Source organism: Poromitra crassiceps, assembly GCF_964638095.1.
Source record: "Poromitra crassiceps genome assembly, chromosome: 11".
NCBI classification, from domain to species: domain Eukaryota; kingdom Metazoa; phylum Chordata; class Actinopteri; order Beryciformes; family Melamphaidae; genus Poromitra; species Poromitra crassiceps.
Genome location: NC_139643.1, coordinates 3,145,598 through 3,217,686, shown reverse-complemented (window position 1 = coordinate 3,217,686; position 72,089 = coordinate 3,145,598). Strand labels below are relative to the sequence as shown.

General features: G+C 44.4%; 2 protein-coding genes across 2 annotated transcripts; both read left to right on the top strand.

Annotated features, from left to right (window-relative positions):
- Window positions 1-10,041: 10,041 nt before the first annotated feature.
- Window positions 10,042-10,623, top strand: LOC310784748 (DCN1-like protein 5; the record flags this gene model as incomplete). Its single annotated transcript, XM_083645784.1, has 1 exon — window positions 10,042-10,623. Exon 1 carries the CDS (start codon window positions 10,117-10,119, stop codon window positions 10,621-10,623), a length of 507 nt encoding a protein of 168 aa, XP_083501910.1. The 5' UTR covers window positions 10,042-10,116.
- Window positions 10,624-33,244: 22,621 nt separating this feature from the next.
- On the top strand, window positions 33,245-71,621 carry anp32e (acidic (leucine-rich) nuclear phosphoprotein 32 family, member E). The gene is made up of 7 exons (XM_083645577.1): window positions 33,245-33,414; window positions 45,190-45,339; window positions 48,299-48,421; window positions 50,849-51,008; window positions 53,947-54,044; window positions 60,277-60,319; window positions 68,984-71,621. The coding sequence occupies exons 1-7, from the start codon at window positions 33,361-33,363 to the stop codon at window positions 69,076-69,078; spliced, it is 723 nt and encodes a 240-aa protein (XP_083501703.1). The 5' UTR covers window positions 33,245-33,360; the 3' UTR covers window positions 69,079-71,621.
- The last annotated feature ends 468 nt before the right edge of the window (window positions 71,622-72,089 follow it).

Sequence of the window (72,089 nt, the reverse complement as noted above, 5' to 3'; positions counted from 1 at the left end):
CTAATAAACGTGTTAACGTAACGTCGTAGTCCGCATGTTATTAGGAACATAACAGACGTGTCGTGCCATATAACGTTAAGTAACCTGCTATTTTCACTACGTTAGCCTGTCCCGCGTTATTGTCTGAAACATTGGGCTCTATCTTCCGACAGGCACTATCTCCTAATAGCGCTTGCGTACCTGTTTGCGTGTGCCTTAATGCATGGAAGATAGCATTCCGCCTTGCGCCGTCCGCCAGGTGTTCTGCCGAGTTTTGCTCCCCCGCCGAGCAGCAAAAAAAGCATCCCCACATCACGGGAGCATACTTGTAATGATTTATACAGACATGTAACTGTTTAAAAGTGATATAACTGTCTGGTAGACATGACCTCCCTGATTTCTAAGTTAAAACAGCCCCGAAATATGTTGGGGATGCAGTTCTCGGCTGGGATGCGGAAAGGTTCACGGCACGTGTCGCAAGCGCAAATTAGAGCCGTGCAAAAATCATCGGTGCCCCTAAATGCCTGCGCAAACGGGATTTGGGTGATCTAACTCATTGAGTGCCATGGACGAGTATGTTCGTCATTTCGTTTAGTAACGTAGAGTGCCAAGGACGAGTATGTTCGTCAATTGCGTTTTTTGACGGTGGGACGTGGATCAAAGCATCAGGCATCTCCTGTACAAATATGGGAGCTATTGAAGGTGTATAACCTATTTTACGGACTCATTAGGTGGCGACAGTGCTCTCCAGATTACAGAAAGGTCCGGAAAACTGCAGGAAAAAGCTGTGATCAAAGAGAAACCGATGCATGCTGCAGCCAGAGCCATATAGATTGCTCTGTCTGCAGCTGACGGCTGCGAACATCAGTCAATCCGCGCACACAACTGAGCTCCTCTGCCTCTGTCTGTCTGTCTGCATATAGTTTCTCCACACGATTACCCGCCAGAAAGGCAGCACCCGACGCCGAAGGGCCAAACCTTTCCCTGCAGTCCCGTTTGGCATTTCCTTGTCGCGCTGGGAGCCGCCCGGCGCAAAAACGGAGGCTCCGAAAATAGACTGGGTGCGTGTGGGGAGGATTTTGCAGCTGAGGGGGGGAGAGGGGGGTGGGGCACGCAGGCTCCACAGAACTACACCACGTCACTACATCAAAAAATATTAGCTAGAGTCAGTGAATGTGCTTGAAATGCTTCATTTCACAAAAGGCTGAATATCTCAGCTTATAATTTGAAACCTGTCTTTTTGCTCAAAACAGTCTATCTTCTCCGGCTCATAACTAAAGAACGGAAAATGGGATCAATAAACTTTTTTTTGCAGATGATAGAAGAGAGTCTCCTCGTTCTTTGTGCGTGTTCGGTGTTTACATAGTAATATCACACAATATTCTGTGGGCCTCGAGAAATCACTGAAAACGCTCTGAAACTCTGGCACTGGGAGCTTCCGTTCTCCAAAAGTGGCTGGCACTCAATGAGTTAACTACCAGAATTATTCACAGGCATGGCCAGGCAAGGCTGGGCATTACGTCAATCAAAACCAATCAGATTCCTGTCTCGCAATGGCTGTTTGCACAAGGAATGCAATATAACACGATTTCAGACGGACAAGCCCGTCTTTATTGTCACACGATTACACATCAACACATGCACGGACGGCCACATACACACACATGCTGACGGTGGCCGGTGAAATTTGTCCTCTGCATTTAACCCATCCTGGCTTTGTCCTTTCCTCCGGGGGGCAGGCCAGGAGCAGTGGTCGCTCTTCGGATGTTGTCGTCACTGGTCAGATGACGATGACGATCTGATCTTCTGCATGTTTTTTAATAGGGGGGGGTTATATAGGGAGGAACCCCCCTGGGGGAGCACGGGGAGAACATGCAAACTTCACACAGACAGAAAGGCCCTTACGATGAGATACCCCACCTGGGCAGTAGGCACTGAAGATATGGGGGGGAACACAACCACAGCGCCCACAGTGTCCCAGGCGAGAATCGAACTCAGGACCTTCTGACTGCGAGGCGACAGCTCTACCACTGAGCCACCGTGCCCCCAATATGCTGTCATTCTCTCCATGCGTAATAAAGTGTACTCACCCGTGCGAGGACAGAGGGAGCTTATTGACAGATTGTCTGTGGTGCCAACGAACCTTCGGGTTATGGAGGTAAATAGCCTATGTCCATTGTCCAACAAGTTTTCTCAATACATTTCCCTCTTTGCGATGTGATAAATGTTTCTCAGTGAGTTATAGTTGATTGCCTCACTGAATGATCTGCTAATACCCAATTTTAGCAGCATAATTTGATAGGCTGTGTGTAATGACATCTCCAGAAGGAATTCTACTTTGCACTGCGCTGCGCTAGACGGAGATTACGGGTGCGCTCAGAGAGCGCGAGGTATTTGTGCGTAAGAGGTCCTTTTCAAAGCTCTTAGCGCAAAGTAATTGCGCGCTGCTGACGATAGGGTAATGCCATCTATCCCACATTTTAGCGCTGAAGCTTTGGCTTGTGGCAGCCAATGCCCAGTACAATTATCACAGGCATGCGCTTGTGTCCGCCCTCAATTTGCATTGCGCACGGCGTTAAATGAGCGCAAAGCTAAATTAGCGCTTTTGGGAAGATAGAGCCCATCATGTTTATCTTGCACTTAACTTGAGTGCAAGACTCAAACCCCTCCCCCCCGCCCCCCCATTCACATTAGTTATTTGCATTATCTCCTCAAGTTTGCCTATATGCAGATGCAGATGTCTGAAATGGAATAACATTACTATGAATAGCCTATGGTCTAAATCTTTCTCTTCAGAAAATCTGACTTGATTGCAAGACTCAAACAAAAGCCCCGTCAGGAAAAAAAGGATGGGGTTTACCTGCATCAACCCAAAGAAGAAGAATATCTGGGAGTTTGCACATCAATGCCCAGACATTCATTCCACTCATGTTTGATTACAGGGGTGTGGGGATCACAATGCAGTTCCTAATTTATTTATAACTTGCGTTCACGTTAGTGTTGTAATATGGTTGCGTGGTTTAGAAACTCACAAGGTTTGTTTGCATTATTGAACAAACAGCTGGGCTCCACTCATACAGTCATGTCAATATTGAGTTAGTATCCAGGTCTCATATTGCATTTCTCTAGCACACAAACCAACCTGAGACACAACTGTGACACGACAGCCCCCTCTGCTGGTCCAAACACACATCCACACACCAGGCTAGGGAATTAACTTGTTCACAGCGCTTCATCACAAGTTCACATCTTCACATGCTTTTAAATTGTCTTTTCCATAATCCATTGGTCTTCTTCTTTTAAGCACTTCCCCACATAACAGGCAAATTCTCCAGGTATGAAAAGTTAAATTATACAGTAGGTAGCCTACTATAAAGGACCTTGTATGAACCCTGTTTTAATAACGTATTCAAGAATCTGTCTACATACTTTTAGCTATAAAGCTGAAGCTGACAATCACATGTAGGCTACAGTGTGTGAGAGAGAGAACTATATGACAGATGATTCAGTTAATCAATGCCTAATTACGTTAGCCAGAGCAGTGCAAATGAATAACATTAGCTTGATTGAGCTCAGCACATCAAGCTTCAATCATTGCTACTCGACATTATTGTCAGGCAGGGGCGGACTGGGATCATAATTCAGGCCGGGCATTGGATACCAAGCAGGCCAGGCCGATACGGGCCGGTGCGCGTGCTGGCGACCAAAGGTCCGCAGCGAAAAATTTGGGCCGTTTGAAGCCAGATTTGGGCCATTTGAAGGCCAATTTGGGTCGTTTAAAGCCAGATTTCGGCCATTTGAAGCCCAATTTGGGCCGTTTGAAGCCCAATTTGGGCTGTTTGAAGCCAGATTTGGGCTGTTTGAAGCCCAATTTGGGCCGTTTGAAGCCCAATTTGGGCCGAGTCCAATTTTACAATGAGATGCACCCACTTTAACCCTGAAGTGTAATTATTACTTCAGACTAACTAATAAAGTAATAAAACCACTAGTAAACCAGTAGGCGGCGCCTGGCCTGCTGTTGCAGTGAGTGGCCTGACTGCAGGCCAGGCCAGGCCAGGTCACCGGGCATTTGCCCGACGTGCCCGATTATGCAGTCCGCGCCTAATGTCAGGCATAATCTGACTAACTGTTTTAACAAGCAATTTACCATTTGCAACCTCTGTTCTTCGTTTTTTCGGGTTATTTGTGAAAAACTGACGCATGTCCATTCTGCTTCTGCTCAGAAATTGTCACGTTGTCTTTTTGCGTGAAGAAGAAAATCACCTGCATGCCGTGTACTTAATAAACATTTTGTGAATTTGCCGGCAGCCAGGCCAGGGGTACAGATCTCGGCATAACAAACACCAGTATGTTTCTAGATAGTTTTCAACATGGTCGTATTGGCTTTATACAGTAGCACCTGGACTATTCACCTAATGTTACAAACATTACTTGATCAGAGGGAAATCAGTCTCTTACACCAGTGATTCACTCTTCAGTTGTAAAACGGTAGGCCTATTCCCCACTCCTGTCCTGACACACATTTTTAACCAACCTACATTCAGCTCACCATGAGCTGGTCTCCAAATGCATGTCTCCAAATGCGCATTGCGCATGCGTAGTTAGTAGTAGTAGTTTCGAACTCGGATTCTCACATATGCTGAAGCCCGCCTAGCGGCGCTGAACTGAATGCCTTTCTTTTTACCTCTGAAAAATACCTTTAAAACCATCCAGGTGCCCGCCAAGGCATCCTGGTACACCTCAGCCGGTGATTGGCGCAGCCACCCACAGCCGCCCCCGTGTCTCTGACACGACCTGCGCAGACCGGCTGAGGCTTGTCACTTTGCTCGCATTCAGCCTCGTTGAACGGTCTCACTTTCTTCTGAGAGACCTAGCATTAATTTGCTGTAACGTTACAAACGTTAGCTCCGTTAGCCAAAGTTCATCTTACTACCCATAAAAGTCACTTGAAAACGGCAACCTGGACAATTTATTGGTCAGATCAGCCTCGAGATGCCCAGGAAGGATTCTGGATGAATTATCGGAAGTTATTGTGGCATGTTTGGACGTGTCTTGCATTGGCTGCGGGGAAATGGATAGGATATTCATGTTACCGTGAGCCAGGAACTACCCTGCTTCCCCTGTATGTACGGTCAAAATCGTTGGGCCATTTGGGGGCGCAGATGATTTTGGCACGGTTCTAATTTGCGTCTGCGGCAGGTGCCATGAACGTTTCCACATGCCCGCAGAGAATTGCATCCCCAACATATTTCTGGGCTTTTTTAACTTAGAAATCAGGGAGGTCACGTCTACCAGACAATTATATCACTTTTGACCAAACTGAACAGTCAAACAATGTACCATAAGCATAACAGACAGTAACGTTAGGCTTATTTACGACTGTTACATTCATTATCAAGACGGTAACTTTATTAGTGGGGCTGGTGGTAATTTCTATAAATATAGCTAAATCTATTAGTTAGCCGCGTATAGCATCAAGCTAACGTTATAATAGGCAGTCTCACAACCACAGCTAACTGCAGTCAAACAATAATGTTCCATGACCATAAGCATAACAGTAGTAACGTTAGGCAGATTTGCGACTGTTGCATTACTTCACACAAGACGGTAATGTTAGTGGAGTTTCTGACAAGGTGGTAAATCCATTAGCAAGCAGCTAACGTTATCTGGTCAAAACCACATTACAGCAGCTACAAGCAGCAAGGTCCCTCCATGAACCGAAAACACAGTCCCGACTCTAGTTTCCCCCTGATGTCGGTCACATTGCTGCCGTCTGGCCAGCAGCCTTCACTAGATAAATATTTGTTTATTTTGTGTGGACTTTTTCTTTTTAGTCTGTATTGTTGTTTGCTTTTGCTGGCAGCTAGCGACCAACGTAACGTTAGCCACTTCCTGTTAGCCGTCTTCTTCGTTGGTATTTCCACTAGAGCCATGAGGACAAGAGGTAGGCTCGTGAACGCGCAGAACGTCACATCCGCCCAATTTGCTGGGAAAGTATAACCCGTGACAAGCATGAAAATCCTGCAATATCTTTGCAATGGGTGAACGCAGAGAGACCCGGCTGGGCTCGTTTTTTAAGTTAAGGAACGGCGCATTCACTCATTGGTAATAGAAAACACGTTGTGAACATTTGTTTTCTGGCCAAACTTATGGATAGGACCTTTAATTGAGCTTTTCTGAACTACTGAAAACATAGGCTGCACACACACACACACACACACACACACACACACACACACACACACACACACACACATTTAAATGATTTATTTATGTCCACATAAATACAGAGTACAAAGGACATAAACACTAATAATGCAGTCAGATGCTGGGAGACAGTTAGTTACAAAAGTGCCTAGTTGGCGACCACAATAATGCGTACAAAAAAAATAAAGGAACACCACACAGGGTGATGGCAGTGGCAAATTGACAAATACAGTTATACTGTAATACAAGATATTGGTTAGTATGCACTTCAAGGATACAAAAAGCAGCGCCTTCTCCATATTGAGCGGCTACCAATAATAGCAGAGACTGAGCAATACCTTGCTAGCTGTTTGGCACTTCTCTTAGGTAGTCCAGCCATCTGGAGGCCTGTCACAACCAGTTTGTGAACATGACCCAGGCTACCAAATATGAAAACTAAAAGTTTACAACTGTAGCCCAGCTGTGAAATGGTCTGCTTCAGCTCTTGATACTTTAACATCTTGGTCAGAAAGGCCTCCTCTAGGCTGTGGTCAAAGGTACAGCCAACCTCTAGGATGAAGACCTCTCTGAGATTTTCATTGACATCAGGGGTGTTAGCTGGAATATTAGAGAACACATCCGAATCGTCACTACACAGACTGAACATGCTCGGCTTCACACTGGAATGTTAGAGCGAGATAGAAGATCACTCTGTCTCTAAAAATAGAGGTGATATCCTTTGAGATCAAATCCACTATTCTATCATGTCTACAGATGTAGAGCTATTTGTATGCATGGCAACCATTTAGGATGTGGGACATGGTTCATGACCATGATGTATACAGTGAGGAGCATGATTGTCAGGAAACCAGATGGAAAGGTTAAGCTTGGTTAGTAAAACCTGTAGTCTGGCTTTTATAGTGAAGATGACAATGCTCTCGTCTACAGCTGGATTTTTAAATACTGCCTGAGAGACAGAGTGATCTGCTACAGGAAGGCATGCAAGCTTCCCTTGAAGTTTCAACTCAGTCCAGTGTTGTTGCTGTCTGCGTTGTTGCGCCCTCAAGAGGTGACCTCGGGCATGTGTTAGTGGAAGCTGATGTTCTGATCCACAAATGTCCACAGTCGCTCTCACAGTGATGCTGGGGTCAGATATAATCTCCTCCGAGACATTCATTGCCTCAGAGTTGGACCCCACCCACTCCAGTGTGACTTTGGCCCAGCCACATAGATCGTTCAAGTCAGACCACACACCAAAGCCAGGAGAGCGACTGTCCAGCTTTCCGCTGGGTTTCCTCCTGAAGCCCAGGAAGCTAGGATCCGACCCACGTGCCAGGGGGACCTTGCGTCTTTTTCGGTCCAGGAACAAAGAACTTCTTGCGAGCTCCCTGACATGTTGGTCATCGCTGTTGAGCATATTTAAAAGATGGCCGAGCCTCGTAGCAAAATAAGTCCATTCAAAATTTGGGACACTTAGACCACCCTCCTGTACTATGGAACAAAATATCACGTGTAGTATGAGTATTCAGCCCAGCCCACTGTCTTACCAAACGTACGGTTTTATCATTCAATACAGGCAAAGACTTACGTGGAATATGGACATTGGAAAACAAGTGCTGGACCTTGGACAGTGCTATTTGCCTGACTGCTTCCAATTTCATGATGAGTGGCAGGGGCGATGCATCTATTAGATCGAGTCTGGTGGAATACTCAGATATGATGTCATCGACTTGATCTTTCCACTCTCCTGCCACATAAAATGTATGCCCCAGGTATGTATATGTCTCGTGTCGTGAGTAAACTCTGAGTGGCTTATTGTTGATTATGAATTCAGGTATTGAGTCTGATTTAGAGGGATACCAACGGTTACCCCCGCTCCGCCTTTCATAAAAAAACTGCACATTTTGAATCTTTCACCTCCAGTCCTGACCACTCTAAAAATGAGTCAGTTCTGGAGAGCATGGTGTTAATAATGTCCTCCTGACGGGAGGCTATCAGAACATCATCTGCATACCCTTGAACAGGGTTAGGGGAAATAACACTGGGGGGGAAGGCACAGTTACATAACATATTTAACCACCGATTAATTGCCAACACAAAGTTGACTGCACTCCATGGACAGCCTGTCTTAATACCTACTTGGAGAGGGATTGAGTCTGTGAGCTGTTTCCCACAGATCACCTGTATAACACACACACACACACACACACACACACACACACACACAAGGCTGCAAAAACATGAACTCATTTTAGGTGATAACAGGCGAACATTCCACAATGCTTTTTTAAAATATCCAATACAAAAAAAATAGACGCTTGTATCCAAATCCAATAGCTAAGCAAATATCTTAGATTTCCATAATAACTTTAATGACCATCATTTTAGGCTCACATTGAACTATTTAGGTTTGGATTAAAATATGCAGGCTAGAGCTGACTATCATGATATATGGTAAGTAATTTATATATAGGCCTAATTATATATGTTGTATTATTTATTATAGCCTATTTAGACAATCGGTAGGCCTATGTAAAAACAATGTGTTCCAGCTGGTTAATTTGAAGTCGAGCTTATACGAGGCATCAGCATGATGTCACAACAACAACACATCACCGCAAAACACCCGGAACCGCAGCAGTTAACTAGTATAAGTTGTGCCAAACAAACGTTAATATCTCAAAAACTATGGGCTACATGACATCGCTTATATTTTGACATTCTGAGTGAGAGCAGGAGTAGCTCAAGAGTTTGATGTATAATATGTCGTGTTAAAGTTGTGTGAACTGTTGCAGTTGTTCAATTTTACACCGCACTCCTGGGGCTAGAGTGAGCACCCTAAAGGCTCGCTCCATAGGGTTCCATTGCCGTTTCCACCCGATCGATTACAAACAGCAGCGGGAGATAAAGCGGGAGGTGTTATCTATGTGATGGACACTCGGACAGCCAACAGAGCAGGCTGTCAGCAGCACGGGAGGTTCGTTAGATAGCTAATTCATGTTCTCATAATTATATAACAACCATAATGAAGCACGATGTGACAGAAAATACATTATTTACAGTGTGGACGATGTATGTCCCGTTTATGCCCGTTTTGGCCAGTTCTAGGACTCTACTCCGATCTGAATATCTTCTAGGGGATCAGAATGACACCAAAGTTATTTGGGTGAGTAAAACATCATATTTTAAGCTGGAAATAAGGTCTGGGGTGTAAAAAACAGGAATTCTCCTTTAACTGCCATGTTTTACTGCCATAAAACACAGAAGAAGAAGCTGAGAAAATGGAAGTGCTGTTGGGTTGCAGCTGGTGAAGTCTTTGTGAGTGAAGTCATCAGTGATGTCACTCAAGCAACTGTGATGTCATCAGTGATGATGTCATCAGTGATGGTCCGCCCTCTCCTCAATGTTCCTCCCTCCGCCCGCCTTGCTCTCCTCTTTGACTGCCGTGTTCCTGGACCTCTCGGCCCTTGTACCAGCGCGCCGACCTCCCTCGCTGCTCAGCGGCTCCTGCTTTGAATTTCGGTGAGGAATCAACCTCATCAGTGTTACATCATGTCATACCCACTGATGATGTCATAGACATTGTGGCATCATCATTGGTGTCATCAATCCTTCCCTGCTGTGGTTATAACTGATACAAAGTCCAGCCAAGCTAGTGAAGCCATTGAAGATTCAGTGATGCCTGTGAAGAATAAGAGGAAGTTCCCTAATCCAGATGACCAAGAGCTCAGTAAGTCTAAGATGTCTAGGTACAGTTTGACTGGAGCTCAGACCCGTGGACCCAGCTCCAGTTTGACTGGAGCTCCGATGCACGGAACCAGGTCTAGTTTGACTCGAGCTCAGACCCACGAGCCTGGGCCGAGCAGTGTCGAGAAACCGTTCTCCAGTAAGAAGTGCCTGGCCTGGTTCCACAGGTACGCCGGCACAGATGAGGTGGTCGGCCCAGAGGGCATGGAGAATTTCTGTGAAGACATCGGTGTGGAACCGGAAAACATTATCATGTTAGTTTTAGCCTGGCATCTAGAAGCAATAAATTTGGGATTTTTCACAAAGGAGGAATGGCTCAGGGGAATGACCTTGTTACAGTGTGACTGCACAGAGAGGCTACAGAGTCAACTGGACTGCCTTCGGGCTGATCTCAACGACTCTGCACTCTTTAAAACCATCTATAGATACGCCTTTGACTTTGCCAGGAAAAAGAACCAGAAGAGTTTGGACATGGACACGGCTAAACCCATGCTGGCCTTGCTGCTGGCAAGAACATGGCCTCTCTTCCCAATCTTCCAGCAGTTCCTGGAGCAATCAAAGTACAAGGGGCTGAATAAGGACCAGTGGTATAATCTGTTGGAGTTCAGCAGGACCATCAACGCAGACCTCAGCAACTACGACGAAGATGGGGCTTGGCCAGTGCTGCTAGATGAGTTTGTGGAGTGGCAGAAAGCGCGGCCAGCATCGTAGCCAAACCACGCCACAACCATAGTTCAAATTGGGGGGAGCTAAGGGGAGCTCGGCTCCCTGAAAAGGAAACAACTTGTTGCCCGTATCAACTATTTGAAGATGTACACTGTTTGTTAACTGTGAAGTATGCAGGTACAAATTACTTCTTATTAAATTGATTTATCTTTAAACTCTAAGCAGCTAATTTTTTCGCCTTGTATTATAGTTGCCTGCTGAGTTGCTTTGGTCCACACCTTTTTGTGCGTTCCTATTACCCTATATCGTCAGCAGCGCGCAATTACTTTGCACTAAGAGCTTTGAAAAGGACCTCTTACGCGCAAATACCTCCCTGTGCTGGGAGCGCACCCGTAATCTCCGTGCAGCGCAGCGCAGTGCAAAGTAGAATTCCTTTTGGAGATGTCATTACGCACAGCCTAGACATCAAATTATGCTGCTAAAATTGGGTATTAGCAGATCATTCAGTGAGGAAATCAACTATAACTCACTGAGAAGCTTTTATCACATCGTAAAGAGGGAAATGAATTGAGAAAACGTGTTGGACAAGACACAGGCTATTTACCTTCATAAGCCGAGGGTCGTTGGCACCACAGACGATCTATCAATAAGCTCTCTGTCCTCGCACGAGTGAGCACACTCTATTACGCATGGAGAGAATTACAGCATATTGCATGCCTCGTGCAAACAGCCATTGCGAGACGGGAATCTGATTCGTTTTGATTGACGTAATGCCCAGCATTGGCTGGCCACACCTGTGAATAATTCTGGTAGTTAAGACCACCCAAATCCAGTTTGCGCAGGCATTTGGGGGCGCAGATGATTTTGGCACGGTTCTAATTTGCGTCTGCGGCAGGTGCCGTGAACGTTTCCACATGCCCGCAGAGAATTGCATCCCCAACATATTTCGGGGCTTTTTTAACTTAGAAATCAGGGAGGTCACGTCTACCAGACAATTATATCACTTTTAAACAGTTACATTTCTGTATAAATCATTACAATGTCCCGTGAGGTGGGGACGCTGCTGGCGCTGGGGTGCAAAACTTGGCATAACACCTGGCGGATGGCGCAAGGCTCTTCCGTGACTTAAGGCACGCGCAAACAGGTGCGCAAGCGATATTAGGGGATAGCGCCTGTCGGAAGATAGGGCCCAAATTCTTCTCAGATCAAAGAACCAGAGTCTGCGCTGTAGCTCTTTTGGGTTGAAACCTCAGTCTGAGACCCCCCCCCCTCCTCTCTCTAAACTTTCTTATGTAGAGCTGCTGTTTCTAGATTTGCGCACAGTGTAGTCAATCCTCTCTAACTCCGTAAATATGGCACTTGTAACTTCTAATAATTGTTATCTCGCCAAAAGTAACCATGTAGATTTCCACTATGAGGTCAGTTTATCAAAATGACGCCTGTACGGAAATCTGAATCTCATTGTCGGAGATTGCTCCTAGCAGCCAGACTCCGGGGTGCTCTGGGCAACAAACCATCATACAGGGGGAAATTATTATCTGATGAACTGATCTTTGCAGCTGTGTTGATTAGCTAATGTTTCCGTAGCATTTGATTAATGTTATGATTTAATTCAGATTCAGATTCATTTATTAATGAACAACAAAGTCGGCAGAATTTGCTTTCGGTACAGCATATTGTAGCACATTAGCTACTGTGTCAGCAACAGCAACATGGATCAAACAATACACAGACAGTACAGGTAGCATATAAGGACAAATACAGGACATTCAACATGAACAGAAATCAGAGATGGGCAGTATTTTAAATACATGTATTTAAAATACGTATTTCAAATACATTTGTGTATTTTGTAATTTGTACATTATTTGGCTGGACCGAGAAAAATAAGATGTAATTTGTATCAAAATACTTTCAGACCTTGTATTTTGTGTATTTAAAATACATAAAATACTTTTTTCTTAAATTTTATGTCATTTTATTCTCAAATTGACACATTCTTACCATTGACACATGTTTAAACTGTGGAGAAAAAAATGTGACGTCACTTCTACTCTACCTCTGATTGGCTTACCCTCAGAACAAACTCAACCACAAATCAGAGGCAGAGTATGGGTGGGTCTTGAGTCAGACTTCACATCACTTCTTCGTCTAGTATGAAGCCTTGTATTGGTGGAAATTCCCCCATGATAAATTACTAATATAAATTGATGATTAGATATTGCATGCACTGGCCTAACTGCAAATGAAACGGTTTACTGCACATTCAAACCAGTGTATCATATTAAAAAGACACAACTAATTATCTTCTTAATTAAAATTGGCAAAGTGGGTGGCAGTGTATGTGGCGGCAGTGTGGGTCATGATTGTGATGTCATCAGGGATGTCATCAGTGATCTCACTCGGTCAATTGTGGTGTCATCAGTGATCTCACTCGAGCAACTGATTGCCCAACTGTGATGTCACTCAGGCAGTTGTGATGTCATCAGTGATGTCACTCGAGCAACTCTGATGTAGTATTGCACGATGGCACCAAGTTGGGTGGGCAGTGTCTGTCTGTCTGTCAATCATGATGTTGGGAGCCCGTGGAGCCGGCGATTTCCATAACTGCAGCCATGGCACATCATCTCCAGGGATAGTGTTATGATATCAGATATCTAGGGCTAACATAGTCAAAGTTCCAAAAGCTGTGGTTAAAATGTAGAAGTGCTGCCTGTAAGTCAAAAGCCCTCACAGAATGTGATTAACAGCTGAAGTGAGGGAGAAATTAGCTGTGCTGAAAAACAACTAAAACTGAAATTAAAGAACTGTAATGTGTTAGAGGGTACACAAAGGAGAATACTGTCACAGAGGACTATGAGATGATTTACCATCTAAGGAAACCAGAAAATTTCACATTTGAGAAGCTGGAATCAGAGAATTAGGACATTTTCCTTACAGAAATGGCTCGAAATGATGAATTGATGATCAAAATAGGCAATTAATGTAATATTTGGCAATGAATTGATGGATTGACTAATTGTTGCAGCTCTTTATCAGTTTTTATAAAATGTATTTTTATGTATTTTCAAAATACAAAATACGTATTTGTATCTCAAATACATTTTTCAGACCAGTATTTTGTATTTGTATTGTGATACATTTTTGAGCAAGTATTTGTAATTTGTATCAAAATACTTTATGATGTATTTTCACCCATCTGACAGAAATTGACCTCTCGAACGCCATTTTCAAGCTTGTTAGCGCAACATCTTAGGAATGCCTTGACGGAATTTCATCAAATTTGCCTCAAACATCGACTTGGACTCAAGCATGAACTGATTAGATTTTGGTGGTCAAAGGTCAAGGTCACTGTGACCACTCGAACGCCATTTTCAAGCTTGTTAACGCGATATCTCCGGAATGCCTTGACGGAGTTTCATCAAATTTGCCTCAAACATCGACTTTGACTCAAGGATGAGCTGATTAGATTTTCATGGTCAAAGGTCAAGGTCACTGTGACCTCACAAATGCCATTCCCAAGTTCGTTAAAGCGATATCTCAAGAACGGCTTGATAGAATTTCTGCCAATTTGGCTCAAACGTCGACTTGGGCGCAAGGATGAACGGATTACATTTTGGTGATCAAAGGTCAAGGTCACTGTGACCTCTCCAACGCCATTTTCAAGCTTGTTAACGCCATATCTCAGGAATGCCTTCACGGAATTTCATCAAATTTGCCTCAAACATTAACTTGGCCTCAAGCATGACCTGATTACATTTTGGTGGTCAAACTTCAAGTTCACTGTGACCTCACGAACGCCATTCCCAAGTCCGTTAACGCAATATCTCAAGAACGGCTTGATAGAATTTCTTCTGATTTTGCTCAAACATCGACTTGGACGCAAGGATGAACTGATTCCATTTTGGTTATCAAAGGTCAAAGGTCAAGGTCACTGTGACTTCTCGAATGCCATTTTCAAGCTTGTTAACGCGATATCTCAGGAATGTCTTGATGGAATTTCTTCGAATTTGCCTCAAACATCCTCTTGGACTCAAGGATGAACTGATTACATTTTGGTGGTCAAAGTTCAAGGTCACTGTGACCTCACACACGCAATTTCCAAGCTCTGTAACGCAACATCTCAGGAGCGCATTGATGGAATTTCTTCCAATTTGCCTCAAATGGCGATTTGGACTCAAGAATGAACTAATGGCGGAGGCATAAGTCCGCCTTGCGGGCGTTCTAGTTCTAACTAACGTTATCCAGCTCCCTGTCTCTTCTGTATATCCTTACAACAGCTACGAGCAGAGGAGCTTGCGAACATCCCCACAGTCAAAGCACTTCCCAGAGATATCCATATAAATACTCTCCTCGTGCTTTACCCAAAATAAAACCTCCAGTGTCTGTTTGCGACAAGCTAACCTGTTAGCTATTAGCTAATGGCTGGTATTGTGTAGGCCTCATTTTATACCCGGGAGTTAATGTTATAAAACACATTTCCTGGCATACGCAGGCAGTTGGACAACCTGGTAAGTTCTGAAAATAATATGTGTCTATTATAGCTATCGTTATCGGTTGTTAGATTGTTATTAATGTTATGCAGACATAAAAAAAATGCAAGCTAAAAGCCGGCTAACACAAGCGGCTAATGCTAGCTTGCATCGGTTAAAACCATTGATGGAATAAAATAACCGGTAACTTAGCGGGAGTAACTAATAAAACACATTTTCTGAAGTTACTACTTCAGTCCCCAACCAACGTTACTTCCTCGCGCACTTTTCTCAAAACAATGGCCTTTTTATTGCGGTCCATCGATATAGTCTGGTAGATAGATCAAGCAGTGTCTTGATCTGGCTGCCACAGTTGTAAAGCATCCATTATTATATCGTCAAATAACTAATTAAAAACAAACTGATCAGAAAAATGCCCACTTGCACAGGCATTAGCGTGATAAGAACTATTTAAAATGATACAGACCGGTACCTTTGGGAAAAATGATCTGACGTGTAATTTTATTGTTTCGTTTGTCCATTTCCCCATCCACTAACATGGGTGAGGCGGGCCTTGTGACCTATACTGGATACAGCCGCCAGAGCGGTGATATAACATGCAGCGGCTTCACTGAGCGGCACCAGAGACGGCATCCATCTTTTATATGTCAATGGCACACGCCAGTGTTATTTGTCCAGCTCGGACGATGGATGGCTTGTTGTTTACCTTACTACGGCAGGAAGAGGCCTCTTTTGTATTTTACCAATCTTTCACCTACAGTATGACTTATTGATCCTGGAAGTCCCAATCTGTCAATATATTTCCAACTGTACCAAACTCAGACTCAGCTTTTCTGCAATGAGCCAAGTTAAACCCTCTGATCATGAGTGGCTGCACCCCGGTATCCCTCTCGTTGTTCATTCATTCATAAAGAAATGAAGCCACAGGGACGGGCTGGACAGCACACAGCGGTCAAGCTGTCACTCGATGGGGAAAATATGAATATGGCCGATCTCAATCACTGACATGACATTACTATAGTAGTGGACAGGTCGGCCACTATGGCTTCATCACTGTCTGTCTGTGACATCATCAGTGATTTATGACATCATCAGTTATATATGACATCACTATAGTAGTGACCTGGCCACCATGCAGAGCCGTCTTGAACTGTATGACATCATCGACGATTTATGACATCATCACAGTCTGTGACGTCATCAGTGATTTATGACATCATCGGTGATATACACCTTAGAAGCCTTGGCACCTAATGGCTGTTAGAGCCATGCCAAGTACGTTCAAGTTTTATACTTTATACCATTGTGCTGCTTGTGGCTTGTTAACACAACTTTCAAAGTTGACCCCTCTCTGTCGTTGCCAGATCAGATGTGACGTCATTGAGTGACATCACTGATGATGACATCATCATCAATACATCACAATTGCTCGAGTGACATCACTGGTGACATCACAATTGCTCGAGTGAACATAGAATACGCCCCCACATTATGGCATCATTATGCTATTAGTGGGTAGTCACCCCCTCCCACTATCCAATCAGAGAAATGTTTACATTTGCTGGGAAATGGATGATCGCTATGCCACTAAAAGACTATGGGCTTTATGTTCCAAAAAGCGCTAATTTAGCGTTTGCTAATTGTACTGGGCATTGGCTGCCCCATGCCAAAGCAGGTGTTTCACCGCTAAAATGTGGGATAGATGGCATTACTATATCGTCAGCAGCGCGCAATTACTTTGCGCTAAGAGCTTTGAAAAGGACCTCTTACGCGCAAATACCTCTCTGCACTGGGTGTGCTGCACGGAGATTACGGCTGCGCTCCCAGCGAAGAGAGGTATTTGCGGAGTGGAAAGTGGAATTCCTTTTGGATATGTCATTACACACAGCCTTGCCATGCCAAGACATCAAATTATGCTGCTAAAATTGGGTATTAGCAGATAATTCAGTGAGGCAATCAACTATAACTCACTGAGAAACTTTTATCACATCGCAAAGAGGGAAATTAATTGAGAAAACTTGTTGGACAATGGACATAGGCTATTTACCTTCATAAGCCGGAGGGTCGTTGGCACCACAGACAATCTGTCAATAAGCTCTCTCTGTCCTCGCACGAGTGAGTACACTATTACGCATGGAGACAATTACAGCATATTGCATGCCTCGCGCAAACAGCCATTGCAAGACGGGAATCTGATTGGTTTTGATTGACGTAATGCCCAGCATTGCCTGGCCACGCCTGTGAATAATTCTGGTAGTTAAGACCGCCCAAATCCCGTTTGCGCAGGCATTTTGGGCCGCAGATGATTTTGGCATGGCTCTAATTTGTGTCTGCGACATGTGCCGTGAACCTTTCCGCATCCCGGCCGAGAATTGCATCCCCAACATATTTCGGGGCTGTTTTAACTTAGAAATCAGGGAGGTCACGTCTACCAGACAATTATATCACTTTTAAACAGTTATATTTCTGTATAAATCATTACAATATGCTCCTGTGATGTGGGGATGCTGCCGGCGCGGGGGTGCAAAACTTGCCATAACACCTGGCAGACGGCGCAAGGCGGACTGCTATCTTCCGTGACTTAAGGCACGCGCAAACAGGTGCGCAAGCGCTATTAGGGGATAGTGCCTGTCGGAAGATAGAGCCCTATCGTTGTACAGGCGCTATCATTAGTGCAGCAGTTTGCGCGCCTCTTATGCCATCTTCCCTGCGTCTTATGCTATCGTCTACCTCCACCATCCAGTTTTGTGCTGGGATCTAAGTGCAAACACAGGTGTAGGCGTGTCCCAGATGTGTCCGTGCTAAATACTGGCCTTTGCACACCTCTTAGGCTATCGTCTGCCAAGTGTCATTTTGCAAGATACCATCGCCAGGTTCCGAGCGTAAACACAGGTTTGGGCATGGCCCATGCCAAACTAGGCGTTTGTGCGCAGTGTTTGGAAAAATGTCCTTGCATTCACACAATTTTAACACCACCTAATAGCAGGTCTTAGCACTAAAAAACCCACTGCACCTGAGCGCACGCAGTATTCTCCGCGGAGTGCAGGAAATCCTCGCTTGATACATTACGCACGGCATGGATGTCCCTCTGTATCCAACACCTCGCGCGCACACACTCTTCCCTCTTCAGAATGTCACGTTAATTTTCAACTACATTGCAGAAAAAACACACACCCTTGATTTCAAAATGAGAATTTGTTTGTCATGGTTTTATTAGGCTACATAATTCCCGACGATACAGGATGTGATGTTAGGTGTATAACGTTGGGGTTGTCTTACAACCCAGGTTTTACGAGTGAGAACAAGGATTCTCACACTATGAAGCTGCTCACAGCAGCGATCCTCCTGGATGAACGTCAATTTTCTCAAAAAATTGACCCGTATAAAACCACCCATTACGCCTGAAGGTGTCTTGGCAACTCTGGCTATGACACAGCCACCCACTCCGCCCCCGTCACCACCACGTCACGTCTGTGCCATGAGCCAGAGACCTCACTCATAAGCGTCCAGCGATCTGCTGTTCCGAACAAAAGCAGCAAGGCTAGATGTGTGAGAATCCTTGTTCTCACTCCTAAAACCTGGGTTGTAGGACAACCCCAACGTTTTATTTCGTTTCAAACTTCAGATTCTCCCACTATGCCAATTATCCAACCAACCTTGCTGCAAGGAAGCACCTCGTGCGACCATGTGACCCAAGGCTGGCAACGGAGCACATGGCCGTAGCCCATGGCAAACCGAAGGCATAATGAATGACTAAGGTCTACCCTATGATGACTACCGCCTGGCGGCCAACAAAACATCGTGTGCAAAGGGCGCTCTGGCCATGACAAGGCTATAAAACCACCAACAAAGGTGTGGTGAGTAGACCATGAGGCAGCCACACACATGTCCTCCACTGACACACCATGCAGTAATGCCCAGGATGTCGCGACGCCCCGCGTCGAGTGGGCCCTAATACCTTCCGGGGGGACTTTCCCCGCGGCAGAATAGGCCAAGGCAATGGCCTCCATTATCCAGTGCGACAAGCGCTCCTTGGACAGTACCCTGCCCATGGCTCGTGGCCCAAAGCACACCAACAACTGGTGGCAGGTAACGTGCGTGTCCTGGCAGGACAGGACCGCCCGCACCGGACATAGCGTGTTCAACCGTCGCCCCTCCTACGAGCTGAAAGGAGGGGGACAGAAAGCCGCCAGGTCTACAACCATAGACTTGAAGCTAGCGTTGATATTCTTAGGCTGGTGGGCGGGGTTGCGCCGAAGCGTAACCCTCCGCTCGTCATCAGCAAATACCAAGCAAGACTGCTGGACCAACAGGGCAATCAAGTCGCCAACCCTTTTGCCTGAAGACCAGGCTAACAGCAGCGCAGTCTTCAATGACAGGAACTTCAAGTCCACAGTTTTCAAGGGCTCGAACGGGGGACCCGAGAGACCCTCCAGTCCCACTTAGGGAAGACATTCCGCACTCGTGGTCTCAGCCTGCGCACCCCCTTCATAACCCACCGGTTTCCCTTCGATCTCCATGTGACAGGCAGATATGGCAGCCACATAGACCTTGAGGGACTGAGGGGACTGGCCCGCATCATACAGGCTCTGCAGGAAACAGAGGATGGGCTGAACACCACAACACACCGGGTCCTTGTTCCGTTCCACGCACCAGTGCGAGAAACTCGCCACTTGTAAGCCATTTGTGGCTCTAGCGCTCTGTATGGTGAGCACCACGCTCATGGGCAGACTGGGAGCGTACCTACAGTATGTTCCCCAGGTTCTATGTTCCCCGCTCCTGCTAAAAAGGGTTCTATATTCCCCGGGTCCTATGTTCCCCGCTCCCGAAACGGGTCTTATGTTCCCCAGGTCCTATGTTCCCCGGATCCTATGTTCCCCGCTCCCGAAAAAGGGTCATATGTTCCCCGGGTCCTATGTTCCCCCGCTCGTATGCGTAAAGTCGGCGAGTGCAAACCGCAATATCTCGAGGTTGTGAGACTCATTGACAGACTGCATGAGGGAAAGCTCATGCAGTCTATAGGGTCAGATACTGTATATGCACACATTCAGCAGCAGGAGCAGCAACATGCTATCCATAATATTACATTTTTCAGAGAAAAAACACGAAACACGATTTCAGACGGCAGCCCGTCTTTATTGTCACACGAACACACTACAACACATGCATGCGGCCACTACACACACTCATGCTGACGGTGGCCGGTGAAATATGTCCTCTGCATTTGACCCATCCAGGCTTGTCCTTTCCTCCAGGGGGCAGGCCAGGAGCAGTGGTCGCTATTTCTTTCCAGCGCCCGGGGACCTTCATTGGACCATCATTGGACCTTCAGATGTTGTCATCACTGGTCTGATGACGATCTTCTGCATGTTTTTAGTGGGGGGTTATGTACAGAGGAACCCCCTGGGGCGTACGGGGAGAACATGCAAACTCCACACAGAAAGGCCCTTTCGACGAGATAGCCCACCTGGGCAGTAGGCACTGAAGATATGGGGGGGTCACAACTCCAGCGCCCACAGCGTCCCAGGTGAGAATCGAACCCAGGACCTTCGAGCTGTGAGGCAACAGCGCTTACCACTGCACCACCATACCATAGAGAGAGAGAGAGAGAGATCAATATTTACAACATTCACGCAGCACAAATCGCCTCTGCCTATAACCCACAGACATGCAGAAGTTCTGTAAAGCCATTCAAATAAATAGTTTAATTTCGCTTGATATGTAGCCTAGCCCCAGGCTATTATATTTTGGTATTCAAAGTAGTCTATATAAAAACGTGAGAAACTGCTGGTCGCCACCTATTAGCTGTCGGTGGAGGTGATTTCTCCGCTAAAGAAAGCCATTAAAGCAGGCCTATTTGTTTTCGTTGCCTATAAGTTCACATGCTCTATAAATGAAATAAAAAAACATCGGGAAATACATCATCCGACAGTAAAAAATAAATTATAAGTTGGTGAGGAGCGCAACTGCGCTGCGGCAGCAGCAGCAACATGCTATCCATAATAAATGTTTCAGGGAGAGAGAGAGCAAGAGAGAGAGAGAGAGAGAGAGCTCAATATTTGCAACATTCACGCAGCACAAATCGCCTCTGCCTATATAACCCACAGACATGCACAAGTTCTGTAAAGCCATTCAAATAAATTGTTTAATTTCGCTTTCCTCTGCACCTGTCGGATGCGACTTTGATGTGCGTGTTTTTAACTGTTTTAGATCAAAACAGAACAGGCGCAGGAAGAACACTCATATGAACACTATTAGTTAGTGATCGCCCTAATCAAAATTACCTGGACAGCTCGTGCTGAAACAGCGCACAGGCTACTTCCCACAGGCTACTTCCCACAGGCTACTTCCCACAGGCTACTTCCCACAGGCTACTTCCCACAGGCTACTTCGCAAGCATAATGGGCGAAGAAAAAAGAGAGCAAAATAATAAGTGTTATATCACTACGTGGCCGACATATGCTTCTCTAGCTTCTGTATAAATGTTACAAATTGCTAAGGAAAACTTTCTTATCGTGGCATTGTGCCAGGAAAATGTGAGGCATAGCCTACTGCGCCATAGCGCATCAGAAACATCCATATCCCCTGAAAATACACAATAAACACAATAAATACTGTTGTTTCAAAGTTAAATTGTGTATTTATTTCTCATTTAAATGCGGCTCTGAAACTGGAACTTTTGCAAGCCGAACCACATATTTTCAAGATGAGCCAGAGAGAGCCAGAGACACGAGGCAGCGCACTGTAGTATGGAGTCACGCTGAAAAAGGTGTGCTGTCTCTGGGCAGTGGGTGTGGGGTGCTGGGGGTGAAGTGAAGGATGGTTGTGGAGGCGTGCGGCGGTGCACTACTGTAGGAGGGAGGGAGGAGGGGGGGGATTTGGAGAGAAATGCACGTGCTAAAACCACCATGACGTAACGATGTACCTCATATCTGGCGAATGGAGGGCAAATTAAAAAAAATACTGTTTTATTCTTCAACCCAGCCTCTGCAAACAGGGAAAACAGGGAAATGGCAGTATTTAGGGTTTGGGTTGAAACTAATGCCTCCTACTTTTTGAGGTCACCGAAGATCCTAAATTGGAAGGTTGGAAGGTTTTGGTGCATTTTGCTTGCCAATGTGTTTTTTTGTTTTTATTGAAGTTGAAACTGATTATATAAATGAAACTCATGATGCTCTTAAGTTTTTAGCCTATTAAAACCATATTGCATTTGAAAGTCCTAGATATTTAGTTTTACTTCGTTTCGGACTTCGGAATCTCACACTATGCCAAGTTGCTCCATGCAACGCCCTACTGGACGTCTATTTTCTCAAAACATTTACCCCTATAAACCATCCATTAGGCTACCCCGGCGGCAACTCACCAGGCAAGACCGCGGCTTCACTAAACCCCCGCCTCCGGCCTAGCGGACCCGACGCAGCACACAACTGATGGAAATAACATTAACAGAAGAGAAGGTAAGCCCCAGTAAACTGGTATCCAGCAGTGACAGTCAGTAGATACATTAAACACGATTCTGCCTGACCAATCAGTCGTCTGCAGTGTTTTCACGTCACAGTATGGTACCGGGTTCACAGCGCTGGAACCTCAACAAAGCAGGGACCAAAACTATCACGACTCAACCCGGGCTGTCCACGTTTTTGATCGGTGGAATGAGACAAAAAAGCGAGAGGAGCTGGGCGGGGCCGCGCTGATACCAGCGGTGGAAATGGGCCATTAGCTAGCCAGTCTGTGGCTAGCTATTAGCTGTTGAGTTACGCTAGCCTGAGCTAATTACCTCCCTGGCCGGGGTAGTGTTATAGCTAGCTCAGCTGCCTGCCTAGTGCTAGCTTCTACTGTTGCTTGCACCGTATCTTGTAGCCATTGCTAGGTTAGCCGAAATAACTTCACAGCTTTTTCTTTCCCCTCGCTGGCCAGGCTGTGTCCACGGACCCGTCTCGTGCAGCTATGGACGCGAACACACCATTCCGTCAATGCAGCCGTTGCATTACATTACATTACATTACATTACGTCATTTGGCAGACGCTTTTATCCAAAGCGACTTACAATAACACATTTTTTGTCAGCAATAGAACAATCAACTATGGAGCACAGTCTGTGACAACTACAACTTCTGAAGGAACAGTGGTACAAGTTTAGGTTAGTGGTACAAGGTTGGTTAGGTTTTTTTTTTTTTTTTTTTTTTTTAATATAAGGAAAGAGAGAGATGAAGTTAGATCAAGGAGGGCCCAGATGGAGCCTGAAAAGGTGTGTCTTTAGTCTTTTCCGAAAGATCGGCAGTGATTCAGCAGTCCTGACCGAAGGTGGAAGCTCGTTCCACCATTGAGGTGCCAGGGACGAGAAGAGTCGAGATCGGGATGAGCGACTTTTGAGCCCCCGTAGCGAAGGAGGGGCGAGGCGACCTGCACTGGTGGAGGAGCGAAGGGAGCGGTGAGAGGTTTGGAACCTGACCATGGATTGCAGGTACCGGGGAGCTGACTGGTGTACTGCCCTGTAGGCCAGTACCAGTGTCATTGAATTTGATGCGGGCCAAGATGGGAAGCCAGTGGAGCTCCTGGAAGAGGGGAGTGACGTGAGAGAATTTGGGTTGGTTGAATATCAGACGGGCTGCAGCGTTCTGAATGAGCTGAAGCGGTCGGATGTCGGTGGCAGGTAAGCCGGCCAGAAGCACGTTGCAGTCCAGGCGGGAGGAGACAAGAGACTGGACCAGGAGTTGAGTCGCTTCTCTTGTGAGAAAGGGACGGATTTTGCGGATGTTGTAGAGAGAGAACCTACAGGAGCGCGCTGTAGCAGCTATGTTGGCAGAGCAAGACAGCTGGTTGTCAAGGATCACCCCAAGGTTCTTGGCTGTTTGGGAGGGAAGTACAGTGGTGTTGTCAATGGAGATGGAGAGATCTGTAAGAGGGCAGTCTTTTCCTGGGAGGAAGAGTAGCTCGGTCTTACCAAGGTTGAGCCTGAGGTGGTGGGCAGACATCCAGTCGCCAATGTCTTTGAGGCATGCAGAGATGCGAGCCTCGATTTGTGTGTCAGAGGGGGGGAAGGAAAGGAAAAGCTGGGTGTCATCAGCATAGCAGTGATAAGAAAAGCCATGAGAAGAGATCACATAGGCAAGAGATCTGATATAGAGAAGGAAAAGTAAGGGGCCCAGGACTGAGCCCTGGGGGACACCGGTGGTAAGAGGACAGGATCTGGAGAGGGACCCTCTCCATGAGACCTGGTATGAGCGATTCGAGAGGTAGGAAGCAAACCAGGAGAGTGCAGAGCCTGAAATGCCGAGGTCAGACAGAGTGGAAAGAAGGATTTGGTGGTTGACTGTATCGAAGGCAGCAGACAGGTCAAGGAGGACAAGAACAGAAGAGAGGGATGAGGCCTTAGCAGTGTGAAGGGCCTCTGTGACAGCAAGAAGAGCTGTCTCAGTGGAGTGAGAGGCCTTGAAACCGGACTGCAGAGGGTCCAGGAGGTCATTTTGGGAGAGATAGAGAGAAAGTTGTTCGGACGCCAGTTCAAGGGTTTTAGAAAGGAATGAGAGAAGAGAGACAGGTCTGTAGTTGTGAATAGCAGTAGGGTCAAGGGAGGGTTTCTTAAGCAGAGGCTTGACTCTTGCAGTCTTTAGAGCAGGCGGGACAAGACCAGAGGACAGAGAGGAGTTAATGAAGGTAGTGAGGAAGGGAGATATGTTAGGTGAGATGGTTTGGAGGAGAGAGGAAGGGATAGGATCGAGGGGGCAGTAAGTGGCTCGGTTTGAGCTGATGAGTTTAAGCACTTCATCAGGAGAGAGAGGAGAGAAGGAAGGAAATCCAGGGACAGGGGGCAGAGAAGCAGGATTGGAGTCGGGAGTGTTAGTGAGGGTGGCTGGAGGATGGAAGGAGGAGCTGATGTCATCCACCTTTTTAGTAAAGAAGGTTACAAAGTCATCAGCAGAGAGGGAGGAGGGAGGGGGAGGGGAGGGAGGGTTGAGGAGCGTGGAGAAGGTGGCGAACAGTTTACTGGGATTGGATGCAGAGGACTGGATTTCAGAGATGAAGAAGGAGGTTTTTGCTTTAGAGACAGCATCAGTGAAGTTTGAGTGGATAAGGTGGTAGGAAGAGAGATCTTCAGGGAGATGTGATTTTCTCCATTTTCTCTCAGCTGCCCGAAGCTCAGTTCGATAAGTTCGCAGAGATTCAGTCAGCCAAGGAGAAGGGGGAGAAGATCGGGCAGGCTTAGTGGTGAGTGGGCAAAGAGAATCAAGAGCGGAGGAGAGAGTGGAGAGAAGAGTAGTGGAAGCCTCGTCGGTGGACAGCAGAGCAAATTGCTCGGCAGGGGGAAGTAGGGAGAGGACGGTAGAAGAGAGGGAGTCGGGAGAGAGAGTTTTTAGGTTGCGTCGGGTGGTGGTAGAGTGAGGGGGAGATGGGTGGGAGGAGGGGAGGGGGATGGGAAGGGAGAAGGTGATAAAGTGGTGGTCGGAGACAGGAAGAGGAGTCACAGTGAGATTAGAGGTGGAGCAGGATCTGGTGAAGACCAGATCAAGCACATTCCCTGCTTTGTGAGTAGGAGGAGATTGAGAGAGGTAAAGGTCAAAGGATGAGAAGAAGTTAAGGAAAGACGGAGATTGTAAGGTTACTGGCTGGATGTTGAAGTCTCCCAGAAGGATGAGTGGAGTACCATCCTCAGGAAAGACGGAGAGGAGGGTGTCCAGCTCGTCCAGAAAGTGACCAAGCGGACCAGGCGGGCGGTAGATTACCACAATGTTGAGCTTGATGGGTAGGGATACGGCAACTGCATGGGACTCAAAAGATGAGATAGACAGATGAGAGAGAGAGGTGACAGTGTAGGTCCATTTGGGAGAGATGAGGATACCAGTGCCACCGCCACGGCCAGAGGCTCTAGGGGTGTGGGAGAAGGAATATGCAGCAAAGAGCGCTGCAGAAGTAGCAGTGTTTTCAGGAATGATCCAGGTCTCTGTGAGAGCTAGAAAGTGGAGGGTTTGAGATAGAGCATGAGCCGAGATGGTCTCAGTTTTCTTAACAGCCGACTGACAGTTCCAGAGACCTCCGGCAATAGTAAAAGGACTGTTTGCGCGCTTAGGGTGGGAGAGATTACCAGAGTTACTACCCCTGAAGCAGCCGTGTCTATGGCGTCTGTGGGCTGAGGTTACAACAGGGATGGGAAGAAAACACATAGTTAGGTAGATGAGTAGGTAGAATAAGAGAGGTAGCAAAAAACCCTATTCTATGGCCTCCCCTCGAAGACTCGGGCACAAAGACCCTTGTCTTTGTGCCCGAGTCTTCGTGCCCGAGGCTACGTGCCGCTTACCGCTGCCGCTGTAGACTGACAGTGTTCAGAAATACTGCTTCAACAGGGCTATAAGCCACACCTCTCTAATCAGCGCCCATCGTTCCCAGGTGGGTGATTGGGCTGGTGTCAGCTGAGAGCTATCAACCAGCTATCAACCAGCTGAGCCACAGGTTCACTCAGAGACAAAACTAGCCTAAAAAACTACTCCTTTTAGAATAAGGCAGACACAAATAACACAAAATAACACAGCCTAAGCACTTACCCACTGAAGTCAAAGTTAAATCACAGAGAGGGGTATCCACAGAAGAGCAGTTCTATGTCAGACAGCTAATGTGCAATGCCGGGATGGCTAACAACGACTCACACGATCTGTGTTTCTTCCTTCGTCGTCCCTGTGCTAGTCAGGCTGTGTCTTCACACCCGCGTTGCCCAGCTACGGACAAGAACGTGCCGTCCGTCAGTGTGGCCAGTGCCGTGCTGAGGCGGCTTCCGGGGGTAGAATTGTTATGCTTCCTGTAACTGTTGCTTGTGTGCACCATTAAGCTTAAGTTAGCTAACGTTACGCTAAGCTTGCTAGCTGTTGCTTAGGCGCCGTTAGTCGGCTCGCTTGCAGCTTGCTTTGCTCGCTTCCACACAAAAAAAAGCTCTCTAAGCTATGGACAGGGACGGGCCCCCTCGCCAGTGCACTCTATGTCAGGCCGGGAGGGTGACAGACTATCCGCATATCATGCATGTTGCTTGGGGCCTGAGCACGGTGAGCGCGCGCTCGCCGGCCCCGCTTCTGTCGAAGGTGTGCTAGTTCCTTCCCGCTGCTTAGGTTGTGTCCTCCCCACCTAGCTTCGTTATGGAAAGGGCGGAGCCGCTTAGACCGCGCTCTCAGTGCGGTGCGGCCTGGTGCCAGATGTTGTCATCTGTGTTACATTGTGTACACTGCTATAACGGTTAGTTAGCGCAAAAAAAAAGAAAAGAAAGGGCGGACATCACTCCTCTGCTACTTTGTACCAACCCCGCTGTTGCATCGGCTAAATTTGGGCTTGGCTGCTAAGACTGCTGCCCTGCCCGTTGAGTTAGTTAGCTCTGCTGACTTATTGTTACACGCAAATCCACCCCCCTTGACATGCGCGTCCCCCCTATGTAAATACATTCATCCGCACTAGGTGGCGGCGGTAGCTGTTAGCTGTGAGATAACATTAGTTGTGTGGCAATAAAACGCCACTAATGACCAGTTTGATACAACGGTCAACCAGTTCGAGTCATGTTCTTTCCATAAAGCCCACCAAGCTTTGATAGCTGTCGGCTAGTACCGGCGGGGACTTCCGCTCCTCAGTCCACACTCTGCGCATACTCTGCGCTCTGAGCGTACTCTGCGCTCTGAGAGTACTATGCGCGTAACCCCTGTTTCCACACGGAAGAAACCAGTTGTTTACCAACACTGATCTCTCGTATACACAATGATCACATGGAAATAATATAAATAAGAATTTCAGTCAGTTATTGTGTGAAATCAGCTTATAGTGAGTGACATTCTGCCTTTTATATGTTCCAGTTTATGTCTGCATTTACCAAATATATAACACGCTTTTTTTATTAATATACATTTCTGTGTTACTTTCAAATTTGTCATAAAAACGAAAGAAAGAAAAGGAAATGCAGCAATATAAATGCATTAACCCTGTGACAGACTATAAATAAGATATAACTGTGGCAGCAGCTCACTCTGCTGTAGATGAATGGACGAGGGATTAGTTTACACTTTAAAACGACACATGGTGTCACACACAGACACACACACACACACACACACACACAGCACAGATGGCCAGGCTCGCCTAGCCTTTCCTCCTCATTCTAAAGACCACAGAGCTAGAAAGACTAGATCGGGCACACTGGGTGGATACATATTCCACCAAGACACACAGAAATAAAATAAAAAATAAGATAAAATAAAATAAAAATGAATTCTGAATCTTATGAATGCTCTTATGCAAAATATCTGATTTTAGAAAGATAATTATCACAGAAAGTCCCTGTAATGAAAATGATATAGACTCTATTAGATTATATAGAGCAATGTTTCTTGGGCCCCTAGGGGTACTTTGAAGGACTGCAGGTGGCATATATGCACTCATGGCACCACCTCATAGACACACAAACTCACTCACACACTCTCTCTCTCGATAGTCGACTAGTCACCGATTATTTTAACGATTAGTCGACTAATCGGATCATAAATTGCAGCTTATTGCACAATTACTCAATCGCTCTGATTTAGCTATCATCAGCTTCTAAATTTAGCTTCAAGTTGTTTTAAGCATGTGCCAACTAAAAATAAAGACAATTAAGATGATAATTCACTCAAAAATAATCTTTTCATGAACTTTAAACTTTAGAGCATGTAGCAGCATATTTATTTCTGGCATCAATGTACTTATATGTAATAAATGTAATATAGTGCAAATTGCAAAACTGCAAAATAGTACACATTGAAATTGAAAACATATAGTGCAATGAAATAGGCCTATGTACTATCCATTGAATGAATAATGCAAACTAAAATTAGGGCACTACTACGTGGAATGGAAATGGAACCAAAAACTATTCACTATGTATGCAACCAAAATATCAACAAAAATAAATAGCTTCAGTCTTCTCAGGCATCAAACACATTTTTAAATGTAGTAAGTAGAGAGTGCAAACTGCGGAGTAAAATGAGGTTTCCAGTATTCCCGTCAGCAACACATGAGCTTAACGTTGCTATGATGACAAGTTACAGCAAGGCTTTTAACATTAATATCGTTAGCCAATAGCAAACGTTAGCAGCTAAAACTTAACGTTGCGGTTGGCAGGGAGCTAACAAGCTAATTAGCCTTCATCTCCATCATCGTCTGCATTCGCCACAACGTGCTTCCTTTTGAGATGCTCGCGCATCATACTCGTGCTGCCATGATAAGCGAGTGCAGCTTATTTAGCAGATTTCGCATTCCACATTATTGTGGGTGAAATGCTCCCACACTTTGGACGTATGAGGACGGCTAGACATTTTTTCTGTTGAGCAAGCTGCAAGCTGCTTTTTTTTCCAGTGATGTCACGTTTTCCCCGGATGATCGGTACTGCGCTTGCGCATGAAAGACAGGACGGAGACGCCTGGAGGCCAGGCCAGCCAGTGAGGCCACCGCCGGCAGCAGCTTTGGGGAAACAAAACAAATATATATATTTTTTTTTATATATATATTTTTATACAGGGGGAGTCTCACTGAGGGCAAAGCTCTCTTTTTCAAGAGCGCCCTGTTCACATTCACACACACATTCACACCTGGGCTGGAAGCTGCCCAGTACAACCACAGTCTGATCTGTTGGCCACTGAGCAGCTCCACTGGAGCGGTTGGGGTTAAGGGCCTTGCTCAAGGGCACCTCAGTGGTGGTAATGCGGGAGGGGCAAGCGCTGCCTTTTCACTTTCCCCACCCAGATTTATCCTGCCGGTCCCGAGGATTGAACCGACGACCTTCCGGTCACAAGCTCACTAAACCGTTGGCGTTGGGCCACCACTGCCCACAAACGTTTTTTTCTTTTTTTTCAGCTAAAAAAAACATGCGATGATGTCGATTACCAAATACGTCGGCGACGATTTTGGTCATCTACATCATCGCGACTAGTCGACTAATCATGGCAGCCCTAGTGTGCTGTGTGTGTTGGGTCAGAAATGATTTTTCTTGCCCTTTTTCTTGTTCTTTTGTTGTGGAGTGATTGGAGTTTACCTTCTGTTGTCTGTTCCAGAGGAAGCTGTGGATCCAGTGGCAGATGCAGGGGGGGGAGCAGATTATTTTGGAGGATTTATTGATGATTCTCTGTAGTTTATTTTTTGAGTGACTGTTATGGAGGAGGTGAGGATGCATTGTATGACGGCCAGATAGAAACGGAGCAGGATTATGTTTTCTGACTGAATTTTTTGAGCTGACAGAGAAAGAGTCTTTGATTGGCTTTTTTGTAGATGTGATCTGTGTTGGTTTTCCATTTAAGGTTATGCGTTTGCCAGGGTTGAGTATGGGGGTTTTGGGGTGTTGCTGGCGTCTGAAGTCGATGATGAGTTCTTGGGTTTTTGATGAGTTGAGTAGGACGTTATTGTCTGTGTACCAGGTAACTGTTTGGTTGATCTGTGCATGGTATTCCGTTTCATTGTTGTTTGTGATGAGGCCTATGATGGTTGTATCGTCTGTATATTTATAGATGTTGTATATTTATAGATGTTGATGGAGTTGTAGTGGGATATGAGCAGGTTGTTAATGAGAGTTTGACCGGGTTGATTGTGTTGAATGCAGAGCTGAAGTCCATGAACACAGACGAACTCATTAATAAATCATCTTTAAGGTGATAATTTAATCTTCATGCCTAAAACACATTTCTAAAAGTGAAAGGTTTTTCATGGAACTTGCTGTTGAATATTGTGAACATTTCCCCCATGGCAATAGCTGCATAACTTCAATAAAGTACCTAAAAAATGATTGCAGAGTAGAGTAGAGTATACAAGTGTATTTATGTGTCACTCCTCAATACAACAACAGCATGAAAACAATTCGGTACATACAACAAGTAAGCTATTGCGGACCACTCACATAGGAGTTATGAGACACAGACTTTAAAAATACAAAAAAGAAAAACACACAGTAGTGTACAATAAATCACATCAGATAAAATAAAAAGAAAGAAAAAGTAACAGCATACAGAGATCAGCTAATTAGATGCATGTCACTCACCGCCCCCCCCCCCCCCCCCCACGCACGCACGCACGCACGCACGCACGCACACACACAGTCATCATCATACACAGAAGGATAACAAAAAGAAGAGAAAAAAAGAAAAAGAAAAAGCACATGTTTTAAACACACAGAAAATACTGTCTCCTGTTCAGGATGAGATGGCAGGCTTTGGCACATTCGTTGATACAGTGTTTACCAGTTAAAATTACACACAACTTGTTAAAATGTTCAACGGAGTTTGAGAGCTGTAAACAGTTCTGAACGAATGTCCACATAAAGTTCACAATGATTAAGTGCATGGACTTCTGATTCAATAGAACCATTGTTACAAAGAGTACAGAAACGACTATCAGCTGGGATATTTGTATATCTACCAGTTTATATGGCTAAAGGAGCTACTCCACATCTAAATTTTGCTAAAGCGCTTCTGTACTGTCTAGATAGGATATTTTGTACATATGGCTCGGTTTCAATAACATTCTTGAATTGACAATAGGTGCGCAACTTGTTGTCATCTGGCCTATTAATCTGCTGGGCCCACTTTTGTGCCACATGTCTCCTGCTGTGTGTCATTTCACTCATACTGTAGCATAGTTAGTCTATCCTGATGTGATTATCACTGATCGGTGGCAGATAGTGCAACAGCTGTTTACACATTGTTTGCATTTTATACATTGTAAGATGCAATTTCTTTTGTGAGTTTTGATGCCTATGTGCGTCGGACTAGCATAAAGATTTTGTGATTATAACATGAACTGGGGAAACACAAAATGTGATGCTTTCTTCAGTGAAAAGTACAGGGTGATGTAGGAAGGCCGAGTCGGGTTGGGAAGGGGAGAATTAGGCTAACTATGTAGCCTACAACAGCTATTGTTGCATACCGGTAGGCTATATGGTAAACTTATTGTAGGCTATAATTTGAGGAGGCATGAAGAAGTGAGCTAAAGCCCTGAGACTTCACTAGACACAGCATACTAGTAATTTTGGTCCACTACTCCACTAGTAGTCCAGGCGTTTTAAGCTATATTACTATAGTTTTGGCGTGACCACTGAATTGAGACACAGCTAGTGTGTCCTGTCTATCTGCTCTGGCTCTATGGCCTGGCCAGGGACTGTCAGCCATGTTGTGTGGTGTGCAGTTTAAATGTTTCAGTAGAACAAAGGAGAGGAGCAAAAACAAACAAAAACATTTCAGTTGTTATTGTTAGGATACTATACAATATTAATAATCATATTAATAATGATTATGATGATGATTATTATTAATAATAATAATCGCTTCTTCTTCTTCTTCTTCTTCTTCTTCTTCTTCTCCAGCTAGGCTACATGACGGCCTGGCTCATTGTATTTAAGTCCGCCCCACCCCCACCCCCCCAACACACACACACACACACACACACACACACACACACACACACACACACACACACACACACACACACACACACACACACACACACACACACACACACACACACACACACACACACACACACACACACAATTCACGGATCATTACGGTCGATCAGTCTGACGTGTCGGTCATCCAACCAGCGTCAGAGATCCCACTGCTTTTCTTGTTAAGACACGCCCTACTATGCCTCTGACTGTGTTGGTTGGCTCTGGGCATGAGTAGTGTCCTCTATGAGCAGAGGAGGACGCTAGGCATGAGGATCGATTATTGGTTGGGTTTTAGGCATACGGAGGGATGATTGGTGAAGGCTAAGGTAAGAATATCAGGGTAAGCCAATCAGAGGCAGAGTAGGGCGGGTCTTAACAAGAAAAGCGGCGTGGATTACGCCCGCCCACGTTTGATTGACGTGTCGTTCATCCAAAGCGAAGCCTTATTTCCCCCAAAGAGAGAGACTGTGAGAGGAAGACATGCAGCCACCCAGACACATGAAGAACAGGACCCCACTGCTTTTCTGGTTAAGACCCACCCTACTCCGCCTCTGATTGGCTTACCCTACCCTAACCTTGACCAACCATCAGTCCTCGTGCCAAAACCAAACCAATCATCACTCCTCATACTTAACCCCAGCCCCAATCAGAGGCAGGGTAGGGGTGGGTCTTAAGAAGGGGGCGGGAGCTTGCGAGAGGGGGCAGGGCGCAAGGTATCATGGAGGATCAGTAGCAAAGTGACTACTGCGCGAGAGCGACGGAGAGACTTTCCCCTACACACTTTACCGACAGTTTACCGGGAGAAGAGAAAGAGACTATCAGAGGAAGAGAGAAAGAGACCGGCAGAAGGAAAACATGGAGATGAAGAAGAGGATCAGTCTGGAGCTGAGGAACCGGAGCCCGATCGAGGTGAGGCTGCCGGGAGGCGAGCTGCCGCTTCACGAGCCACCGACCCGCCGCAGTTTAGTTAGTTTGTGGACAGTTCCCGCTGGAACTCCGCTCACCGGCGGGCTATCGATCAAGTTATTGATCAGTATCCAGTGGGACAAGCGGCAGCAGCACGCGGGTAATCCCGGTGCGATGTGAAATCATCTTTTAGCGTCCCTCCTCCTCTCGAGAGGGACAAATCCCTTCAAGGTGGCCGCGCCGACACCGATTATACCGGAATCAGCTTTCAGCGTTGTGCTGCCTGTGATCCCGCCGAGCAGAGGGGAGGAGAGGGCGCTTATGTTCTTTTTGAAGTTTGGGTCGGACTCCTCTCGTGCACCCTGCATTTAAAAACAGCTTAATGCGTCGGAACGTCGACTTTAACTTTTGATCGCGCGCACAAAGTCGCCTTTAACGAGCGCGAGGCTTTTCCTGCAGAGGACAAATACAACTGGCACGAGCTGGCGTTAAAGTAAACAGCTCGTGCGATGGGCGCGAGCCAAACGGCTATCAACAACAACAACGACAACACGGCGGCTCGTGCCTCGTTGTTCGCTGAGCGGACATTTTAACTCCCCGACGGCTTTAACTTGCACCGAGTTATTTTTATATTCTATCCCCGACCGGCTGTGTTTTTTTCCATACGTAATCAGGTCGTGAGCTGTTTTTGTTGAATGTTTTGAGCGTTTGTCGAAGATTTGCGCGGTAACTAATCGCTGAGCGCGTCCCGTGCTCGGCGGTGGACTGAGGTCGGTCAGAGACATTTTAAAGTGGAGGCTGTGGAGCTCGTGCTGGGTGGTAACGCGCTGCAGTAATCAAATTACTTTCCCCTGGTACAGGAAGTAACACACTTGTCATGAAGGAGTAGCTACTTGTTTCATGAATAACGTTACTGATTATTACAGATCATATAACCTACCGTTTTACCGGTCAAAAATGACACTGTCCGACACTGTCTCTGATGCATCAGACAATACTTTACCGAGTAGGAGTGCTGAAACTAATTACAATGCTGATATCAGCGATAATAATGACGTTACAAAATAACTTTTCCCCGTATACGTTATCATAAAATACTGTTTAAATTCCAGAATAGCAGCGACCATAAGCGCGCGTTGAACAGCGTTGATCAGCCGAATCGATCAAAATACCGTTTGTGATTTCCGTTTCAAGATGGATAGCAGCATGCCTCGGTCGCTCGTTCAGACGGATAGTGGCTGGTTTTAACCGCTGCGTTGTGCCTCTTCTCCAGACTCCATGATGTGATTATATAACCAACTGCACCACAGCCGAGCCGCTTCAATCCAACATGAAAGCACATTCAGACACACAGGTCGGTGCTGTGCAGACACACAGGTCGGTGCTGTGCACACAGACAGACGGGTGGTGTCATGTTTTAGGAATTGGGGGAAGCCGGCAGATGGTGTGTGGATGCTCAGACCCCCTTCCCCCCTACACACACACACACACACACACACACACACACACACACACACACACACACACAAAGACAAACACACACACACTCAGATTACAGTAGGCTAACCCCCGCGTGCACACACTCACGCATGCGCAACGTATTCTTACAGATTACACTAGGCTAGCCTAAACCCCCAACATGCACACACACACACACACACACACAGGTCTGAAAGCTGTCAAGCCTCCATGTCTTCCTGCAGGCAGCAGGTCCATCTCTGAGCGAACAGCTTTCACGCTGTAACCATTAGAACCGCTGTAGCCACTATAAGGGTGCAGTCAGATATACTTGCTTTTAATACGAGTTCACGTGCACATGATGGCTGCCTCACGTATTCTGCATCTGTTGGCAGTGTTGGTTGTGCACGTCATCAGAAATTAACGCTACGCTAACGCAAGATGCAGTACTCACTGAGGCACTGGGCAGTATAATGATGTGACAGGGTCGGGGTTTGTCTACCGGCCAAATGGCTAGTGAATGTTCAAATGTTACCAGTCACTATAGACACACACAATAGATTACCATTGCCTTTTTTGGCTGGTGAGTGAAGCAAATCTACCAGCAGCTACTTGCATATTTTACCAGCAGTTGCTCATTTTCGACACTGGTCGGGGGTCTGTAGCTGGATGCCAAATAATGTCAACAAACGACCCACCACAACAGAGTCCCAAAAAAGTCCACCTAGCTAGCTTGTTGTTTTAGCTTGCACCTTGCTGTGGTAGCTTCATAGTTTGTAGAATTAAACTGCCTACAGAAGACCTGTGTTGTTACCAGAATAAATGACTAGTTGGAGCAAAAGTGACACAACATGACCGTGACAAATATATTGTGATATTGTAGTTTAAGTTGGCTATTAGATAACATTATCTTGCTTGCACAGACAAATTGCTAGCTAGCTAACAAGCTAACCAACAGGGCCCAAAATCAGGGCTGGACAGTGCAAGCATTTCGCTCACATTTGCTACTAAAAATAGAACACTGTGAATTGTAAAACGCAATAAGGGGCACATGTGCAAATACAGAATTGACTAACGTTATGCGTTAGCCAGTTAGCTGGCTGGCAAGACACTGGGGCATACCCCCCCCCCCCCCCCCCCGCCCGAAAGAAATTGTCTACATTTTACCGTAAAATGCATCAATTTGGTGCACTTTGACAGCAAAATGGTGAACGTCAGAATGCCTACATGTATAGGCTTGGTGTTCTCTTCCTTGTGTTTGACATGGGCTTCTCTGTAATCTGATAAAAGAATGAAGTTGTTAATACTGTATAACGTTAGTGAGAGGGAGGAAGCAGCAGAGCTGTGTGGGCCACATCATCCACATCTCCTTCTACTACATGCTGTAATTAATATAATGAGGGCTAGCCTATTTTCTTTCCTTTACATTTCAGTGTCTCCACTAGAATGTTTTTCAGGCCTGGAGGGACCCACCGAAACAAAAACTTAAACCGACGTGACGATGGCTTCGGTCAGATGGCGCAGCAGGTGGTCTGCAATGAATTTATATTTGCGTTAAAGTTTTTGCTCACTCTGTGGTATATTCAAGGCTTAAAGGAGAATTACGTTTTTTTTACACCCCGGACCTTATTTCCAACTTTAAATAGGATGTTTGTCACCCTGACAACTTCGGGCTGATTAGCATCAGCAGAAACGATGATCAGTTTGAACTGCGACCTGTGAGGAAAACAGGGCATGTGAAATGCCTGTATTTATGTCTTGTAAATAGCTTATTTTCCGACTCACAGCGGGTCATAATGCTTTTTATATCTGAGAGAAAACGAGATGAGAGCGTTTTAACGTACCTCCGGCTGCAGGCGTTTCACAGCCTGCTCGGTTTGCTGTCCATCACATAGGTATTCCCCGGCTGCTGCATGTAATCCATATATGATGTTACTCCATACGGGCTGTGGCGATCTGCCATTTCCAAACATCACTCCATTCATTTTCCTCTCTCTCACCCCCCCCCCTCTCTGATACTACGTATTTCTCAATGGAGACACACACCCCTTGACACGCATCTCCTATCCACCCAATCACAAGTTGACATCTCCCTCACCTGCTTTCGTCCAATCCCCTCCTTACACATAACTATGGCGTAGCCTAAACCTAAGATGGCGACAACTCACCAAGCAGGGGAAGAGGCAGAGACCGTCCCGCAGTGACCGTCCCGCAGTGACCGCGCTGGTTAAAAATACCCTCGTGCTGAAAAGTCCGTGTATAGTAGCGTTGGTACCGCTCGTCCTACGCCAACATTGGATCAACGCATGCCGAGGGAAAACCCATTCACAAAAGCACCGGCTTCTCAACTCCGTGCTACTTTGCAGGAAGTGATCACGTGACGCAGGCTGAGGTATCTGGCTTTGCCAGAGATCGTTTACGTTGGGAAGAGGAGTTTTCTGTGGGGCAAATTTCGTGTGGATAAATTTTGGGCTTTTTGAACTACTTACTTTACTTTTGATCACAAGGAGATTCCGGAGTGGAATTACTTTTTGTTGGGGATTTAAACTATTTTTGTTGCTGGTTTTGAACTGAAATTCTGCGTGCATTGCATTGAACTGAACTGCAGTGAACTGAACAGTCAATACAGCTTGTTGCATATACGATCTTTGTGTGTTGTGTGGTGATTATTACTGTCAACTGCCTTCATTCTACTTGTATGGTTGCTTGCTTACGAAGATTATGGTTTTCTTGGGTTCATGATATGATTTAATATATTTGCATTTATACCCATTTTGTGAATCCTTTGTGGGAGGTTTGACTCTGACTGATTTTACTCAGTCTAAAATATATGACAATGTATATTGTCAGGCCTAAACCTGACTGGCACCCCGGCACTGAGTCAGACCGCTACAGGGCGGCCACTGAATTCAGTGAAAAGAAAATACTAAATTTTCTCTCACATTCTCTCTCAAGCAGTAGTAGCCAACCCCAAATTTGATGCAACTGCTAGTAGAAATGGAACGATATGAAAATTCCATATCACGATTATAGTGACTAAAGTTATCACGGTTATCAGTATTATCACGGTGTTATTAACTCATTGAGTGCCAGCCACTTTTGGAGAACGGACGCTCCCAGTGCCAGAGTTTCAGAGCGTTTTCAGTGATTTCTCGAGGCCCACAGAATATTGTGTGATATTACTATGTAAACACCGAACACGCCCAAAGAACGATGAGACTCTATTGTATCATCAGCAAAAAAAAAAATTATTGATATCATTTTCCGTTCTTTAGTTATCAGCCGGAGAAGATAGGTTGTTTTCAGCAAAAACAGCCGTTTCAAATTAGAAGCTGAGATATTCAGCCTTTTGTGAAATGAAGCATTTCAAGCACATTCACTGACTCTGAAGCTAATATTTTCTGATGTAGTGACGTGGTGTAGTTGTGTGGTGCCCTGCATGACCCACCCCCCTCTCCCCCCCCTCAGCTGCAAACTCCTCCCCACACTAACACACAGCCTCACGCACCCAGCGTCTATTTTCGGAGTGCTCCGTTTTTGTGCGCCGGCTCCCAGCGCGACACGGAAAAGCCAAACCGGACTGCTGAGAATGGTTTGGCCCTTCGGTGTCGGGTGCTGCTTTTCTGGCGGCTAATCGTGTGGAGAAACTATACAGCAGAGACAGAGAGGCTCAGTTGTGGGCGCGGATTGACTGCTGTTCGCAGCCAACGTCAGCTCCAGCCAGAGCAATCTATATGGCTCTGGCTGCAGCATGAGCGGTTTCTCTTTCATCATGGGGCTTTTTCCTGCTGTTTTCCTGACCCTTCTCTAATCTGGAGACCACTGTTGCCACCTAATGGGTCTGTAAAATAGGTTATACACCTTCAATAGCTACAATATTTCTACAGGAGATGCCTGAGGCTTTGATCCACGTCCCACCGTCAAAAAACGCATTTGACGCCGACCGATGTCATTGGCACTCAACGTTACTATTTACTTTGACGCCGATCGACGTCATTGGCATTCAATGAGTTAATAGCAAATTAACATTCATGTCACATTTCTTATCATTTGCATGAGGTAGGACGATCTCACTCAAAAACATCTCAAAATAAAAGTGTTCCAGGTTACTGGAAAGAGCTTTTCTTTTTTGTGTAAATACAATGAATATAAAACAACAGCTATCATACATTTACTTTTCCAAAAGAAAAAAGGTGCAACAGAACAGGGGCTCCAGATGGAAAGTAGCCTATATGGCTAAATCTGTTACAAAGCATATCTTCCCCTATGGTGTTTAATGTTTTTTTTGTATATGTCCCCGCCAAATAAATTAATAAAAATAAAATAAATAAACGTCAAAATGTTATCCATGGACAAGGAGTTTATAGCCTATAGGTCTGGAGTCCAGAGACCTTCGAAGCCATGCCCACTCTACAGTTGTGGATTTGGCTGAGTAGATGAGGAAATGAGTTCGAGTTGACCCACAGAGTCCGTTTTTTTAATCCGCCATTCGAAAAAAAAATCATCTCTCACAGAAAACCTTGCACACTGGTCCGATGCGTTTTATTATTATGTTCGTCGTTCTATTCGCAATACGAAACAAATAGTCCTCTCCTGTATCCACGTTACAACGTGACTGACAGATAGCAGCAGGCAGCGGTGATGTGGACTGCAGCTGGTCGGGGAAGAGGGGCCGGTGACTGCGGTGAGGTGAAGCGAGCCGCTCAGACTGGAGTGGACTCCAACCTACCCTGGCCCTCCGCGGCTTATTTTCGACTTGCATGTGTGACAAACTGCAAGCTTTGTATCGTCTTCACTGACGGTGAAAAATTTCCGCACCGACGAAGACATGCTGTGGCATGTGTGTAGTGGCTGCTTTTGTTTTGGCTGCAACTCATACGTCTCGGTTTCGCTGCTTTCGGGTGCGCGCACGTCACGTGAAAATCGGCTCACAGAATCGGCTATTTAGAGTGACCGGCGCAGATCACCGGTCGAGGCCGATCATGTGGAAATCGGCCATTTCCGGTCACGTGCCGATCGATTGGTGCATCCCTAAATTAAATGTAGACCCTAAGAGAAACACACATCCACCGATGGGGTGTATATATACCCCTTGCAAATACAGCGGGAATAGGGAAATGGGTAGTTTGACCGTAAAATGGTTGCATTGTGATATCCACTCCAACAAGTCTTGCTTACTTAACGCCACTTTTTCCAATAAAAACACATTTATGCAATGACTTTACATAATGTATATTTATGTTGCATCATTTAGCCTGTGATGTGCAGGAGCAGCAGGTAAAAGTTATAAAACTGAGCCTGAATGAGCCCAGTTCATTGTTGTGAAACTTAGCTTAGCACAATACCGATGGTTCCAAAATGTCACCGATACGCTGCGATTACAACATGTCTAAAGATCATGGAAGTGGATGGTATCAGGAATGTCACCGATAGTTACAGGTGAGCTTACAACCTTTATCTGAAGGTAGTCGGCTAATTAGCATTGGCCGAAGTTTTGCAATGAAAGCTAGCTAGAGCAGTTTCTTGAAATGCATTCTAACCAGCCGAAATATTCGCATAAAACACAGCGTATTGCTGGTGGTGGCCGTGACACCGGCGCTGCCCTACTGGGGCAGTGGGTTAGACTAGAGCAGTGGTTCTCAACCTTTTTACACCAAGTACCACCTGAGAAATTAGTTGGCTCTCCAAGTACCACCATATGACCGACGTAAAAAAAAACAGTCTATTCAGCTGCACAGTTTACGCAGGAGGCACATTTATTCCTAATAACATTATTTATTGTTAACTTTTGTCAGCCACAATGTACAAAGGGGTAGCACTAGAACTAGCAAACTCTTCCACACAATTCTCATACAATGCACCTCAGTAAATGAGAACATAACCGTATCATTCTCACACAGCAAGTGAGAAAATTGAGAACTTTATTTCAGCAAATGTACTTCAAACACTCTCTCACTCACACACACACACACACACACACACACACACACACACACACACACACACACACACACACACACAGCACACACACAGCAAACAATTGTACTTCAAACATTCAAACACACACATACAGAGCATGTTGATGTCCATTGACAACTCACATAAGCATAATGTGAAGGTTGTGCCTGTCTCTGTGAATATTGATTGAGTGATTGATTGATTGATTGATTCCAGCCTGCTTCTGTATTTGGTTTTGATGGCAGCAAGTGAGCAGAAGCCTTTCTTGCACAGATATAAGGTCGCAAAAGGAAGGAGAAAGTGCACAGCTTTGTCAGACAGGGCAGGGTATTCTCTGTGTCGCTTTATCCAAAAGTCCAACAACTTTCTGAAAGCAGGCTTCAGTGTTTCGTCACAAGACAACTCTATTACCGTAAATTCCGGACTATAAGCCGCACCGGTGTATAAGCCGCACCTTCAAAGTTGACTATTTTTTTCTTATATAAGCCGCACCGGACTATAAGCCGCGGGTGTTTTAATGTTTTTTTTTTTTTTTTTTTTTTTTTTTTTTTTTGTGTGTTTTAATGTTTAATTACCATATGTAAGGGTTCATGCACAGAGGGGATTGTAGAGGAAGCTCCCATTTATTAACATTTCAACAAAACAACATAACACAACACCACCTGTGTTGTTTTTACAGTGCACACAGTGTCATACAGTGTCATACAGTGTGGTGAAAAGAGGGCAAGAGAGGAAATTAAAACTTATTATAGTTATATAGGATTTATAGTTAGAAAGAGTGCTAAAAAAGAGAGATTTTTTTTTTTTTTTTTTTTTTTTTTGAAAAAATCCATAGATAAGCCGCACCGTTATATAAGCCGCAGGGGCCAAAAAAGGCCAAAAAACGGGAAAAAAGGTGCGGCTTATAGTCCGGAATTTACGGTAAACTCTCCTGCTCAGCCCGCACTGTTGCCTGGGCTCTTCCTCCGTCCCACCGCAGCTGAATCCAAACCTAATTGCATCGTTTCTTTGTTGATTCCCCACTTGCGCTGCTGACGGAGCCACTAGCAGCACATGTGGCACTCGGTTCAGCGCTGCTAACGCTATTAGCGTTATCACTGGAAGGCATGTGGCTGCAAACCGCTCTTGCGCTTCTGGCTTGTGCTCGTTTCACTGACCTGTCCTCCTCGTTCACTTGTTGAACTTCATTGCTGCGGGACTCCTCCACGTCTCTTTCCAGTTCGTTTTCAGCCAATTTTGCAACATGCCTGCTTTCTTGTAATCAATAGCTTCTTGCTTGTAACGTTAGTGTACGCGCAACAGGTAGCAGTGTCCGTCAGAAACGTCAGAAACCATTTCTTATTTTGTTCCTAAATCTAAAAACAACAATGTGGAAGTTATTTTAAACCCCATTTACATTCTCAAGCTTATTTTCATTAATAGTAGCTTAGTATTTTGATAGTATTACTGTAGGCTACATGTTTTAAAGTTGGGTTTATTTCACATAAAAAAACATTGAGATTCCAGGGATCCTTCCAAGTACCACCAGCAGGTTGAGAATGACTGGACTAGAGAAACTATCCGGGGGAATGCAGGATTGCAGCCAAACACCTTCTTGAGGCAGCGGAGCTGCTAGGCCCAGTTGTTGCAGCCATTTCAGCCTGATGTCCAAGTCTCCGTGTAGCTTTTGCACCCGGGAACACAACACTTTCGACCCATGACTATCCCTAACCTGTCCCTGGCCACTAAACTAAACTCAACAAACAGACAAACATTTATTTTTACAAACACAACCTAGGCTATCTGACGTACTCTAAAACTAAACCTAAACTACTAAATACTACAATTTACACTATGCAGTCTAATCAAAACGCTCCACAAATCTCTCTCTCTATTCAACAATTCTCCACACTCCATAGTCCCAGCATGGTGTGCAGCCACTTTTATAAACTTTGGCTGGGAGGGGCCTAGGCACGAGAGATGGGCGGGCTGGGTTTGGGGACGTCACTGATCAAGAGCTCAGCCAATAGAAAGGGAGGAAAATTGGAGCCATTTGATTTCTCGGGCAAGCCTGTAGCAGCTAGCTCTATGTAACGTTACGTTTGGAATAGCTTAGCAAATGGCAAATGTGGGTAACGGCTAATGCTGGCGTTACGTTATGTTAACATTTATGATGTGCTTCAATAACGTTGAAACGGGAGCTTACCTCTCAAAATTCCTTATTAGAGACCAAAACTGGTGGCGGAGGATCTGCTGCCATGTTGACAAGGCGAATTCCTTCGGGAAACGCACGCTGTTTTACTAGCGACAACCATACTTTCAACACAACAACAAGCCGGCCAGCCGGAGCACATTGAGGCCATTTACACCTGGCACTAACATGCGTTTTCTGTGATCAGATTGCAGTCAGATTGTGCTTGACCACTTGAAAGTACAGGTGTAAACGCCCCCAAGACATATTAAAGATGGATTGCGATCTGATCGGCCAAACCTCCGGAGGTGGTCAGGGACGCATTGTGACCACATTGAACACAAGTGTAAATGCAAAACCCATTTTGGTTGATCAGAGTGCAATCTGATCACCCAAAATGCATGTTAAAGCCAGGTGTAAATGAAATCAGGCTAATGTGGTCAAGCACTATCCGATTGGCATCTGATCACAGAAAACGCATGTTAGCGATGGGTGTAAATGGCCTCATTGAGAAGAGGGAGGAGGGGCTGAGCTGGATGTGTGCGTGTCTGTTTGTGTAAAGGAGGCAAAGGAAGCATATGTTTAAAATGTTTAGTATCGAGTAAGTACCTAAGTATTAATATTTTTGACAACCCTAAGTGACTGTTTATCAAAATGGCTGCAGGGAATCAGTTTCAAGATCCTGCATATTATAATAAAATATCAATACTTGGCGCCAGTGCAGAGTATCCGCGGGGTATTGAAAAGTCTTGAAAGTTGGGAATTCAATTTAGGGAAAATCAAGACCCTTGAAAAGTATTGAATTTCAATACTTTTTTCAGCACCAGCTCACCAGCACACAGACAGAGGCTGTGTGTGTGCATCAACATTGAAACTATGTCTCTTTCTGAGGAATTGTAGCATTGTATCAGTGACAGTTGATCAGTGTTTCTCACGCCACAATAGAGTTTGACTGCCACATATATTCATTTCAATTCAACCTCTTCATTTTGCTCTCAGAGTGCACCAGATTGATGCATCTTACTTTAAAATGTACAAATTTTTCTTTCAAGAGGGTCCAGGGTCTATCCACCATGATCTCTCCATTTCCTCAGGGAAACACTGTTGTGTGCATGTGAGTGAGTGAGAGAGCATGTTATTGTTCTAAATATACTTTTTTTTTAAGTTTAAATAAACCTTGCCTTTGGGTTAGTCACTCAATTTATTCTCTTGAGCTTGATTCCTTCCCAGCCTATCTGAATTCTGTTGTATTGATACAGTGCATAGAAGTTATGGCAAACTAAGACCGTTTAGTTTTGCAATCTCAAACTCAAAATGTATAGTAATTGTGTTAGTTTGGTCTTGAAATTTATTGGAAGGGTCTTGAAAAAGTCTTGAATTTAACTTCAGGATTGCTGCATATACTGTACCCTGCAGTGTATCGATAACATATCGCAAGTAGAAATATCGCGATATCGTGAGTATTGATATTTTGTCTCACCCTTAATCACTCACTAAATACACTTGTAAGGTAAATAAGGAACGCATTTAAGCACAATTGGAAGGTTTTAGCTCGCCCGCAAGACAACGGCACGGGTTTTAATCAGCAGGCAGACAGCACAACTGACTGTGCACCAACTCCTAATATCCGCATAACACTAGTGTTTCAAATACACAGGACGTGATGTTAAACAATCCATAGTGGAAAACGCACCTCATTTCTTTTGCCAATTTTCGGAAAATCTGGTTAAAATGTGTAGGGCTGCCCTCGCGGAAATATTTTCTTAGTTGACTAATAGTGGACTAAGATATCGATTAATCGATTAGTTGATTAGTCGTGGCACTGCCTGCCTTGATTCCCCAGCAATACACCTGCCAAGTGTGAAATAGATCGGACGAACGGAAAGATATGCTCACACACATGAGAACAAGGACACACACAAACACACACACACATACACAGACAGACAGACAGACAGAGATTCCTTGCTTTCTAGTTTGACGGCGTCAAAATCCCCCTCCAGCCAGGTACCTAAAGTTGGCAACCGTGGTCTATCTTTTTAACCACAACACAGCTCCCCCAATGGAGTGGTTTTTCTTCTTGATGCGAATAACCGACTAATGAAAACTTGGTCGCCTAAGACTCTTCTCATCAACTCTCTCTCTCTCTCTCTCTCTCTCTCTCTCTCTCTCTCTCTCTCTCTCTCTCTCAGGTAGCAGAGTTGGTGGTGGATAACTGTCGCTCGTCAGATGGAGAGGTGGAGGGCTTGACGGACGACTATAAGGAGCTGGAGTTTCTCAGCATGGTCAACGTAGGCCTGAGCTCACTGGCCAAGATGCCTGCCCTGCACAAGCTCCGCAAGGTCACACAACACACACGCGCACACACACAGACACACACACACACACACACACACACACTCACTCACTCAGGATTCCTACGCAAGTATGGAAAAGTCTGGAATTTGATTTTAGTATTTTCCAGGTCTGGAAAAGTATGGTAAAAGGAAAATATTTGTGTTTCCAGACTATTGTCTATTGTCACTATCTGACTATTTGTTTTTCTAAATAATACAATTCAGAATTTAGAACAAAATAAATTGTTAATAGGCTAAAAGCGAGTGTTTTATCATGGGATCAGAATGTCACATACATGTTAAAGGAGATTTCTAGTTTTTTACAACCTGGACCTTATTTCCAACTTTAATTGTGATTTTTAACTCACCCTGATAAGTTTGGTTTAAATGATATGCTCAGGGATTAAAGTTCTCAGTCGCTATGATGGATTTCAGTCAATTGGAGTCAGATATGAAATGTGAAAAGTATGTCCTTGTTGCAACATACTGATTCAGCCTGGAACACAATCCATGCATCATTACTGGGTGTTTGGGAACTTTGGAGTGAAATGAGTGTCATATGTACACACTGTACACCTTTTTTACATGAAAACCAATGGAAAACGACCGCACGTCGGGAAAAAAACTGACACTTTAAAAAGCCAGAACTAGCTAAAATAGGCCTGGAAAAATGTTCAGTCAGAAGATTATTTTTTGCTTTAATCCCTGCATGCTTTGAGCTGCGACGGGGCATGTGCAGAGCTGCCAACCTGCACGCAACCTGTACGCTGGTAAGATTTGTCAGTTAAAACTAGAGCTGTGCATCTTCACTGATCTCACGATTCGATACGATTCGATTATACAAGTCTACGATTCGATTCGATTAAACGATGCATCACGATGCATCGCGATGCATCTTAAATCGATGCATCACTTTTTCCGCAATACATGATTTATTTTTTCTCACTTTCTTTTTTCTCACTGTGTGGCTACTTTTAAAATAAAAGTTCATTTGGAATTGCATTGTATTATGATCCATAATTAAAATAAACAACTGCATGTACTTACATTCTATTTTATTTGATTATAATTTTTTTTATTTTATTTTTTTATATAATCGATTTTTGATATTTGTTAATCGATGCAGAATCGTGCACGTCCGCATCGCGATGCATCTCTGAATCGATTATTTTCGGCAGCTCTAGTTAAAACTACGCAAAAAGGCATTGACACCTGTGAATTCAATTGTGTATGGGTGCACTGGGCAGTATGCGTATCGTGTGTTGTGAATCTACTCTCACTCTGGTCATGACTACGACTGTGAAAGACTAGCGATATACTGACCAATCCAACCAACGAACGCAACGAGTCTAGCCGGGTCATGACTTCGTCATGCATCATGTTAGTGTGCATCACGCAAGGGAGCTACTTCCTGACAGCCGAACTCCCCTGCTGCTGCAGCTTTCTAAGATCAATATATTTAATTAGCCACTCTTAATAAATACAATGCGGGCAGGAGGTGCCAGAGCCTGGGGAGAGCGGCAGGGAATTGGCTGAGGAAGGGAAACATTGCGCTCCATACTAGACTGTAACGTTAAATGCCGCGCTCCAGAGGGTTAGCAGCTAACGAACATGCTAACGTTACAGTAGCTGTTTCAAGGCTAGCGTTAGCTGTGTAACGTTACAATTGGTGCGGTTAAATAACATGTAATGATCGGTAGGATGCAGGAACCAATCATGTGGCTGCAAATCACCACAGTAAGTTAGTGGTTATTGATATGTTGTGGTGTTTCTAAATGTCTGGGTTTCTCCTGCTGTTTTTGTCAGCAGAAGTCTGATGAATGAAACAACAAGGAAGGCCGTTTAGAGTTATTCTTGCTTCACATTCAGTCAACTTCTCTGCAAAGATGCTGATTCTTTAATAAAACAAACAAAAGGTTTGAGAAGACCTGAAGCTGATATATTGATCTTTAGGAGAGAGATCCTAACAAGAATTAATAAACCAGATTAACGGGTCATGTAGTTAACTACTTAGTGTTTACATGACCAATTCATCTTGTTTATTAATTCACAGAAAGGTCATGGTAGGCCTGAATATCACTGACAGGCTTGTATGTGTCACTTGGACAGGCATGCAGATTAAACCAAAATAGTAAATACATCCCAATCATTCAAATTCATTCAATGGACTTGAATCCAATTCCAAGGTAGTTAATGTCCCTGGAAACCAGAAATACTTTTTTATTATTTAGCATTTTGAGTTCATCACAGGAACCTATGTTAATGAGCCACCAGCCAAATTTGAACGATGATGAACGTCGCAAAGTACCGTATATAAATTTAGCTGACTGTGTGGGCGTGTCCCGTGTGTGTGCGTGCAGGACTGCAGGTCTCCTCTGAGAGAGAGAGAGAGAGAGAGAGAGCGGGAGAGAGAGGGAGCAGGCAGCATAGCGCTCGGCACACAGAGCGGGAGGGAGACAGACAGACACTGAGCGAGCGCTGAGGGGGCAAGAAGGTTTTATAAGAACGGACAAAAAAATCTTATGACGTCATAAGATCATTCATTTTAGCACCGCGCGCACTGCTCTCTTCAATGAGGAAGTGGAAATCCAGACCTTGTAGAAAAGTGGTGATTTTTGGGGTTAGGGTTGAAACTAATGTCTCCTACTTTCTGAGGCACACAATTACTCACAATTACTCACTACATTTAATAGTTAGAAGGTTTTTGTGGATTTTGGTTTCCAGGGACTTTAAGTGTTGGTGGTAGTAAGGATTTTGAATTCTAACAGGCTCACAGCATAATGCTGTTGTACTGTACAGTCAACTTAGTGACATCTTCAAGCAGCGCCCTAGTTGGCGAAAAGGTGAAATGATCAAATGTTTCATGTCCTGTTTAAATTGTACGTACATGACAGAGGAGGTTTCTACCAGGATGTGATTGTAAATAAACATTGTGATTGGTTGTTTTCTCCTGTGTTGTCTTTAGTTGGAGCTTAGTGATAACAACATCTCGGGCGCTCTGGAGACTCTGTCCGAGAAATGTCCCAACCTCATCTACCTCAACCTGAGCGGCAACAAGATCAAAGAGCTGAGCCACGTGGAGGCGCTGGTACACACACACACACACACACACACACACACACACACACACACACACACACACACACACACACACACACAATCTTTAGAGAGAGAGGGAGAGGGAGAGGATGGGGGAGGGAGAGAAGATGGCGAACAGAACAAAACGGGTTATAGACCATTTCAACTTGACAATATAAACATTCTAAATTGGCCCTAGCCCTACTTCCTGTTGCAGTATTTGCTAAGACAATAACCGACAGGAAGTAAACTTGAGTCCAAACTGTTCCCTAGCAACAGAATTCTGGTGAAACTGCCTATACTGGGGCTGGGTGATACGGTTGAAATCAATATCATGATAATCATAAGGACCGGCTAAACCAAACGAGCAACAGCTGCAGACATTCTGACCCAGGTGCAAAATTATCTTTTTGACTCACCGGCCAGGTGAGTCAATGTTAGATTGCCTGCCTCTGGCAGCTGGTGTCTGTATAGGTCACAAGGCCTCCACCATGTTAGTGGATGGGAAAATTAACCAAACTAAACAATCAAAGTACACGTCGGATAATTTTTTCCAAAGGTGGTTTGTATCGTTTGAGATAGTTCTCTTATCATGCTAATGCCTGTGCAAGTGTTAGTTTTTTTTATCAGTTTGTTTTTAAGTACCGTAGTTATTTGATGATATAAAAAGGGATGATTGACAGCTGTGGCAGCCAGTCTCAAGCAGTAACTGGCTGGTCCCCTCATGCTGCGTTTAGGTGCTCCTCAGATATATATACATCAGATCACATCAGATCGGCAATACGTCATTTTGTAGGCGGCACATGTTCCCTCCCCGTTTTAGGAGGAAAACGCAAGCCTCTCCCCGTTGACTTCAATGTAAAATTGCACTACCCCAAAAAGTTATAGAAAAATAACAATCAATTAGGGCTGGGCGATAAAACGATGTCGAAAATTTTCACGAAAAAAACGGACACGATAACGATGATAAATTTATGAGCTGTAATTTCGATAAAATATTTTCAGTGTTGCGTTCAAAACCCCTCAGAAACATGACCGCAGCTTAGCACAGCAATGCTTATTGTGAATAACGTGTCGTTTTTGGGGGGTATTTGAAGGCAACACTGAGTGGAACCAATGGCATCAATGGAAAATAAACCATGTGATGCACGCGTTTGCGGAAGAATCCCTTTCTCTGCTGTGCTCAGAGCCTCGCAGTCGGCTGATGGCTCTTACTAACCAGTTAGAGCCTGGCCCGGCAAAACAAGAGTAACAAACAGATAAAATTAAAATATGTCAGGCCGTGGATTTGTACACGGGAGATAAAGCTGCAGCAGACAGTAGTTCTGGTTATGGGTAGCGGTAGCTGGCTGTCATGAATGGTATCAAATTAGCATCTACATCGCGTTAGCTAACGCTAACGTTAGCTTACGCGCTAACGTTAATATCTTCATACTTGACAATCTTGCTAACGTTATGCTATCTGTTAGATAGACCATCTATAGCAGCTATCCGAATAACATTACACATCTATGGTTTAAACAGTCTTTGCTTCCTTTATCAAACCAACAGCAGCTAACTATAGCTGCATAATCAACACCTAGCCTTGGACCAAGACGTTCATTGCATTAAAACAACATAATGCAATACACACAACAGAATAAGCACACCAAAGACCAGTGGTATAAGGGAAAACAAGTAACAAGCATAGAACAATTATAATAAGCTGAAAATGCAAATGGATCAAGTTACATTAAAAAGCCATAAGTGAATAGTATGGACAAACAGATGACTAAATAAAGGGTTATCATTTAATGACAACAATAGCCAATGAGCTGCATTGAGCCTCTCTCATGAGAATACTTTGAATTGAATTCAACTTAATTGTAACCGGTCAGAGATTAATAGAGTCGTATCGAATACATTCTATATCGCTCTGCATTGAATTTTAATTGTGCCCCTAAAATTCTTCATGTGCTTTTTATGTGCAATTAGTATTATTGATAAATTTATATTGTGATAAATATCGACATCGATCGATATAAGAAAACATATCGTGATAAAAAAAATTGCCATATCGCCCAGGCCTACACTCAATCTCGTTTATTAATGACCCCAAAACACCATAACATGACTATATTACAACTCGTCTGGCCATAGAATGGACAAGATACACCGGAAATATTAATTTGACCCATCTAAAATCATGTGACTCATGTCACACGTGACATTCTTTTTTTACAGCCCGTAGAGCTTCTTCAACTCGTAGAGCTCAGCGTCGCTGTACTCGGCTACTTGGCGGCTACTACTAGACTGACGAGTCACGGGCATGTGCCTGTTGAATACGATTCCGCATTTTAAGGGACGGGTGGCAACCCTAGCTTTGTGTTAGCTTCTCTTCCGTGTGCTTTGTGTTAGCTTCTCATGCTAACATGTAGCCATGTGCTTTGTGTTGCAGCAAAGCCTGAAGGCCATGCGGAGCCTGGACCTGTTTAACTGTGAGATCACCACGCTGGAGGAGTACCGGGAGAGCGTGTTCCAGCTGCTGCCTCAGCTCATCTACCTGGACGGCTTTGACCAGGATGACAACGAGGCGCCCGACTCTGAGGCTGACTCTGGTGTGTGTGTGTGTGTGTGTGTGTGTGTGTGTGTGTGTGTGTGTGTGTGTGTGTGTGTGTGTCAGTGTTGTAGACCAGGGGTTCATAAACTTTTCCGTCCAAGTACCACTATGTACTAGGGGTGTCGCGGTACGTGTATTCGTCCCGTGAAGTCACGGTATGGGCGTCACGGTTCGGTGCGGGAAGCGACACGACGAATACGTCGAATCCACAAGGTGGTGGTAAAGCACCTAAACGCTGTTTGAACGCCATAAACGCCACAGAAGAAGACGCACCAAAACAACACAAGGGCCATAGAAATCCGCGTTCACTGAATGGGACGTTTTGTGGAGAGGAAACATTACCGAGGGTCGCTCCAGCGTGTTTACAAGCCGTAGCTTCCATGCTGCTTCACAAAACCACAACAACATTGAAGCGTCCAGCTGCCCCCCCTTTACTGTCGTCAAAAAAGCGAGTGCAGACCAGTATCATAATGACTTTTATGACTCAGGCGATAAGCTGTTTTGCAAATTCTGTCAACATCAAGCCAACGAGGTAAGCTTGCTAATGTAACGTTACGTAGCCGCGACGCGCAACTAAAGGACTTTCCTTTAGTCCTTTATAGTTGCGCGTCGCGGCTAAATGTTACATAACACTGACAAAGCTGTTAACTTGTAAACAAGCAACTTATATCGCGTGAGATAACAAGCGAGATGCGGTGAGGAAGAGGGGATGAGTCCCATCTGGCATCCAATAACGTTAGCGTACTTACTTGGGAAAGTGAAACCCACCCCGCTGTCTGTCACACAGTGGGGGAGGGGTCGGTGGGAGTATTAGGCCAGTGGTTCTCAAATGGGGGTCCGGGGACCCCCAGGGGTCCTTGAGGGGGTTCCAGGGGGTCTCCAGCCAAAAGGGGGGTCATTTATTTTTGCTATAATTCCATTCATAAGTAACACAATGACTATTTTGGCCATGGGTTTTATACACTTTCTGTAATAAAACATCTAAAAGCATCAATCTTATTATCATATGGGGGACCGTGGGACAAAATCCTATCAAATGGGCGTCCGTGGTCTAATCTTTGTCAGTTTAGGGGTCCTTCATTTGAAAAAATTTGAGAACCACTGTATTAGGCTACTCCACATGCACTCTGTTTACAAACTTGTGTACAATAAAGATTTAAAGTGGGGGGAAATGCCTTTACCCTGTCAAACAGCTGGAATACAGGCATCTGAGAGGGAGGCACACCTCACACTTTGAAAATCGCTGCTCTAGAGTAAAACCTTTTTGTGTGGATTGCCTTAGATCTTATTAAATTGTGGACATTTATTCATTCCCACTTATTAGACACTATTTCTGGTGGTAAAATAATAGTAAAAAGCAAAACACAGATTTCAGAAAAATTAAAAGGGAAAAAAACAGAATTGGGGATTTGTTGCTTTTTACTCCGTTGTACCGTATTCGTACCGTACCGTGACCCCGAAACCAAGGTACGTACCGAACCGTGACTTTTGTGTACCGTGACACCCCTACTATGTATCAAACATAGTAGGGGACCCCCTGCTCTCCCCTAACTTTCAATAAACCTTTATGGCATGTCATTACAATACAACAATACTGGTGTTAACAGTGTTGACAGTAATAGAAGGTAGAAGGTGCCAAATCATTCAAAACAAGCATTTTGCTTTTAGGAGCATTGTGCCACTGTGCAGTGCTGTTCCAAAACGTGTCAACGTCGTGTGTCATTGCCTGGGAAACGCACATCCCATAATACAACTGTTCGCATCGCATCCCATAATAGTATGGTCATACTTGGGATGCCATTGCGAACATAAATGCGAACAGGTTAGCTAAAAGTTTAGCATCGCCAGCGAGGGGCCCCACCGTTGTGGTCGGGGTACGTTTCGAAATCGAAATCCCTCCAGGCTTGAACATTTTTCTTGGGGAAACACTGATGTTAATACACACAAAAATAAAGATTGTTCACAAGTCTCAAATCCCACATCCAAGTAAGTCTCAAGTCTTTGAGAACAAGTCTCAAGCCACTGTGTGTAATTTAGTACGACTCAAGTCCAAGTCCCCATGTCTGCTACATGCTATTTGCATAGGCGCCTGTGATGTTTACTCAACACAAGGCGGCATTATTATTATTATTATTATTATTATTATTATTATTATTATTATTATTATTATTATTATTATTATTTTCACTTGTATTGGGTGTGTGACGTCATTCACCTTTTTTTGGACCAATGCTGTGTGGGATTCCCGTGGATTCCCTTTTAACGGTGGCCTGTCCCCGTTTGCGTGCAGCTTCTTACTTTAATTTCAGTCACAACTCCTCCATCCTGTAGTCTGTATACTACAGACTGAGACTACAGACTGTCCTGTAGTCTGTATACTACAGACTACAGACTGTCCTGTAGTCTATACTACAGACTGTCCTGTAGTCTGTATACTACAGACTACAGACTGTCCTGTAGTCTATACTACAGACTGTCCTGTAGTCTGTATACTACAGAGTGAGACTACAGACTGTCCTGTAGTCTGTATACTACAGACTTGAATAGCTCAGCATTTGGATGCTTTCTCCCATCTAAATCTAAGTATATTTAATTATTTCATCACTGAAAGACAGAACTCCATTTCCTCATCGCCACAATGTTTGTATTTGCGTCACTTGTCTGAAGCCGCACCTGTGCAGGTAGTCTGCAGCGGTCAGTAACCATGATAAGATGTATACATGCAATAGTTTCTGTCGGAGTACTCCAGCTAGCATAATCAGGTTTCTCGAAACCTGGATAAGGGCTTGTCCAGGTTTCTGAAACCTGGATATGATGTGTACATGCGCGAACACAAAAACTGCATACTTCAAAACCCCGATAATAACCGGGATACTCATGTCCATGTAAACGCAGTCATTTTTTATCAAACCTGTCAATCAAACTTGTGTTTGCAGACGAGGATGAGGACGGCGAGGACGGCGCCGGGCCGACGGGAGACTTAGATGACGAAGATGACGAAGAGGAAGATGAGGAGGGCTCAGAGGGTGCAGAGGTGGGACTGTCCTTTCTGATGAAACGGGGCTCGCAGGTGGGAAATACTGGCTTGCTTGTGTTCGCCCGCCCGGGGTCAATCCACGCTCAATTCAGGAGGAGGGCTGCTAGTAGGCGCTCTTGCCCCACACACGCACACACCCTGATATGTGAAGTGCTTTGTACCTTGAAAAGCGCTATATAAATGCAATCTATTGATTCATTTGAGATAAGTTGTGGAGCAGTGACTTGCACAAATGACATCACTGGCATCAACTTTTAACTCAAATCAACTCTCAATAACTGTCAAACTAAATGAATCCCTGCAAAACGGTTTACAGTTTTCAGATATGTGTGAGATCATGTGCAAAGTTCTCCTTTAACATGGCTAACTAGTGCTAATTAGCAAGCATTAATGGAGAAGAAACAGAAAATTAATCATTATAAAATCACCTCAGAGCTTCCTAATGATGGATCAGCCGTTCTCCGTTTTGAGATGTTTATTCCTGTCGTCTTTCAAATAAAAGCGGTAGAGAACTGGGAAGCTTTGATTGGCTGGAGTTAGGGATGGCAAAAATGATTTTTTTTCCTGACAGACAACCGACGCTCATTAACCGAAATAACTGACAAGATTCAAATGTACTATTTATAGCCTAATCCATTCCCATCATGGCTGGCGAAGTTGGCGCAACACTTCTTGCGCCAACGCAAGAAGTGTTGTTTCAGTGGATGAAACAACACCACAGTGTCGATTAATTAGTTGTTAGACAGACACACAAAAGTGGGGTAACAAAATATGCCTCCCTGGTAAACAAATGCGCATGGCTGGTACAATTTCAATTACAGGCTCATCCACGCTTTCCCACGCCGGCCATATGCTAGGTTTCAACCTAGCCTTGTTATTACTTTACGGACTTATTACTTTATTAACTGATATTATTAATTGGTTAATGTTTAAATTGTCGGTTATCGGTTAAACGGTTATCTGTTGATATCCCAGGGTTAACATTCACCAACCGGTCTGGGGAAACTATTGTCAGGAAGGTGGCGTCTGCTGAATCTAAAGGGTTAATTTTCAATGGAAATTCAGAACATCAGTTATTGTCTTTCTGGGCTCGCTGAATTGATCTGGACTGATGGATTGACCCCCGGTACGAGAAGATTTGACCAGGTTTACCACCAAAATGGCTATCTCTGACAAAATGTCCAAGATCAGAGCACAAGAAAGTCTCTGAGACACACTTTGGTTCACAGAGATGGGATTTCTTCAGTGCAAAGAGAAAGTGTTCAAATAAAATAAAGTAAAATACAGAAAATGAGCTGGTGTTGCTCAGGATTTACTTTTCTCAATACAATTCACTCTTTCTCCGACATAGAATGTGAACGTTTCGTCCAGGGATTCTCCACAGCGGCACGATGCCTCAGAGGAAAAAGGGCTTTCAGGCCTGAGAAAAAACGGTTGCCGATCAGGAAATCGAAACAGCAAAAATGTTGGGTAAATGCCCAACATTTATATTTATAGTCTATCGAAGAGTTAGTGGGGCAGTTTGTGCTTTTTCTGATAACGGCATATATAGCAGGCTCCACGCCGCACACCAGCCAGGCCCGACCGGACTTGGGGCCGCTCTTCGGGGTCCGCCCAGTCCCAGTCCCCAGCGCCGCGTCCTCGGGAGAGGGGCCCCAGCCAAGGCGCGGGCCACCCACCGGCGGAGAGCCAGACCGCCCCCGCCGCAGAGTCCTCCTGGACTCTGCGTGCACTCCGGCAGCAGGGATTCCGTTAGCCGTTAATTGCCGGCTTTTAGCTGTTATTTGTTGCCGTGGGCCGGCAAATTAAAAGGTCGCCGGCTCAAGTAGCCGGTTGGAAATGTGCCAAATAAATAAATTCCTTACATAAAATAGCCTAATGTGACCTATAGCCAGTGATGTTGCCATAAGCTACAACTTAAATATAGACTTAAATATATTATCTATTCTCGCCACGCTGTTATGTTGAGTGTTTGGTGAAAAAGGGAAAAAATACAGCAGACGCTCTTTAACTAACACACCATGCAAAAGCTGCACCTGCAGCATCCCGCGGCCGACAGCGCTTTGGCTCGACACAAGAGACGGAAATGTCAACGCAGAGCAGACATCCCTCAGCCAGTTCTTTTTATGTAACGATGGTCCTAAACAGCCATGAGAAGCCGCCTCAGCGAGGAGAAGTTGGGTTGATGAATCGCAAGTTGGCTTCAGCTGTGCACATGTAGCGGAGCGCTTATCAGTGAAAAAACTGCTGCGGCGGTATTGCGAGAAAAGCAGCGACAGAGAGGTCCTCTTGACACGTTGTAAAGCTTATTATTATGTCTGTTAATTTAGCCTACCAATGTCAACATCGTTGTATTGAGTATTTAATGAGCAGCTTTCATTTATTTGTCTGAACGACTTTATGGAGCATCATCTTAAAGCTCACAACACGCAAACAAGGGATTTCGTTCTCAGATGTAGGCTACAGGTAACACAAGGCTAATATTCTTACCTTTGCCCTTCAGTTTAAAGTAAAGCAAATATTCTCATGTTGTGAAGTAGGCTACAAGGCCGTTCTGAAAGTGAGTTGGATGCCCGCGTGTCAACCAGCTGCAGCCGGCTTTTAATAACCTCGTCATCGTGGTCAATAGACCCGCTTCAGAAAATATAGGCTACTTTTAAAAGTTTGACTGACTGCACGTCTCATCTCTGGCTTTCCGCAGGTAGGGAACTGGTTCTTAATTTAGATTATTTTTCAAGTTATTTCATTTCACGTTCTTGGATGCAAAGATACATTTAATGTAGGCCCGCCAGTGTCTTTCTTTAGGCTTAATTAAACGGGAATATGACAAACTGTTCAGTTCACAAAGTTTGTGAAGAGTTCATTCACTATGATAAAATACATTTGTTGGACGATTGGACAGCTTTTGTTTTTTGTGTTTTATTGTTTAATCTTAACGGGCCTGCAAACCCGAACTGAATTAATTAATTAAATAAGGAGTGGCTCGCTCCCTTTGCACTGAAAGCGCAGACCGCAGTGAATAGTTAGATAATTATTTTTGAAATAAATGCCAACAAAAATGATTTAAAATGGAGATTTTGTTTGCTAAAAATATACAATAATATGTTATGTATTTAAGAAATAATTACATCTACCGGTATCTTTTTTCAATACATTTTGACTGGGCCGGTAAATATTCTATAAGGCCGGAATTCTGGAATGTTGCCGGCTCCATTGGCCGTTTAGAAAACGGAATCCCTGGCGTGAAGACTCAACTTCTTTTTTACGCCCCTGATAAATGGAACATGCTCCAGAACACTTTAAATTTGGAGCAATTGGTCTCTTTGGAGTCTTTCAGAGTGCTCCTTGAGGGTACCCTGCATAAGGAATGTTCTTGCTTTATTCGATGTACTTATCTCCTTGTTTTGATTGTTTGTCTATTCCTGTCTATAATTCTGCAACCTTCGTAAATATTTTTATTTTAACAGGGCTCCATTGAAAATGAGAGCGTGCCCTGTAGAAATAAAGGTTAAATAAATAAATAAATTAGGCTAGGCTGCCAACACCAACATTCATGATGCCTCCATATCCAATTCCTTTTGAAATGCCTCTGGCTATAAGTGTCCATTATAGGCTTTTATCACAAATGGAATGTTTAACTAAGCTCCCCCACTAAGTCCTTCTCCTACTTCTTGTCCATTTCCCTCACATCGACCGTGGCTTTGGGAGTCTCACTGTCACACTTGGTTCTTAGAGTCGGTCTGATGGAAACAAACCTGGTCAAACTGATGTAGTGTGAGTCTGCCCTCCGTGTTACGCTAACTAGCCGCAGTGTTGTGCCAGAGGACAAGACTGTGGCTGCCACAGTCTTGTGCCAGATGAGCATGAGTTTAGTCCGCTTTGAGTGCTGCACTAGGCTGAAACCGTTCCCCTTAGTGATGTAGGAGTTCCACTGACATTTAGTCCGCCTAGAACCACTTTTGTCAGGATCCCCAGGATTTTGATGGTCGTCATGTCTGCAGGTTCTGAAAAAAGTCTTAAATGATCTAAATTTGCGGCCTTCAGTAGTATTGAAATGTATAAAAAACATTTCCCCTCATAACTGCTATTTATCCACCTAGTTTTTAGTGTGAGTTGCAGAGTTTTGGAGATATCGGCTGTAGAGATGCCTTCTCTTAAATACAATGGAACTGTGTGGCACTTGGCTTGTGGTGCTCATAGCGCCAAATAAATACATTTTTGAACCACATCCCCTAGCTAGCAGCTAGAGGGTGTAGTTTGGTCGACAGAAAATAGTTCCTCGCTCTTGAGTTTTTCAAATGTATTTCTTTTGATGCTTTGAGCACCACAGAGTGCCATCCAGTTCCATTGTTTTGGAGAGAAAGCAGACATCTCTACCTCCGCTTTCTCCAACAAAACTCGGCAACTCACCCAAATGATTGATGGATAAATAGCACTACGGGTAAGAGGAAAAATGTCTTTTAGATTTTGGGGTGAACTGAATTGTCTCTTTAAATCTAAGTATTAGTGATCTTGTTTCACCATGCAATGGCAGGCCCAGAACTGTGCTCAGTAGACCAATCTGAACTGTGCTCACTAGACCAATCTGATCTGTGCTCACTAGACCAATCAGAACTGTGCTCAGTAGACCAATCTGATCTGTGCTCACTAGACCAATCAGAACTGTGCTCACTAGACCAATCTGATCTGTGCTCACTAGACCAATCAGAACTGTGCTCAGTAGACCAATCTGAACTGTGCTCACTAGACCAATCAGAACTGTGCTCAGTAGACCAATCTGAACTGTGCTCACTAGACCAATCTGAACTGTGCTCAGTAGACCAATCTGAACTGTGCTCAGTAGACTAATCTGAACTGTGCTCACTAGACCAATCTGAACTGTGCTCAGTAGACCAATCTGAACTGTGCTCAGTAGACCAATCTGAACTGTGCTCAGTAGACCAATCTGATCTGTGCTCACTAGACCAATCTGTAAACACAGTTGGACTTCCTGTCCTTTGTCTTATTCTGCCTCTTTACGTTTTCATGGTTTTCACTAGTTCTGTTCACTCAGACACAGGCTGCTTTTGACAGGTTGGTTTCATTCGGTTTTGAATTGAAATCCAACTCTTAACACATTCACTGCCAACAACGTATGAACACGTTTTCAGAATCCAGCTGTTCCCTGCCAACAACGTGTTTACACGTTTTTGGCATCGATTTTTTTTTTTTGACGGTGGGTTGTGCATCTAACCCTTTTACATCTCTTATATAATTATTGGAGCCACCGAACGTTTACAACCCATTCCACCGACCCACTAAGTGGCAACAGTGGCTAGAGGAAGGAAAGCATTTTTTTAACTTGTCACGCCATTCTCAGCCCAGCCATTCTCATGAAAAATGGATGGGGGAAAACGCTTTTCGCGCTGATTGCTGGCGATGCGGGATTGCAAATTTACATAATAGATTCAGCCGATCTACTATGATCGGGTGATAGATTACAGGTGGAGGAACACACTTTGAAACACGCAGCATAAATATGACCAGAATCGCAAAAGCTTCTCTCAACCAAAACTCCAAACGAGCGAGTCCATCCCGACTTCCTCAAACAGCGGCCGTGCAGACATGCAGGCACAGGAGAGCAGCAAAGCACTGACTGGTGACAAGCTTGTCCGCCCACGGAGGGAGGAGTTGAAGCAACTCGAGAGGGAGGGAGAGAGAGAGAGAGAGAGAGAGAGAGAGAGAGAGAGAGAGAGGGAGGGAGAGCGAGAGGGAGGGAGAGAGAGAGAGCGAGAGGGGGAGGGAGAGAGAGAGAGAGAGAGCCAAAAATGAATGGTTAAAGTGACTGTTCCATCCAATTTCACAAAAAGCCGTTTATCTCTGAATATTCTTTCTGACGCTAAAACCATGCTGTATTCAACTGCTAATGCTTACATAACTACTAACTCTACAAACTAACTCTTTTAGACAGAGAAAGTACACATTCTATTAGTACTTTTGAGATATTGTATGTTCACAAACTCCAAGCTGAAACGAATCCTCGGCTCTTGTAAAATGAGCCATAATCCTCAAAAAACGGCTTGGCAGAAGCTACCTACAGCAAAAAAAAACGTCTGGCAGTCAATGTGTTAAGACGGTGCTTTCTGAAACCTGCAGATACCTGACTGTTATCCCCCATGTAGTTTTGTAGTCTAACTAAAGATGCGTTTGTCTGTACTATCTGTCTGTCTGTCTCCTCTCTGTCTGTCAGGAGGAGGACGAGGAGGATGACTCTGCAGAGGAGGAGGAGGAAGGTGAGTGAACAGCCAATCTGCACGCATTTTTCGTAGGCACGCATCTTGACATCAAAGTACGCTGTATGATTTCTCACGTGAAACTAGGCAAAAAGGCACCTGAGAATTCAATTGTGCATGTGCAGCAGTATGGAGCATGTCATGTGTTGTGAATCTACCTCATCCTGTGGCGACAACCTGAGCAATCCAACTGACGAAAGCAACACGTCTAGCCAATCAGAGGCTTATGGTTATGACTTCACCATCCATCATGGTGATGTGCTACTCCCTGTTTGCTGAACTCCACTGCTGCTGCAGCGTTCTAAGATCAATATATTTAATTAGCCACTCTTAACAATGCGGGGAGGAGGCGCCGAAGGCCGGGGAGAGAGGCTGGGAATTGTCTTGGGAAGTGAAACATCGCGGCCCATAGACTGTATGCCGCGGTCCCGGGGCTTATGAGCTAACATGCTAACGTTAGCTGTTTGGAGGCTAGCGTTAGCTAACGTTACAGACAGCACGGTTAAATAACGCGTAATGATCAGTAGGAGGTTTAGCTTTTCCCTGTTTAGCTTTGTCCCCGAGGTGCAGGAACCAAACATGCGGATGTAGAACACCACAGTAAGTTCGTGGTTATTGATATGTTGTGGTGTTTCTCAGGCTGTTATTTTAATAGTTTGTCAGCTGAAGTTTGTTTCATTATTATTATTATTATTATGTTATTATTATTCGTGCTTCACATTCAGTCAGCTTCTCTGCAGAGATGCTGATTCTTTAAAGGAACACGCCAACATTTTTGGGAGATTGGCCTATTTACCATATTCCCAATAGTAAGACGAGAAGACCGATGTCTTTCTCTTCTCTGTGCATGCAGTAGAAAGTAGTGACATGCCCCTCCTGCTAGTTAGCTTAGCACATTGGTTCCCAAACTGGGGTACGCATCCCCCTAGTGGTACGTGGGGGTACTTGAGAGAAAGGGGGAAATGGGAAAATGGAGGAATGAATCATGAAAATAAATAAAACGTTAAAATGAATCTACTCATTGCAACTCTTTCACTCCATTTCTTATTTTGTAATGTTATATTTTTCAAAAGGTGGGTTAGACATCATTTAGAAATTAGATCGACGCTAGGTATGAATAGAGATCGCGATATTATTTTGATTAATCGTGCAGCCCTAGTGAGTTATTATTCATTAATTCATTGTATCATATGCTATAGCTTTCTCTTGCAGTTTTCTAAGCAAAAAGTTATACTTGGATTCAGAAATCAGGGAAAGGGGGCAATGAAGCCAAAAAAGGTTGAGACCCACTAGCTTAGCACAATGACTGGTATGGCTCATTTCCACCACATATAACAGCACAGTACAGCTCTACTCGACCTGGTCTTACTCGGCTCTACTTGATATAGACTCTGTTTCCATAGCAAATCTACTCGCCTCCGCCCACACCTGGTCGTCATAGCGACCGCATATCTGTCCTCCGCCCATAGCTGAAGTAGGCTATAACGTATAACGTTAAAATTAAATCCATACACGGAAATGTTAAACTGGTTATGAAATACTGGTGCCTCTAAATGAACCTACAGTGTACATGGGCAAATGTGACCAGGAGAATGGATATCACTTTGTTGTTACTCAAACCCACATACATGCACTGCGCGGTCGACGGGAGTTGCGCTACGGGCAGAAGGGAAGCCTCTACCCCGGCGGCAACTCACCAGGCAAGACCGCGGCTTCGCTAAACCCCCGCCTCCGGCTTAGCGGAGCCGACGTTACACGCAACTACAAAGGGCTTCCCGAGGAGCGGACTTTTTCTCTCTCAAAACAATTGAAAACCACCGTCATGTTAAAGCTGAGCAAGGAGATTGATTTTATTTCACCAGAGCCGAAGGCAGCAACACAAAAGACTGATGGAAATAACAGAAGAGAGGGTAAGCCCCACTAAACTGGTATCCAGCATTGACAGTAGATACAGTAAACACGATTCTGCCTGACCAATCAGTCGTCTGCAGTGTTTTCACGTCACCGTATGGTACCGGGTTCACAGCGCTGGAACCTCAACAAAGCAGGGACCAAAACTAGCACGACTCAACCCCGACTCAACCCGGGCTGTCCACATTTTTGATTGGTGGAATGAGACAAAAAAGCGAGACGAGCTGGGCAGGGCCGCGCTGATACCAGCGGTGGAAATGGGCCAGTAGTCTGCAGAATGGCTATAGCCTACCCCCGTGCGTCACCAAATACACATTCCAACAGCGCCAAAACACACTCGTGTACATGTTGTGACTCGTGCATTCACCACGTTATGAAATACAGTAATAACATAAAATTACGAAACATTGTAATTTTCTACACTGTTGTAATGTGTATTTGGTGACTTAACGGGGGTACTCTAGCCATTCCGCAGACTACCAGTCATTGTGCTAAGCTAACTAGCAGGAGGGCGCGTTGCTACTTTCTTCTGCACACACAGAGAAGGGCATCTATCTTTATTATAGGGAATATGGCAAATAGGAGAATCTTTTAAACATGTTGGCGCTTTCCTTTCTTTAAAGTGTTTCCCAAACTCTCCCAAGCATCACGACCCAATTCACAATATAAGCCTTATCTATGAATAAGGAGAAGAGCTAATTTGTGCATAAATGAACGGTCCTGAGTAGGGATGTCAATTTTCGGTTAATTTCACTTTCGATTAACCGACGCTAATAATCGATTAACCTATCGGTTAATTCATAATTTTTTAATATTAACACATTGAATGCCAGCCATGTTTTCATTCCTGTAGGTAAGTTGTGCCAGGGGTGTTTTTGACGATTCTGGCTCATTTTAGAACAGCCGAGGATTCTTTTTTGTTAAGAATTCATGAACACCAATCATCTAAAAATAACTAATAGAATGTGTGCTTTCTCTGTCTAAAAGAGTTAGTTTGCAGAGTTAGTAGTTATGTAGATATTAGCCGTTGAGTACAGCATGGTTTCAGCGTCTGGAAATTTATTCAGAGATAAATGGCTTTTTGTGAAACAGTCACTTTAACCATTCATTTTTGGCATCAGTAAGACCGTCAGACATTCTAAACAATAGTTTTGAACAGTAATTTCCTCCATAACAACAGGAAACACCCCTCTCATTCAAACTCCTCCCTCCGTGTGTCTTCTCCTCCTTCCTCCTAACAGCGGGCGTGTCAGAAGCGCGTTGTGCTGCCTGCCTGTCTGTCTGCGTGCCTGCCTGCCTGCTTGCCTGCGTGCGCGGACGAGTCTGAAATGGATTACTGTAAAATCGCCAAGCCATTTCCTTGAATGGCTTGCTCCCGCGGTGTGTGTGTGTGTGTGTGTGTGTGTGTGTGTGTGTGTGTGTGTGTGTGTGTGTGTGTGTGTGTGTGTGTGTGTGTGTGTGTGTGTTCGCGCGTTGCCCCCGCGGCTCTGGGGGGAAGAGATCTCTGTCCGTTCTGTGTGTGTGTCCGGGCTTCTGACTGTAAAATCGCCAAGCCATTTCCGCGGGAGGCGGCTGCTTTTGGGTCCCGTGGCTGTGACTTCTCTCGGTCTCTGTCGCCACTTAGTGGTCGGTAAAATAGATTACACACATGCTCTTGCTCCAAATAGTTATCTCGAAGATGTAAAAGGGGTTGATTGATGTCCCACCGTCAAAAAAAAAATTTTTTTATGTAAGACGAGTTAGCTCGTCCTTGGCACTTAAGCGCTGGATTATGTAAGACGAGTTAGGTCGTCTCTGGCACTTAATGTGTTAAAAAAAAAAAAAAAAAAAAATTTTTTTTTTTTTTTTTTTTTTGTCTATTTACTCAATGAACTCATGCCCAAACAAGGCGTGTCTATTTAGATGCTGAAATGTTAATGCTTTTTGTGTTAGAATTTCTAACACAAAAAGCATTAACAAGCATTAACAAAAAGCATCAACATTTCAACACAAATTATTTTTGTGTTAGAATTTCTAACACAAAAAGCATTAACATTTCAGCATCTAAATAGACACGCCTTGTTTGGGCATGAGCTCATTGAGTAAATAAACAAAAAAAAAAAAAAAAAAAAAAAAATTTTTAAATATTAACTGATAGACCGACAGCAATAACCGAACAACGACGTTAGCGACGGTTAATCGATTAACGGTTAACCGTTGACATCCCTAGTCCTGAGCATTTTGACTGCCGCAACACCTTGCATTATCTTGAATAGGTAAACCAGCCATTTCAAAGTGATATACGTTTGATAAATCACAACTTAGTGATGTATGTGTTATAGAAAACATATACACGTTAAATATTTTATAAATGAGACAAAATAAATGGATTTAGGCAGAGTTAACATGCTCTCGTTTTCTTCAGTAAAATAACACATTTCAAATAAAGACTTTGGAAGAAATTCTGCAAATTTATTTGGTGATCCAAATCAAATCTCCTGCGGCCCCAGTCTTTGGGAAACTGCTTTAAAGGACAAAGTCCCTCCATCATCACTGTAATGTAAAGTTGTGTCCCTCTGTCGTGCTGGATCTGATTGCTTTGCTTTCTCTTCTAGAGCAGTGGTTCTCAACCTGGGGGTCAGGACGCACCAGGGGGTCCCCCCAGATTATTTTGGGGCGTCGCAAGATGATTGTCAAAAGAGAGAGAGAGAGAGAGAAAAAAAAATATATATATATATATATATATACTAGGGGTGTCACGATACACTCAGTTCACGATACGATACGTATCACGATACTGGGTTCACGATAACGATACGATACGATACGATTTTAACAATATTTTTTTAAACTTGAATAATGACAATATATGACTGGAAAAGTAGTATTTTATTTGAAATGCACAAATACAAAACATGCTGTTGTGGGAAATTGTTATTACAATAACAACTAGAAAAAACATGAGATTGGAGATAAGGCTTATCTTGAAATAGAATTAGTTACACCGTCACTTAGATTTACTTTGAACTAAAGGGTTTCTCAGCAGTATAAATTCTCATTATGCATCTTCAGTTTTTCTTCAAACTCAAACAACAAGACTTTTCTTAATCTATTTTTTATGCATCTTCAGTTTTTCCTGTCAAGTACCGTAAACAGTTTTGCCAGAAACTCAATTGAATGGTTTCTCTCCTGTATAACTTCTCATGTGTCTCTTCAGAGACTTGTTCAACTGAACTACTTTCCACACATTGAACTTCAACAAACAAAGACGTTTCTTAGTCTATAAAAAAAAAAATTTTTTTTTTTTTTTTTTTTTTTTTGCAATATGAGATTTCATCTCAACGATACATATCGTGACGTTTTACTATCGCGAAATTTCGTGGGACGATATATTGTGACACCCCTAATATATACATATACAATGTATATGTATTTTTTTCTTTTTTTCTTCTCTCATACATACATTTATTTATTTTTTCTCCCATGATGATTAAATCTCCAATACCAATGGTTTAATGTATTATAAAGCTATATAAACTATTAAAAAAAAATCAGTGAGTGAGTTAGTGCTGCACAATGAATTGAATCGCAATCGCGATGTCAGCACGTGCGATTACATAACCGCAAAATGGTGCGATTATATAAATAGATAAGTAAAAAGTCTGTGTGTGCGCCTCGTCTAACTAACGTTACACGCGACGCAGCAAATAAATAAACAAACAAACTGCCATCACAGTCACACTGGACATCAACACTAGCGGGAGACTTCTCCCATCTCCAAATATACAGCAATGTTATAAGGTTAAACATAACCATCTTACCGAAGGAGAGACAGCACCCACCGCTAACAGCTAAGCTAACCCGACCAGAAAATGGAATGGATGGAAACGGCAGTGTGATTAGTGAAAGTGGGTAAAAGAAGGAGAGAGCTGCAGGTGATTATGCAGAACTAGTGCACGTTTAAGTGTACAGCAGGTAATGACCCACTGCGATGAAGAATATAGTGACATTAACCGAGAGCAGAGAAAACACTCGCAGCTGCAGAAGCAACCTTCAGGGTCTGCATGTAAAGTCTGCACATAACTCTCTCTCGCAGCTGCAGAAGCACCCTTCAGGGTCTGCATGTAAATTCTGGGCGTAACTCTCTAAAAAAAAAAAAAAGGTCACGAGTGTGGCGTTGACTGTAATCTGTCGCTACAAAAGAAATAAACTGCATGTGTACAGTATTACTCATTGTATTACTGGGAAAACATGTAACTAACTTTGCAGTCTGAGCCATCTTACACAGCCTACGTGCTGTAACACAGTGCTGCAGTTTATATTTTTATGCCTCCGCCGGCGATAGCCAGGCCGGAGGCATTATGGATCCGGGTTGTCCGTACGTACACTGTTTGTTAACGCGATATCTCAGGAAGGCCTTGATGGAATTTCATCAAATTTGCCTCAAACATCGACTTAGACTCAAGGATGATCTGATTAGATTTTGGTGGTCAAAGGTCAAAGGTCAAGGTCACTGTGACCTCTCGAACGCCATTTTCAAGCTTGTTAACGCGATATCTCAGGAATGCCTTGACAGAATTTAATCAAACTTGTCTCAAACATCGACTTGGACTCAAGGATGAACTGATTCGATTTTGGTGGTCAAAGGTCAAGGTCACTGTGACCTCTCAAACGCCATTTTCCAGCTTGTTAGCGCAACATCTCAGAAATGCCTTGACGGAGTTTCATAAAATTTGCCTCAAACATCGACTTGGACTCAAGGATGAACTGATTAGATTTTCGTGGTCAAAGGTCAAGGTCACTGTGACCTCACGAATGCCATTCCCAAGTTCGTTAAAGCGATATCTCAAGAACGGCTTGATGGAATTTCTGCCAATTTGGCTCAAACGTCGACTTGGGCGCAATGATGAATGGATTACATTTTGGTGATCAAAGGTCAAGGTCACTGTGACCTCTCAAACGCCATTTTCAAGCTTGTTAACGCGATATCTCAGGAATGTCTTGATGGAATTCCTTCGAATTTGCCTCAAGCGTCCACTTGGACTCAAGGATGAACTGATTACATTTTGGTGGTCAAAGTTCAAGGTCACTGTGACCTCACACACCCAATTTCCAAGCTCTGTAATACAACATCACAGGAGCGCCTTGACGGAATTTCTTCCAATTTGCCTCAAATGGCGATTTGGACTCAAGAATCAACTAATGGCGGAGGCATAAGTCCGCGTTGCGGTCGTTCTAGTTATTTTTGAGACAGGCAAATGTCTCAAACATAGACTGATCAGGATGTTGTGAAGAGTACATTGCTATATAATTTGTAAAGATGTTATTATAAAAAATATATGCTGTATTCTCTCATTTTTTGAAAGATAATTTCATTTCAAATTGTTTTATTTATTTATTTTTTAATATATTTTAAATTGTAATATATTTCATGTAGCTATTTTAGTCTGTGATACCGTGAAACCGTGGTATTTTCTTTCAAGGTTATACTGTCAAAAACTCATACCGGCACATCCCTAGATACCATTTGTTTATATCGCAAATCGCAATATTGTCCACATTAACTCATTGAGTGCCAATGACGACTTTAGTCGTCAATTGCTTTAGTAACGTTGAGTGCCAATGACGACTAAAGTCGTCAATTGTGTTTTTTGACGGTGGGACGTGGATCAAAGCCTAATATATCTCCTGTACAAATATTGTAGCTATTGGATGTGTATAACCTATTTTACAGACCCATTAGGTGGCGACAGTGCTCTCCAGATTAGAGGAAGGTCCGGAAAACAGCAGGAAAAACCCCCGTGATCAAAGAGAAACCGCTCATGCTGCAGCCAGAGCCATATAGATGGCAGCTGATGTTGGCTGCGAACAGCAGTCAATCCGCGCACACAACTGAGCTCCTCTGTCTGTCTGTCTGCATAGTTTCTTCACACGATTAGCCGCCAGAAAGGCAGCACCCAACGCCGAAGGGCCAAACCTTTCCCTGCAGTCCGGTTTGGCATTTCCGCGTCGCGCTGGGAGCCGGCGCAAAAAAAACGGAGCGCTCCGAAAATAGACTGGGTGCGTGTAGGCTGTGTGTTAGTGTGGGGAGGAGTTTGCAGCTGAGGGGGGGAGAGGGGGGTGGGGCACGCAGGCACCACACAACTACACCACGTCACTACATCAGAAAATATTATCTTCAGACTCAGTGAATGTGCTTGAAATTTCATGCATTGCTGCATTTCACAAAAGGCGGAATAACAGCTTCTAAATTGAAAAGTGTCTTTTTGCTCAAAACAGCTAATAAAGAACGGAAAATGGGATCAATAAACTTTTTTTTGCTGCTGATACAATAGAGTCTCATCGTTCTTTGTGCGTGTTCGGTGTTTACATAGTAATATCACACAATATTCTGTGGGCCTCGAGACATCACTGAAAACGCTCTGAAACTCTGGCACTGGGAGCGTCCGTTCTCCAAAAGTGGCTGGCACTCAATGAGTTAATCGCAAATCACACCTTTTCCCCAAATCGTGCAGCACTAGAGTGAGTGAAATCAGTGTGTGAATGCATGTGCACTGTCGTTGGGTTGCGGCGGGAGAGGGGGTCGCGAACCCCAGCCTAAAGTTTTTTGGGGGTCGTGGCTGAAAAAGGTTGAGAAACACGGTCATAGAAGAGCAGGCAGGATCTGATTGGTTTGTTTTCTCTCCTCAGTGGAGCAGGCAGCGATCTGATTGGTTTGTTTTCTCTCCTCAGAGGAGCAGGCAGCGATCTGATTGGTTTGTTTTCTCTCCTCAGAGGAGAAGGCAGCGGGAGTTCGGGGAGAGAAGAGAAAGAGAGACGCCGAGGATGAAGGCGAGGATGACGATGATGATGATGATGACGACGACTAACACGCCTCGGCCGTCCGTTTGTTTCGCCCTGTCCCATTCTGTTCACCTCACTTAACCTCTGGACCCCACCTCAGCATAACGACAACAACAACTACGGCAACAGCAACTACAATTGGCAACAGCAGCAACAAGAACAGTGTGATCTTGCAGATAGTTTGTTTCAGTTTGTATACAATAGAATATCACTGCAGAATCTGTCTTTATTTTTAGATAATAATGATATAATATATAAGATTGCAGAAAAAGGAGATTTTAGCAATGATTCATTTGTAGTCATTCCAAGTTGGAGAATCCCTCCCCCCTCCCTCCCTCCACGTTTCCCCTAAAAATCTCTAGACTCCAAAGGATTATAATTTGAAGTCTGTCTCCTCTCTATCATTTGGAGTCCCGCTCCCCTCTAAACACGGACTTGGCTGTTAGAAGACTGAATGGCCATTTTATCACACCCCTTCCCCCCCAAAGCTCCCCTGCCCTGGTGTGGACTGGTTCCCCCATTAGCGGTTTCTTCGCAATGTCGTCAAGTGGGGGATCTCAGCATAGAGATCTGGCAGCCGGACTTCAGATGCATTACACAGAAGGTCTCTTTTCTGTTCTTTACCTGGACGCACGCGGCAGTCCTCCAGGTTTCCCTCCTCCGCTCTGACCGGACAGAAGCTTTTGGCAGCCCCGCTATGAGCCCACCATTAACACCTGCCTCAGGAGAAGACTAAACATCTGATAGAGAGACAAAGTAAGCAATGTGGACCTGTGGAAAAGAACAAGCCAGGATCCCACTGGCCTACAAGTTTGAAGGAGAAAGTGGGGTTGGATTGATCACCGCCTCAGAAAACCTGCCACAAACATCACCTCACAAGCCCTGAAATGGAACCCGCAAGGAAAAGAGGCCCAGGAACAGCTGCAGGAGAGATGACTGGGAGAGGGCTTGACTGGGGAGATCTCCAAAGAACCGCCAACAACCGAGTGAGGTAGAGGACATTTGTCAATGGCCTATTCTCTCGAAAAGAGCAAAAGGCTTAAGTAAAAGCTATGAGCCCGTGGACGGCCATCTGAAGGACCGCGCTCTTCCGCAAATGTTTTCAACCTCTTCATGCACTCTGCTCGGTAAGACCTTGGCATAGATTACCGTAGGGATGACGTATTTTTTGTAGTGGAAAGGCGGAGGTCCCGGACATGTTGGTGCTTTAGGGGAAAAGTGAATGGGGTTTTACAATGGGGATTTTGATTGAATGCATAAAATAAGATCTGTGGTTAACAAAAGTTTATCGGAGTGGTAATGTGTCTTCAGCAGGATAATCTTCACAAACGTGAATAACTTGTATGACTTTTGAAGCATTTTCTGAAAATCGCGGTTAAAAAAAAAACATTTACGTTTCAAAAGTCATAAAAGTGATTCACGTTTGTGAAGATTATCCTGCTGAACACAAATTACCACTCCCATAAACTTTTGTTAAACACAGATCTTATTTTATGCATTTAAGTGAAATCCCCATTCACTTTTCCCCTGAAGCACCAACATGCTACTTCCAGACTCATTCCTGCAGTGCTCTATTATGAAGTCTGCTCCAGTGGAAACGATGGCGGCCACATGGCGGCGCTGCAGCAGCTTCATACTTCAGTTTCTACAAGACGACTCTGCTGTCCAAAACCAGCAGCTTCATCTCCTCCGTATTAACCCCACCACAGCTTCATCTCCTCCCCATTAACCCCACCACAGCTTCATCTCCTCCCCATTAACGGATAGCTGGCTCTCTATAGCAGTGGTTCTCGACTCCAGGTGGGCCCCAGCAAAAAGGGGAATTGTTTATTTTCCCTATAATTCAATCCATAAGTAACACAATGACAGAATGTATGACTATGTTGGTCCTGGGTTTCATACACTTTCTGTAATAAAACATCTAAAAGCAAAAAATCTTACCAGATGGGGGATACTGGCTGGGACAAAATCTTCTCAAATGGGGGTCCGTGGTCTAATTTGTGTCAGTTTAGGGTTCCTTGATGTGAAAAAGTTTGAGAACCACTGGGCTAGAGTGGGGGTTTTTCTTTTTCTTTTCTGGGCCTTCTGCATGGCATTCTGGCTTAATTTTGTTTCTGATCTCCAAACAGGGACAATCCACACTTATCTGATTTACACACTTTTCTTAAACATTCATTCTCTCCATCTCTTGATTCAACCGGGAGAAGAGAGCTCCCCCTTCAGGATCTTTATGTGCACAACACCCTATCATGGACGTGAAAGCACAGGATGACAAATGCACTGCTTTTTCTCCTGGCGTGTATGAACTACTGTCCATCACACAGGCTGGTGCATCTCTCACTCCCCTCAACCTGTTCAGGTTCCAACATCCACCAACTGCAATGACCCCAATGCATTGCTGTGTTTGTGTCCATTTAATTTAATGACTTGACAAGAGTTTATCACCAAATAGAGGACCGCAGGAAGACCTGGATGTTGCCGCTTTTGGTTCCTACGTGTAAAAGTCAATGAGATTTTTGCAAGAAATAAGGTCTGTGGTCAACAAAAGTTTATGAAATGGTGACATTTGAGTTCAGCAAGATGATAATATTCAAAAATGAGGACCACTTTTATGATTTTTGAAGCGTAAATGCATTGTTTCTTTTATGCGATTTTCAGAAAATGCTTCAGAAGTCGTAGAAGTGGTCCTCATTTTTGAAGATCATCTTGCTAAACAAAAACTTCACTCTTTAATAAACTTTTGTTAACCACAGACCTTATTCCATGCGTTTAACTGAAATTCCCATGCAAAAATATCGTTGAGTTTTACACATACAGTAGGAACCAGGAAGTTCAGGGACTCCTGGGTAAGCCTATAAAAATGTCATCCCTACGGTACTTTGTTAGGACTCTGCTGTCTTCATGAAGCCCTGCATCGCATAGCTAGTTATATTAAGGCCTGGTGTAGCGCAGGCTCACATAGGCAATACTGATTATTATAATACGCCCCAATGTGTGTTTGAATTACTGTAGGGATTTTATAGGGGGGGGGGGGCTC

What these genes read in the sequence shown, in the direction of transcription:
- anp32e (XM_083645577.1), top strand. Translation starts at nt 33,361, where the DNA reads ATGGAGATGAAGAAGAGGATCAGTCTGGAGCTGAGGAACCGGAGCCCG. An exon ending in CCCTGCACAAGCTCCGCAAG is followed by an intron (nt 45,340 to 48,298) that starts GTCACACAACAC and finishes TGTTGTCTTTAG; the next exon opens with TTGGAGCTTAGTGATAACAA. An exon ending in TGCAGAGGAGGAGGAGGAAG is followed by an intron (nt 60,320 to 68,983) that starts GTGAGTGAACAG and finishes TTCTCTCCTCAG; the next exon opens with AGGAGAAGGCAGCGGGAGTT.